Source organism: Lycium barbarum, chromosome 4, assembly GCF_019175385.1.
Source record: "Lycium barbarum isolate Lr01 chromosome 4, ASM1917538v2, whole genome shotgun sequence".
Taxonomy (NCBI): domain Eukaryota; kingdom Viridiplantae; phylum Streptophyta; class Magnoliopsida; order Solanales; family Solanaceae; genus Lycium; species Lycium barbarum.
The window spans coordinates 26,612,015-26,684,103 of record NC_083340.1 but is presented as its reverse complement, the minus strand read 5'-3'; the positions used below and the strand labels follow the sequence as shown (position 1 = coordinate 26,684,103).

The following is a 72,089-nucleotide window of genomic DNA, read 5'->3' as shown; positions in this document are numbered from 1 at the left end:
ATAAACTTAACGTATGTTCTTTCCATTGTTGATATACAAGAAGCCAAAGGAAAATCATTACAGAAAGAACAAGGAAGGACTGGATCCTGCGGATGCCGAACTTCGGTTACATTTAGGCGTTACAGCCGTATCCGACAAAAACTGGTTTTACTTGTTATCTATGGATGGGCAAATTTAGACTGATGAGGTTTGATGTCTTTCTGCTTATTATCTAATTTTTTTATGTTTTATAATAGAATTAAAGTGTGATGTATCTAGAGTATATTTTTTACTATATTTGATATATATATATATATATATATATATATATATATATATATATATATATATATCAGAATTTTGTATTTATGTTAAGACTGTATTGTATTTTAAAAATATTTTCATCATTATATTTGCACTATATTTAATATAGAGACATTAATTTATTAGTTGAGCATAGTACTGATCAAGTATACAGAATTGTATTTTTGCTATATTTAAGAGTATATTTCACTATATTTAATATATATACAACAATAGTTTTATTGAACATAGTATTGATTATAGTCACTGAATTGATGTTTTTACAGCATATTGATGTTATTTTCTACTACCTACGCAAGAAGGGGAAGTATCACAATAACAACAATTATAGATTCACCACTGCCAGCTGTATTTTTCACACTTTAGTTGCTGAAATTTACACATCTTGGGAAAACCCTGATTCATCCACATGTGTCGCCAGTAAGGAAGATGAACTGTGTGAGTACATTAACGGGCACAGGCTGTTGGCTAATGTACCATGGTATACTATTGACAACGTACTAATTCCTGTCAACGTAAAAGAGGAAAATCACTGGATTTTGGTTGTGATAGCATTCACTGACAGGTGTGCTCTCATCCTTTGAAAAAATCATTCATTTTTCTACAAAATTTATGTGTTTGTTTTTTTCGTATTTTTTCTTTTTACAAACAGGTGAATCTACGTATACAACTCATACCGAGCTGCAAGGCATGATGTTGTCGTTAGAGCCGGAACGAAAATGTTGGCTACTCTTGTGACACATAATGACTGATTTCTATGAGAGAAGGCGGATATAGATTTTGCCACACATCCTTCTTACAGAAATAGAGAACAGACCGACGACTTTGACATTGTGAATGTAGACAATCTCCCGCTAGCATGTAAGAATCTCTTCCAATAAAAAACACAATAAATACATCTATTTTTTCTTGGGTTTTGATCAGTAAATTTTTTTATCATTTTTTTCAGGGATTGTGGTGTGTATGTGGCAGCCTTTGCTGAATACTTGATCTCAAGTGAAGTCATCCCAACCGAATTCGATGCAAAGTTACTCCGTATGAGATACGGTGCCCTTTTATGCCACTATGCATGGGATAAGTCAAACAACAATGCATCAAGTGATAACGAGCAGCCTCCAAGACCAATTAGACCGGCAGTTGATTACGATGCAGTTGATAAAGAGGATCTTGATTAGGCCACCAAGTCTTTTGTGTTTTTGATTTTCATGTTGAACAATAGCATAGTTGGTTGCGACTTTTGTTGCTATTTTTTCATTTTGGACATATCGTTTCATGTGCAATAATGTTTTTTAGGATGATTAATGTTGAACACCACCTTATGGTTTTTATATTATTGTTTCTTTCAAGTATGTTATTTTTTCAATGCATAAATTCCATTTTCATTTTCTGTGAAATGTATTCATTTAACAAAGTAGTATATCTAACCATTTAAATATAGTCGAAATATATAGAAAATATAACTTAGATATACAAGTCCATTTTTAATGTACAATGTGTTACAAAAGTTAAAATTTCATCTAAATACACTTCAAATATATGTAAAATATATATGACATATAGTTAACAGTAAACCAGAATAAGTATTATCTATCAGATCAGATAAAATGCAACTAAAATATAGTCAAAATATATACCAAATACAACTATTAAAGCATAAATCTAAAACAAAAGGTCAAATCAGTTTACATAGAGTAAACTTTCCAAATCCCATTAAACCACCAATATAGCATAGCATCGAAAAACATCGGATGTTCAACCATGTGAAATACAATCATACTAGAATAATATGAATTCAAGATGAATTCATTTTTTATTTTTAACAGAAATTTAAAGTAGAATTGTCTTAACAAATAAAATCAAAATGGACTTATTTATTCTTCTTATTGAGTGGCGGATTATCACACGAACTCCTGTTATGACCAAGACGTCCACATTTACCGCAAGCATTCCTGCGTTTACCAATCATCAACTCCTGTAATGGCGTGCCCCTCTTCTTTTTTGGCCTCCCAGGGGGTCTCTTATAGATCGGTGGCATAACAACTTCATCTGATATACTTTTAGGAACATTCCACTCGGTCTCATCGGGAAGAGGATCAGCCGGCACATCATATGTGTTCACAACTGTTTCTGGCTTGAATAATTCCGAACAATATGCATCAGCAGTCAAATTTTTATTCTTTAATACTGTCCATGCATGAGAACACGGTATCTCGTCCAGTTGGAACATCCTGCAGCTGCAAGTTTTCTTCTTCAAATCGATTATGAAACGTCTCGGTCCATCATTCATTGTGTAAACATATTCAACTGATGCTTCAACCTGAGAACCATTTAACCAATAAACAAGCATTAACCTGGGCAGTTTTACCATATTGGGAATATAGATAAATATAGATTAGATATAGTAAAATATAGATTAAATTTTTGTGTTGCAAACAAAGATACCCTCATTCGTATTGATTTGTACTCGTTGATCGACAACATCTCTTGATACCGCCTCATCAGTGTTGTGAATGTGTAGGTACCATTTTTTCTATTTGTGCAATTCCATCTACCAAACATCTTCCTCACTTCATCAAGGAAATCAAAAATATGTAACTCTCTTGCAGCAACCAGTTTTCCATTAATACATTCGGCTATATTCAAAGTCATTGTCCATCCTCTGTTAACAGGTGAATAAAGCCTAGACCATTTATCCCTTCCAGCATCTTCTAGGTATCGTTTTACCCGAATATCAACATTCCCAATCTTCTCCATCAATTTATCGAACTCATCCTGGCTGTATGCCTTCGCTAGTGAATAAAATATAGGACTCAACACCTCACTGTTTGTTGTGTATTGCTTTGTCACATTTTTCCACAAATGCCATATACAAGCCAAATGAGGAACAGGAGGATACACCTTAGAAACTGTGTGTATTATGCTTTCATGTCTGTCGGACACGACACACATATTTTGCCTAACACCATAAGCTTGCTTGAACAGTTCAAAGAACCACGTCCAGGACTTATTATTCTCAGAATCTATCACACCATACGCTAGTGGTAGGATATTACCTACAAAAAATAGTATATATTTATAATATATTCAACACATATTTTAACTAAATTTGATCTCACACTATGTATTTAGCAACATCATTTATAAAACAACAGTATATATTTACAATATATTCACCACATATTTACAGTGTATTTCAGCATATATTATTCACAAATTAACACCAGCAATATATCCAGAGTATGTTTTTAGCAGCTTTATTTGCAAATCAATAGCATATTGTTGTATTTATAAAAAAAAACATTCATAGAATAGAATTACACATACCTGCTCCATCCAAAGTACTTGCAGACACAAATGTACCATTATACGTTGATTTAAGGTGTGCACCATCCACTACAATTGTTGGTCTACAACACTCGAATCCCTTTATGAATGCTTTGAGTGCTACAAACAAATACATAAACTCATTTTCTGGTGATTTATGCATTTTAACAAGCGATCCAGGATACGTTTTATTAAGGATGTATATATATGCCGGCAACTTCTTGTATGAATCAGCTAGATCACCTCTGAAATCTTTTATAACCTTCTCTCTAGCTCTCCATGCCATCATATAAGAAACATCTACGCCGAATTCATTTTTAACATCGTCTATTATATCCCCAGGTGTGACCTTCCTTTTATGGTTAGTTATTTTCGCCTTGACAACCGCTTCTCCAATAAACCAACTTGTTGCTTGTCTTTGTGAATACACCTTGTCCTTCAACGGACATGTATGTTCGTCATCGAAAGATCTAACCCTGAACATTTCAGAATCCCCAATTCTCGACGCTCTGAACTTCCATTTACATTCCGGCGACCAACATCCCAGAGTATAGCTATATAATACAATGCAAATAGTACATATTGAATCAATTAAATACAGTAGAAATATACAAAAATATATCAGAAATATATTGCATCAAACATTTTTAATTTAACAGTGTGCTAAATAAGTTAACAAATCATCTCAATATAGTACAAATATAACAAAAATACATCTGCACTTTCAGTTACCAGAATAAATTTAGAAAATCATATCTTATAGCATTCGATCTCTCTGTTTTGAAATTGAATCTTTCACGAATTGCGTATTTCGTCATCGCAATTTTCAAAGTTTCCTTATCCTGGTAAATTTGATCGACAAAAACTCCTTTCGCTTCCAGTTTCAAAATTACCAAATTGTTATCATTCCCAAACAAAACAACAGCCTTTCCTGTAGAATCACAAACTTCCATACCATCCCGATTCTTGCTATATCCAATTTGCAGCACATCATCTCTAATAATACGATTACCAGTTGCATCATTCTCAACATCGAAATCATGAATACTAACGCACATTGGATACATCCCCAAAACTCTGTTTTCTCTCTTAAGCTCAACGTAAACACGAACTCCCATATCGTTGTGTATTTCAATTGGTTGAAAATCGCCTTCAACAGTATATTTTATTGAAATAGTTTTCCTGACAGTATCCACGCCTAATTGATTTGTAATCGTAGAAACTAACTCATCGTAATTGCAATTATCAATGAATACAACAGCATCAATTTTGTAATTCACAAAACAGTTCTGATCGTTCCAAAAACCAGAATGACGGATCAACGCAGTTACGGTTGTCATTATCCTGTTGTTTTCGAATACAGCAATGTGTTATATTCAATTTAGCTGAAACAATAATATTTTGAATCTATGAATCTGAGTTTTCGTATATTCAAAATTTCAGAAAAGACGAAAAAATAAAAAGTTTGCAGTGAAAACATTGTTACCTCAATTATGAACTCAACTTGAATTCGATATTTCAACAGATGAAATCAAATATATATTCGTCGTTCTAATCGAGCTCTGTTCGCTGGTTTGATATTGTTATTTTTCAAAGATTTTTGCTGAACTAGTTTTTGAACCTTTTTATTTTTGGTTAAAAATATGAATGTACTTTTTGAATTCAATTTTTTTTTAATTCAATTTTTTTTAATTTGCTAGCTATTTGAATGTTGTATGGAATCAGATATGGAATGGGAGGATATTTGCGTGAATCAGGGAACAATAAAACTGATTATAATTTAAATTGGAACAGATTTTGTTTCCATAAATATAGCACTTTCAATTAGCCCAGCGTCTGTATTTCCGCTATATTTATACTATATTTTAGTATACCCGTCCACTAGCTAAATATAGAGTCATCTAGCTACGAATTGTAAATACAGAACATGTAGTTATAGGTTGTTAGAAGGAGCTAAAAGGTAGCTGTTTGTGAAAATTTTACATGAAGAAATTGTACAATTTTCCCTTCAAATGGGCTGGTCTTCAATTTTTACCCTTTAAATGGGCTGGTCATTAGTTTTTGTTCTTTAACAATTGAACTTATATCTAGCCGAGCATAAGTTCTTTAAAAGCACGGGACACAACTTGTGAGATATTATGATGTGAAAATATAAACTTATGTTCCGTAAAAAAATTATTTGTTATGAGGCAAAAACTAGAGACCAGCACAAAGTAGGGGGCATAAGTGCCATTGACCCCATATTCCAATTAAATAAAAATAGTGAAAGAAACTAATAATAATAATAACTACAACAACACTCTCTCTGTCCCAATTTATGTGACATCATTTTCTTTTTAATTTGTCCCAAAAAAATATCACCTTGTTATAATTAGAAACAACTTAACTTTAAAATTCACCTATCTTCTAATTAATATTTTTTAATTGGTATGTAAAACTAAAAACGATAGATAATTTGAGACGAATGTATAATAAATAATAGTAGTAATAAAAAGATTCTTTGGAATTTGGGTTTTTTGTTTTTAATAGAAGGAAGTATCTCTGTTTGTATTATGTGGGTAGCAACTAGGTATTACGACATGGTTCTTAGCTGACCTTTTTTGTCCATAAAATTTATTTCACCAATTTTATAGCATAGAGCCATATGACTTTTTTGGTAATTAGCTTTTCATTAATCACCAAAGAGAGTATTTACAAATCCAAGCTAGTTTTTGCTCTGCTAGCTATCTGTATACTGTAAAGGCAAGCCTTCTACATAACTAACTCATCAAAAAGAGCACCTATCTAGTAATATTCTAGCCGAAACTGGAGGTCTAATATTGCATATACATGCCACATTTCTTGCCACTTTGCTACCCAGATTCTCCGTCTTCTCAAACACCCTAGCATTCCTTTTTGTCCAAATTGCATGTATGAATTCAGTGTACACTAGTTTCAAGATATTAGCTTCATGCGTTTTGCCTTTGGTCTTACTTAGTAGCCACGCATGCAGTCCAGTCCATGACTGGTCCGACGGGCCTGCTATGTTCAGCCACTGCAGGAGCCTCTTCCATATACTTTTGGTCATTGCACATTCAGCAAACAAGTGATCTCTAGATTCTGGGCTCTGTTGGCACATAACACACATTGGGTCTAGCTGCATTTTCCATTTTAAAAGCCTATCCACCGTAAGTAGTCTCCCCTGCACTTGTAGCTACATTGTAAATATGGCTTTTGGCCTAGCTGCATTTCTATACATTAGTCCTTTCCATGCCACTTTAGGGAACTCCCCTAGTAATTGTAGATAGATCTGCCGTATCATACTCTTTTTCCCCATCGAAGCCTGTTGGATGTATTGCATATTATCTCTAGCATTTAGTATCTTTCGAACCATCCAGCATGATTGTTGAGGAATTCTCATGGTTTCCACATTTTGATCTTTGATATAGTAGCTATGTAGCCACCGAATCCATAATCTATCTTGTTTGTTGGCTAGGTCCCAGCAAGTTTTTGTTACTGCTGCCTTATTCCACATCTTGAGTTTTATTAGATTCAGCCCACCTGTAGCCTTTGGAGTACACATCTTGTCCCAAGAAACCAACGCTTTCTTTGTAATAGTATTTGTCCTTGTCCAGATGTAGCTTCTACAGTAACTCTCTATTGCTTTCATTATTCTGGCAGGGATGATGAATAGCTGGGCCCAGTAAGCTTGAATGCCAAAAATCACTGTCTGAACCAATTGGACCCTTCCAGCATAAGAGAGTTTTTTTTGCTATCCAAGAAGAGATTTTTGCTACTATCTTATCAACTATTGGCTGCCACTGTAGCGCATTGAGTTTTTAAGTATCCAGTGGGATGCCCAGGTATTTAAAAGGGAGAGTGCCCAAAGTGTAGCCAAGTACCTGCTGTAGTTGAGTCTTCTCAGTGTCTGTCAAGCCCCCACAGTACAATGAACGCTTGGTCATATTTGCTTGCAATCCTGATGCTGAGGTAAAGATATTGAATTTCTCATGTAATAAAGTAACTGAAGCAGTGTCCCCTTTAGCAAACATTAAAAGATCATCCGCAAAGCTGAGATGAGTGATATCTAATTTTTTGCATTTGGGGTGATATTTATATTGCTTATTCTTCTTCAGGTCCATCAGGTTCCTACTTAAATACTCCATAACAATGGCAAACAGGAAAGGGGACATGGGGTCCCCTTTCCTGAGGCCTCTCGCTGCATCAAATGGTTTTGTAAGTTCACCATTAACCAGTATTGAGTAATTCACTGATGAAACACACTCCATCACCCACCTTGTGAACCTGGCTGGGAACCCCAAACATCCCAGCATTTGCTCCAAAAAGCACCAATCTACCGTGTCATATGCTTTCTGAATGTCAACCTTTATCATGCATCTGGGAGAAATATTCTTCCTGTTGTAGGCTTGAACTAACTCATGTGCCAATATCACATTATCCGCCACCTTCCAGCCAGGAATAAAACCTGCCTGAGTATCAGATATAATTGTGGCTATCACCTTTTGTATTCGACTAGCCAGTACTTTAGCAATCAATTTGTATAATACTGTTCAGCACGCAATGGGCCTATATTATTTGATGCTTGCTAGATTTTAGACTTTAGGCAGTAGGGTAACTACTGTGCAATTGATTGTCTTCAGCATATTTCCAGGTTCAAAAAATCCCTTGACCGCATTACATACATCTTTTTTAACTATTGGCCAGGTTTTCTTGAAAAATAGAGCGTTGAACCCATCAATTCCCGGTGCCTTGTCATCTCCTATGTTGGTCAAGCCTTCATAGATCTCGGCTTCTGTTACTTCTGCTATAAGTTGCAACAGCTGACCGTGTGTTAGTGTAGGACCATTTCTCATAGTCATGTGGTTGACGGCAGTAGTGGTTGTCGCTGGTGTGCCCATCAGCGTCTTGTAGAAATTTACAATCTCAGCCTTTATATCTATTGGTTGTATGAGCTTTACTCCTGCCAAAGACATTAGTTCCACTATTTGCTTTTTATGTTTCCTCTCCTTCATTACAGTTGTGAAGTATTTAGTGTTTGAATCACCTAGCTTGATCCACGTTGCTCGTGACTTTTGCTGATAGATGCTTTCTTCGATTAGGGACCATTTTTCCAACTGTAGTAGGGTGTTTTTTTCAGCCATGGCAAGAGTATCGGAGCATTGAGTTGTCATTCTAGACTGAATGTCCTTCAGTGTAGCTCGATATTGATTAATCTTCTCTGTAACACCTCTGAAATTACTATTATTAAGTAACTTCAGTCCCGGCCTTAGAGCTTTCAGATTATGCCAAATATCTTGCATTTCCTTGCCTTTCCTACCCTCAAGCCAAGTGTTTTTTACTAAGGGCAGAAATGCTTCATGACTAGCCCAGACATTAAAAAAATTGAATGGTGTTTTAATTCTCTGATCAGATATTTTGATGTCTAGAATCATGGGGGAATGATCAGATATAAAAGGGAGTCTATAATCCACCATGAGGTGCCCAAAATGAAGCATCCAATCATCATTCCCAATTGCTCTATCTAGGCTGCTATAAACTCTATCTCCTCCTTGTTGCTTATTAAACCAAGTGTAATATTACCCCATCCATGACAGTTCATTCAGTTGAAGTAGCTGCATACACTCGGAGAAATCTTTGATTTCCACCCTTGTCACTGAAGCTCCATATAACCTATCTTGAGCTTGAAGAATAGCGTTAAAGTCTCCCCAAATGACCTAAGGCTTAGTTATTTGAGGTGCTAGCTGCCTCAGAGCCTGCCATAGTTGCTTTCTTTGCTCTATGGTGTTGTAGCCATAGATGACTGTCATGGCACAATTAAGTTGCTGATCCCTACTAAGTACATCGCAGTGCATATATTGAGCCTCCTTTGCAATGACCTGAACATCATATACCCTGTCATCCCATAACATCCAGATTCTCCCATTACTAGCTGCAGTATAATTGTGTTCCAGTTTCCAACCAGGCGCTATTCTATTAGCCATACCCGCTGCATTATTTTCTTTAACTCTAGTCTCCACTAATCCTACTAGTTTGATAGAATTTTCTTTAATATAGGTACTTATCTCCTTCTGTTTGTACCTCTTATTGGTACCCCTTATATTCCAAGCTAACCAAGCCATCAAACTTGTATGGAAGAGCCCCCTCCTTCATCAGGAGGAAATAAGTTTGCCACCACAGCATTGTCATTTGGTTTCTCCATCAACCCCCCATATTCCAAACTAGGACAGGATAGGGGATTTTCCAGGATTGCTCTGTCGGTTTCATCACTATCAGCTAACACAACCCCTTGAGTACGCATAGTAGCTGGTGTATTGGCCTCCCCTGATTGTCCTAAGTCCTTTCGCTTATGGCTATCATTTTCATTCTTGCCTTCCCCATCTTGTTGAGTTTGGGGAATGGCATGATCAGTCGAGTTCGGCCCTAGAATCACTGGATGTTGCTCTTCTCTAGCCTGCCATTGTTGTATTGGTTGCTTCCTCTTCTTAGGTTGGTGGTCCTGTTGCTTATGAACCCTTTGTTGTTGGGAAGGTGCAGTGTTCTTGTTGATACAATTATGCCCCAGTTTTAAGCACTTCTCACAGTATTCTGGTTTCCATTCAAAACCCACTTGTTGCTGGAACACCTGCCCACTTGGATCCATCACAGGTATGAAGTCGGGCACTGGTCTAGTAACATCAACCTTTATCAGCATTCTAGCATAAGAGATCCGCGTCTGATTTGTGGTACACTCATCCGCAAACAACAGGATTCCTAAGGTGCTGGCTATTTTGCTCAATGAGACACTACTCCAACAACTTACTGGCAATTTAGGCAGTTTTACCCAGAGGGGTATTGCAGTGAGGAATTCAGCATTAAAGTCGAAGTTGGGACACCATTTCTTCAAAATCATAGGCTTATTATTGATACTATATGGCCCTGCATAGAAAACTTCATGCATATCTTCCACTGATTTGAATTTCACCACATAGTACCCATCATCATGAGAATATAGTTCAGGGGAGGATACCGACGATCATGTCTAGTTAATATATCTTTTCATCGCATTGTAGCCTGGATTTTCCCCTAATATGTAGACGATTAGAGCACTCTTCCATTTTGCTTCCTCTTGTTCTATCTCAGATTTGTCTAATTTGACTAATATCTTTCCGTCTACTATCTCTGGAGCAATATAGGTTAACGTCATACCATTCGAAGAAACGTGATTGCCAGCGAACAGCTTAACCCAACTAGCTGGGGCCTTCACTGGTTCAGCAGCAAGCGGGGTTTTCTCCTTTGGGCTCTCTGCAGCACCGTTTCCAACACCTAGATTCAATGATGTGGAAGCCAGATCGGGGGTTTGCAAGGCCAAATCTGGAGTTTGCAAGTTCAGTGGAATGTTATGCACCTTCAATTTACTTGTTGTAGGTGTACTTAGGCTCCGATTCCCACTCTGTTGTTGTGAAAACACCGAACTAGCTGGACCAATTTGCTCGAGTTTGTTGTTAGTTGGGTGACGATTTGGGTTGCTCAAACCCTCTTCTTCTTGTACTCGTTGGGCTTCCAGCTGCGCCCCTTGTATTTGTGAGCTTACAGAGCTTCCGATGGTTTGAATTTGGATCTTCCTTGGTCGACCTCGACCTCGACCTCTCTTCCCTGCCATGGCACTCGTACTCGGCGTATGTTAGCTTAACCTACGCCGAGAGCATTTCAGAGGAGAGAGAGAACTTTTATTGTGTTATACATTAGTGCCATATGACTTTAATGCTACATATATTGGAAGGCTCATTTCCTATCTTGTCTTGACTTATATTTAGTCACAGGCCTAGAACAACACGTAGGAAATTTCTATCTTTTTGCAGCTAGCTGTCCTTACTATAAATGCTATAATTGTCCTCAAGAGACGATTCTATAGCTTTCCCTCCAATATCTATTCAACATTTTTCCACCACAAATAAAATTAGTATCCATTCTCGTACTTGTCTTCCCATTTTCACCAAAGAATTAAAACACAGGAGGGCTTGGCAGGGAAATAATTATGCTTCATATGCTAATGAAGCAAACATCAACGTTCAAATTATTGATATAATTAGTGATAATCTATCATAAATTTGTGTTTTCAATTTTAACAGTATTGTCTTCTGTCAATTTTTTCTTCTGCCAATTTTTTTTAAGCAGAAAAAATGATACAAAAGAAATCATTTTAATTTCTAATTCAAGTCGCCACATACGATGATACCTGTCCTTGGCTTTTGATAGCAAGCAAGTAGCACATCACATCTTTCATAAATGCTGAAGGCTCCCCTCCTAAATATTGCGACAAATTTTCATAAAAGATATTACTAAAAACTAAAGAACATATACGATCACTGCTTGATAATTTCCACCACAATTAAATTAGTATCCTTTTCTTCCTTGTCTTCCCAATTATAACAAAGAAAGAGATATAAGTGGAGAAAAAAATAGAGCTGATCAAATAAATAATATGAAGTTGAAAGTCAAAATAATTATAAAGAAAAATGACTTCAGCCGATAAGAGAGTGCAATAACAGAGCTAGAAATTTGAACAAGGGAATTTAAGAAAATGTAAATGTCTCACAAAAGATATTAACCAATGTCAAAAGAATATATTTTTACACATTTTACCCAATGTATTCCTTAATGAATGGGATTCAATTGAACCCAACCCCTTGAGAAATGACTTTCGTCTCACTAAATATATATCGGTGATAATCTATTGTGGGCTCAACTTATTCTATCTCCTCTCTCAATCTTTCTTCTTTTTCCGAAAAAAGAAAATATATAAAACAAAATCGTTCTTATTCGAGTGGTTACATATCAGTGCCTTGCCCCTGGCCTTTGATAGCAAGCAAAGAGTAGCACATTTTTTCCTAAATGATAAATGCTAGCTTCCTTCCACAATATTGCGATAAGTTTTCATAAAAGCTGCCAAAACAACATACACGATCTATAAAGATTATATATAGTGATTGATGAGGGCCTTTATTTTTTGTTTTTGGTCATATATAATGATGTTCAAAAGAATATATCAACTTCCAGCTTTGCAATAAGTACGATCCACATGAAGAAATGATGATTACGTCATTATATGTGCATGAGTATTACGGAGTATTTGTTTCTTGCATGCATATTCATTTACTTATGATATCATTATACGACTAATTTCTATTTTTCACTATAAACCCGTTCGAGGAAATATACATTTACTCTTTGCAAGGAAATTGAGTTCCTGAAATTTGAACAATGGTGACTCAAAATTCATGAACCACATCAAATTGCTTCACGATAGAAAAAAACCTATCATACTCTCTCCACCCCAGTTGATGTGACTGAGTTTGACTGATAATAGAATTTATGAAAGAAAAGAATTTTTTTGAAACTTGTGGTCTGAAATAAGTTTTAGACATTTGTTTGGCTATAAATTATCTCATTAGGGGTAAAATAATTAGATTTTAAAGTTAAATTGTGTTTAAATATATCTCATTAGGGTACAATAATGAGATTAAAGTTGAATTGTATTTAAACATAGAAAAACAACATTCTTCTTTTATGAGACTAAAAAGAAAAGTGTGTCACATAATTTGAAATAGAGTGATTATTTATTTGTGCTTACACAATATCAATTATACTTTGAACCGTTAGATATTATATGGAGTATTTAGTTACGTTCGGGATAAGATCACTATATATATATCTAATACTTATAATGAAAAGTACGTGTGAGATTTTCCCCTCATACGACTCCTCTAAACTTGAAGGATTTCGTTTCAATGGAAGCAAAATTGGAAAGTGTCTTCCAATATGTGTGACGAAGATGACATGCTTGAATTTGTTGACTGATAATTTTGATGACTTATTCAAGTTGCCTAAGAGTGTATCCCTGTCTGATGTTTTCTTATTGTCCTAATTTTCTTGAATTCATCGAGAGAGTGATTTTTGACAAGTCCAACTTGCCTATAACGTGTAATTATGTCTTTTGTAATGAGTAATTAAATCGTTTTATAGAGGAGTTTGATAACGACTGATGACATATATATGCCTTAGGCCGTCTCCAATCCTTCACTCCAAATCTTTACTCCAAAATGGAGTAAACTAACTCCAACCATTACTCCATTTTTTACTCCAAAAAAGAATATTCCTTTTTATATTCTTCTCTCCCTTCTATATTATATTATTATCTTTTATTTAAATTTTATTTTCTTATTTCCATTAAACAAATCCTATCTTTTTTTTCTTTTTTACATATTCATCCCATATAATTCATATTTCTTTCTGATATAACCATTTAAAATAAAATTATTTTATATCATAAATTTTTAAATAATATAATTTGTAAGAAAATATTATGGATTAGACATATTAACGGATAATTCAAATAAAAGTGAAATCAATGAGATACAAGATAATTCAATACAATTTCCACAGCCACAACCACAACAATCCTCTGCCCCATTCACTCAATTCTTTAATGATTTTGGTGTATCTAGAAGCAACTTACCTCCCTACTAAATTATTATGTTATTTAATGTAGTTTCAATTTTATGTATTTTCAATTTTAATGTATTTCCAATTTGAATGTATTTTTATTTAATGTATTTTCAATTTTCACTTTTCAATTTTAGCAACATCTTATATTTTATATTTGCACCTTTCATTTTTGTGATTGTTATATATTTTTTTTTTATACAATTATAACTTATAATAAAATTAACTTTCAATTTTACATAAAAATAATATATGCACGAAAATTAATTTATCAAAATTATATGCCAAAATTAAGATGTAAAATTAATATTATAAAGATATTACATAAACATAATTAGGTATATATAATATGATGAATTAAAAGGGTTAAGTAATAAAAAATAAAATAATAGGGAATAGTGATAGAGTGGATGAATAGTGTTACTCCAAATTTGGAGTGACACTGTTCACCCTCCAAAATGGAGGCAAATTTGCTGCTGGGTTGAAGCAAAATTCCTCCATTTTCGACTCCAAAATGGAATTTGGAGATAAAAATAGAGGTGGGTTGGAGATGGCCATATGGAAAAAAAAATGCGTCATTTCATAACAAATTAGTTCGATATTTATTAAAAATGCACTTCCATTTATTCTTTGTTAACTACGACGTCAATTCTTGATAAGAAAAACATAGTATAATTTGGATATTAATTAACTTGTTAGAGCGCCGGATTAACTTGAGAAGTGCACATAAATGCGTCATACAATTAACTTGTAGGGTTGATAAGGTCCCACAAATACATGTACTTTATGAGATGGACAATTTATCATCGTATATTGGCATTTTTTTTTTCTGATTAACATTAACTGGATAGATATAATAATATATATAAATAGACATAATCACAAGCTTATGAGAGGAAATTCATGTCGTATTTTGACATGTATATAGTGTTGAGCAATTTGACCTTTACTTGCCTCTAATAATTTGAATTCGAGTTTTAATGAATAACAATAGTGATAAGGAGAAAACTTTATATTAGAAGAAGCGGAAAAAAGTCAGGAACATCAAACTCATATATTTTGTGTGGAAGATATTTGCAAATATATAGCATTGAGCTCAATGTGCGTTGATTGTAATATGTGATTCAAGTTAAATGAATACAGTAGTTTTATTATTAAAAATCTCTGGCAAGTCCAGCCAAAATCAGATATGTAAATTTTTCCCCATGCGATTCGCTTGTGATAATTTTTTTTGCCACTAATATTTGCATTAAATTACTGTTTACATTACACTTTTTGGGATGTGACCTTTCTCCGAACATAACCTTGCTAATGCGAGAAGCTCTGTGCATCGCACCGTCTTTTGAACAGACAAATCACTAAGTGGAGATGCTTTCCCCGAGCATGAACCAACCCTTTCAGAACTATTTAGTAACGGGTGTCATGATAAGTGCATTGTGAATGTTTATATTAAACACGCTCAAATTAAAAATATGGGGTAGGTGTATCAAATGCCATTTTTATTGTTTATATTTTTTTTTCCTTCAAACAAGTAATCACCAGCACGGACAAGTAGGATGTACACAAGGAGCTTTGTATTTTATTTCAGTAGAGAAGAATTCTTTTTTTTTTTTTTTTTTTTGTGCAAGTTGATCATTTCCTACAAGTCATTGCAAGCTCATTACACAAAAAAGAACTTCTAGAAAAACAGTGCAGAATCCATATGACCTAGTATACAGGTGTTGACCTTAACAAATCAAATTGAGTATGCAAAGGGAATACTCTCTTTATTTTTGTCTTTTACATATTTATGCGTGCCCCAAAATGGAATTACCATGGAGTATAAAAATAGAAAAATTAATATTAAATAACAATATTTGTCACGATTATTGGTCATGCGTCAGTGTCCCCCATTTGCATTCCACCACTACTCGTCCATCAACTTTGACATTGCATTTAATGCTTTCATGTGCATCCGAAAATTACCCGAATGGTTTGTGTTTCAAACTGCTAAGTTGTAATAACAATAATAAGCATAAATTAGAATTTAAAATGTTAATATAAATTTCTTGCAAATCTTAGTTCAGGATCCGGCAATGGCAATTTTATAGGATATGACACACAACTTCTAGATATTATTGACACAAAATGAAGTAAAGTCACTTTGACCTATAATTCTCTTAATTTATGTGACCATTCAAAAAATTTACTCTAAAACAATAACATCATCATAACAAGTCATCTTCAATTTCTCTTATTCTCTTATCTTCTCAGTTCAATTTTCTTCTTAAAAATAAAAATATATACAGTCAAACCTCTCTATAACAGCATCGTTGGGTCCGAAATTTTTTATTGTTATAGAGAATAGCTGTTCATATAACAACATTGACATTTAGATAACATTTCGTTGTTATAGGCAAAAAAGATGCGTACAGTTTAATTTTTCATTTTTAATTGTCAAATTCTAAGCTTAATACTTAATACACTTTGTATAAAGAAGAAAATCTTTTAATGATGAAAATATATATATTCAAATGATATATTTTGTCATAAATGGTGTATTAAAGGATCAAATATTTGGTCAAAATCTCTATACTTATTATTAGTAACCATGGATATTCTGTTTTTATAAAGATGGGTAATTATTATATTACCAAAAAAAGAAAATAGTTGTTATATGAGGGGTAATTTTATAAAGAGCATACTGTTATAAAGTTAATTGTTGTTGTTATAGGTAAAATGTTGTTATAGAGAAGTATAATATAACATAAATAATCGGTTCCAAAAAACTTGACTGTTATAGAGAGGTGTTGTTATATACGGATGTTATTATAGAGAGTTTCGACTATACACATGACCCCGGCGTGTTTTTTTTCCTAATAAATATGAAACAATATGAAATTAGAACTCCTGAGATCTAATTTGTAACTGAAAAACGCACTGGCACTCACCATATTGCGTACAATCAAACCCTAGAGATGGAGAACCAATTAAAGTATATTAATACAGTCAAACCTCTCTATAACAGCATTGTTAGGTCCAAAAATTTTCAGTTGTTATAGAGAATGATTGTTATACACCTATAACAGCATTGACATTTAAATAATACTTCGCTGTTATAGGCAAAATAGATGCATAAAATCTAATTTTCATTTATTTAATTTCCAAATTATAATCTTAATCACACTTTGTATAACGAAGGAAAACCGTTTAATGATGAAAATATATATATTCATATGATATTTTTTGTCATAAATAGTGTATTAAATGATCAAATATTTGGCCAAAATCTCTACTTTTATTATTGGTAATCACATATATTCTATTTTTATATTTTTATAAAGATGGTTAATTATTATATTACCAAAAACAAGAAGATAGTTGTTATATGACGGGTAATTTTACAAAGAGTGTACTGTTATAAATTTGGTTGTTGTTGTTATAGGTGAAACGCTATTACAGAGAAGTAAAATATAACATAAAAAATCGATTCCGAAAAAACTTAGTTGTTATATAAAGAGATGTTGTTATATGCGGGTGCCGTTATAGAGAGATCTGACTGTATTTGGTCTGAGGTAGGTTTAGAGATTAATAGAATAAACAAAACATTCCTAATTGACATAACTAAAATAATATGTCATGGATTAACATCTGCTCACATCGATGCTCAAAGTTGTAGTGAAATCGTAAGTACTGTTTTATTCTTAATTAGAGATCTTGAGTTCGAGCTCTGATATGAAATCACCTTTAGTAGGAAACGTCTTACCTCCACAGTGGATTTTTTTGGCGCAAATCAAGATTTAATCTGGCCACAATACAGATACCGAATCGGAGAAAAGAGAGCTTGAAATTAATTGTTGCAAAAGATCAAATTGCACAGTTTGGCTTGCGTTAGTAGTTTAGGAGTCCGGAACCAAAATAACCCCAGAAAAGTATTTTTGAACCAAACTACCCCAACAAAAAAAAAGTTACAAAACTGTCTTTAGCGCAGTAAATTACTGCGCTAAAGCACTTAACTGGGATTGTACCGTTAAGTGCTTTAGCGCGGTAATTTACTATGCTAAAGGATTCCTTTTTTTTTTTTTTTGGTTAACCCCTCTTTCATTACACTTTTTAACGTACTTTGGCCATAGATTAATCATGCTTCGGGACCCCAAAACTACAATATTTTATATAGAACCCTACTTATTTTTGTGCGATTAATAAGGTAGGTTCAATACATCAAGGATAAGAAAAACTTCGGATTGCCGTTTTAGTGATTGAAAAGTGCTCGAACGCCATTTTTGTTTGAAGGCTTGGTGTCATTAGCTTTAAGTTTTTTACGAATACTTAGGTTTAGATTTAAGTTTACTATTTTTTAGTCAAAATTGCAGCATTCATACAAATCTCATAATTAAATTGCATCATTCATAACAATATGAAAATACTTAAACTTGTTCATTAATAAGAAACCCAAACTTTTTTAAAATACAATCATCAAAGAAAGAAAAAAACTTTAAAAACATTCATCAGTTAATGCCCTTGAGTTGATCTTCCGCCACCACCGCGAGATGTGCCACCACCGCGAGATGTGCCACCACTGCTAGATGTGTCACCACTGCTAGATCTACCACTACGAAAGTTTCCTCCACCACGAGAGGTACTTCCACCGCGAGATGTAGTTTGACCACCACGCCGTAAGGGATACTTGCGCTTATCATGGCCAACGTAATTGCAAAATGAGCATTTTCGAGTGTATCTCCTTGGTGGAACATCCATTTCATTATGAATACGGTAGTATGATTTCTTTTTGAATTTACGGATAAATGCTTTATTTGCAACCATTGAAAATGGATCTGGTGGCCAATAACTCTCACTACCAAGTGGGTAGAACCTTTCAGCATACGTTCTTGCATAATTTTCAACTGTATATTCCTCAGCCATGTACGGGGAGGCATTATTTCCCATTGCAATAAAACACTTGAAGGCATGAGAACATGGCATGTGATATGATTGCCACTTGCCGCATGTGCATGTTCTTGGAATTTCAAAAATTGTGTGGACGTTACCTCATTTACCTTGGTGCACACTTGTTGTGAGTTCAAATATGCGCTCTGCAGAGTTGCACTCCATCTGGTCATGTTTCTGAGCCTTTTATTTGTGGTACTCGAATAGTTGTGACGGTTTTGGCATCCATCTTACACCTTCTGCTGCATGTTCTTTGGCCTCTTTTGATTTATTGACGAACCGCTTCACAACCTGCTTAAAAGTCATTCTCACTATTGCGGTGATGGGTAGTCCCCGTGCAAATTTCAACATACCCCATCGCCTACCTTCATCCTGGTGTAATTTCCATTTGTCTTATCAATTGCATTCAACCAGTGGAAGGCTTCCTCATTCGCCCGCCTAATAATGTCCATCTGCAGGTTAAACTTCTTCTCCTGATGCTCTGTTGCAGCCGCCCACATCCAACTGCAGAGTGCTGGGATTCGATATGCCTTTTGGAAGTTTGCCTTCAAATGCCTTAAAACAATAACGATGATAGGCAAAGGGTGGCTGCCACCCCTGCAAATTGAACATATTGTCCAATATGCCAGCATTTCTGTCTGAGATCACACATATTCCCATGCGATCATTAATAACGTGTTGCCTTAAATAGTCCAAAAACATACCCCACGTACTAATGCTCTCATTAGCTGCAATTGCAAAAGCTAGAGGGAATATAGCTCCATTTGCATCCATTCCAACTGCAATTAGCAGTTTTATGTCGTATACCCCGTACACATGTGTTCCATCTATTGATATTACAGGCCGATAATGAGCAAAACTGTCAATGCATTGTTTGAATGCCCAAAACACAAATTCAAAAATATTACCAGGCACACCAGACTTCGATTTGAGCTTCCATTCAACAACAGTATCATGATTGAAGTGTTGTAGAGCCGCCATGTATCTTGGCAACTTCTTGAAAGAGCCCTCCCAATTGCCGTAGACTATCTCATGTGCACACCTACGCCCAAGATACGCCTTCCTCATACTAACAGTTTTGCTATATACTTTCAGGACGGCTGTAATACAATCTTTAATAGGGAACCTAAATAAGTTGAAATATCAGCATATAGCAACGAGGAACATTATATTAACACCAAAAATAAAATAAACTTAGGCGAAGGGGATCCCTTGGGTTTTTTCCAATGTCGCCAACTAACACACGAGCAATCATATTGGTATCTAGATTGCAATGATCATCTGGGAGGTCACCCATATCACAAGTGTGCTTTGTTTAGAACTTTGAAATAGTCCACATCTTTTCAGCAGTTTCCTTACCACGGAGTATCCATTCGCAGCCTTGACATTTTCGCTTGCACACCAATCGCCAAAGTTTTCATGTGGAATCGTCAACTTTAAACTCCCTTATCCCCTGAATGCAATAAATCTTAACTGCCCTTTGCAATAATTTTTTCGAGCTGAAAATCATGCCTTTTTCAATATGAGCCTTTTGTTTTAAGATCTATTGGCTTTTTCCACAAACTTCGTCGAATATGATCATCATCTCTAGTAAAGACAAAGGCATCTGGGCGATCTTGAAGATGATCAAGATAGGGGATCTCATCGGAATGCTACTAAATCGGGGTCAACTCTTGCTGTTGAAATTGGCTTTGCGGCTAAACCGGAGTCGACTTTTGCTGTTCAAATGGTTGTTGTGAATTCCGTTCCTCCTGGTGTGTCGGACTGTTCATCATGTCTTGCAACAGTTCTACTTGATATTGAGGATTAGTTCCAGCCTCAACCTCATCCTTACTTTGCTCATCGTCACTTTCCTTCGCATTAGGTATTTTCTCACTATTGCTCGATGATGTCACTATATAATTCGGATAATCCGGACCATCCATAGCAGGTCTTTGCCAATAATTTGGTGCAACCACCACATTCTCCCTACATAAGAAAGTAGAGTATTTTAACTACTACACATCAAAATAATACTATTGATGAAATAGATGTATCGATAGTAATCAACTGCACCGAAACTTGAGGGAGGACCATTGTTTTGAGTAGTTGGATAGGCTGAGGATGTTCCAACCTGATTCATCCATCCCGATTGAGGGGACTGTCCGATATGATCCATATCAGGTGTATAACCCCTAAATAATATAATCGACATCATTAGTAGCATTCAAGTGCCACTACACATAATAATAATAATGTAAAAAATGAATATTTACCACTGCCCATCAAATTGCTGACTTAAACTATCCAGAGGCATTTGGCTCGTCAAAATGCCTTCATAAGTACTCATGTCAGGGTAATTGTGTTCATAAGTAGGTTCCTCTTGAGTGACTTCGGCCTAAATTCTAAACGGGGCTTCCCGACGAGGTCTATTTCGGGCTTCCCGAGGAGCCCTTGATAACGTCCAAATCCACCCTATTAATTAGAATGGGCACGGTCGTATGCAAATATAATTTACCCAACTATGAGTCGGGGTCGAATCCCACAGAGAACAATATGTAGGCGATTAGGAAAAGTAGGAATTTTCACCAACTACGCTAAAGTCAAACGATGGATAATGTTTTGGTTTTGTTTGAGAGAATTATAACTAATGCAAAAATGTAAACTAACCTAGAAAGCAAGTAAAATGATCAATGGCCACAAGCATGGATACAAGGGAAACTACGCTCAAGTAACGATCCAATGTACTTCATGATTTACAAATAATGGTGAGTTTATATTACTTAGCCTCGGATAATGACTCTAAATTAGCTTCTTCCGAAGACTAACTAGACTACCTAATTGAATATCCCTAAAGCAATTAGGAGCATTAAGAACACCCGAATATGGCTACAAGTGGTGTCGCCTATTCCTAGGTCGATTTCCATTAGATGAGGGTTAACGCCCCAAATTCTTGTTAATTAATCTTTCCCAATCCCGAGTTTGCCTCTTCCAAGTTTAAACCGAAATAAATGGGCAAGTCTTAGGGTTAGCTACTCCCTTAAGAATCATTCAAAATGAGATTAATTAAAGAAACAATAACTCACTTCATTAGGAATAAAATCATTGAACACATAAGCAAAACAAGAGATTCAATCCAAACTTTAATCAAGAATATTTCCATAAACGAAATTAAAGTATTGAAATGAAATACTACACACATAAATATTCAATACATAGCAAGAGTAGAAGAAATGGGTAAAGAATTTCTCATTGGTGTCTCCAAATCTTCTCTTCCAAGGTGTTGGTGATGAACCCTAGCCTCCAAGAACTTGTGTGTTGTGCCAAAGATAAATGTTTTCTGCCCTAAGCCTCTATTTTATTCCCCATTTTTCAGATTTGCAATTCTGCCCGTTTTTGCAGATCTGGCCCGTTTTTGCAAAACTGTCCAGTTTGGACAGTTTTGCAAAACTGTCCCATTTGGCCTCTTTTTGAGTTAATTTTCACTTGGTTTCTTCCGATCACTTCTAAATCACATAAAACCTGTAAAATAGATGTAAACGATATTAAATGCACTATTTTCTCAAGCAAACATAGCAAAAATATAAGATTAAAGAAGAGATAAGTTGGTAAAATACCAACTTATCAAACCCCCAAACTTAAACTATTGCTTGTCCTCAAGCAATTCAAAACATAAAATCTCTTTCTAAGGAATTTACTCAATAGTGCACCAACATCATACCAAGTTAAGAAGTCTACTTTAAGCACAAAAACATGACTTTGATTGGTACCAACAATTAATTCAAAACATATGAATCACCAACTTCTTCTTAAAAACTTCATTTTCTTTTCAAGTGCTCAAACACCAAGTTAATCAAAGTAGCAATCAAGTCATGACAATAAAGCTTCAAAATTTGCCTCCTTATCACAAAACAACTTTCTTTTGTTCATTCCTCTCAATTGGAAAATGGAACAAGTTCACAACTTAAATTCTCATGTGCCCTCACACTCAAGAGAGAATCCCACACTTAGAAAATGTAATTCAAAACACAAATGGGATATTTAAATAGAAAGAATTAACTCTCTTCTCTCACAAAGATGTTCAATTGCACAAGTAGTACCATAAGCTTGCCCTTCATGTATTTCTCCACTAATATAGACACACTTGGTTCAAAATCAATTAGGACTTAAAGGGTTGTAATGTAGGCTTTTGGTTAAGGTAGGAACATAATTTGGAAATAGTGACTCAAAAACCTCCCTAAGCACTACAATTTTCAACAATCAAAGCATACTTCCTTTGAAAATTTTTTTCACCCCTTTCTTCATTTTTCCTTTCACCACTTAGTCTTCCCATTATTCACACACTAGTTTTTTTTTTTTTCATTGCACCGTAACACCGTCGACGGACCGTCGATCGTGTTACGGGCCGTATCTCCAACCGTAACTCAAGTTATTCATTTATAGCACAGGAACCGTAACTCATTCGACGGACCGTCACACGTGTTACGGTCCGTAACACCTCACCGTAACACCACCCAAATTTTCAGAAAGTTTTACATGGAAATCAATGGTGTTACGATGGGTGTTACGGTCCGTAACACACGTTACGGTCCGTAACACCTCACCGTAACGTCATCCAAATTTCCAGAGAGTTTACTTGGAAATTTAATGATGTTACGATGGGTGTTACGGTCCGTAACACACGTTACGGTCCGTAACACTGAACGACGGAACCATTTAACAATTCAAATTTTTTTTTATTTTATTTTTTTCGCCTTTAAAGTAACTCCCACATAACAACTTTTTCCAACCATCACCCCCAAACTTAGGCTTTTCGCCTATGTTTGCACTTTCAACGCACTTAAGGAGGTAGGGTACCAAAAGATGGATCAATGAAGAACAAAAGGTTAATTTAATTAGAATGGTAAAATACCAACTTATCAGCCCTAACCATAAATTCAAGTCAATTAATGAGGACCTTTTCTATGTACATTTCAAGGACGTTTAAAGTTATGCATTCTTTATAATCATAAGGCGCCTTCAAATAATCGGTCAAAGAACCATCGTCTTGAATGTACCATTGTCCATAACTAGTTACACCTTCCGGCGTAAATGACATTGGATATTTTTCAATTATATTTAAATCAAAATCACTCCTACTAACTTGTAGTCTATTATACAAGGCTTGGAGTAGTTTTGAGAATTTTAAGTCAAGTGGAAACTTAACATGGTATTTTGGGGGAGAATCATAGCGTAAATTATTTTTCTCGAATATAATTTGTTCGTCCTAGAATAAAGAAACTCGAATTTTTGAAACATCTTCCATTTTTTAACTAATTTAGGAGGAATACAAAATGCAAAAACTGGATGAAACTTAGAATTTTTTTCTCTCATTCGAAATCTGTATTAATAAGATTTGAAGTTTGAATATTGAACCAACGCATGCATGCAATTAGTGTGTCTTGCAGTGTTACGTCAAATCGGATTAAGTACGGAGTGTTGCATAACGCATGAATTAACCGCACTATGTCAGGACCTGTCATAGCGCAGTAAAATACTGCGTTATATCAGGAAAACGCAGTAAATTGCTACGTTATATATGTATAACGCAGTAAATTACTGCGTTATTCTGTCATAACGCAGTATTTTACTGCGGTATACCGCTGTAATATATTGGCACCTCAACTGTCATACAAAAAAACGTCATAATTTGAATCAAACTTTAAGTGTTATATAACGTAATTTGACGAATAGTTACCAACCACACAAAATTCCACACAACATTGAGTTACTATATCATTTTTTGACCAATTTAGAGATATTAGTCGTGTTATATCGTTCACTGCAGAAAACATATTCGACACAATGGGTAGGACATGGGAATTGGGTGAAGATTTTGAATACTCAAACAACCCGAACGAGAGCTACAACCAACGTTACAACAATATGATGACAGAGTAGTGGAATTGGCGTGTTACGAAGGTTGCAGTACTAGAGCAAAAGTTAGCGTCAGTAGGGCTTAAACGCCCAAAAAAACGTGCTATGTCAATGCCTCGTGGAACTCCACAAGAGTTTAGTTTTGCTCTTAACCGTTTTCGCGAAGAGAACAGTCGGATGCAAATACGTTACCTTAGGATAGAATATGATGTACATGGTAGCACAAGATTTAGATCCAAGTGGAATTCGGACTGTCAGATGTCCGATGAAGATTAATATTTTTTTATATAAAGTAAGTACGTAAGGTCATAAAGACCACTCCCCCCCCCCCCCCCCTCCAACTAGGAGTACATGGGGGTTTGCAACTATATAAGCAACACTTTCTTTTGTTATTAGACTACAACGTATTCAATGTCGAGTAGTAGAAACTCAGCTTGATCTTTACTCCTTCCAAAAGAACCAAATAGCAGTGATGATGAGAGTTCAAATCATAGCAGTTTTTCGAGCGATACCAGCGATTTCAAACTAGATGACTAAATCCCCACCTTCTTATAGAACGTAATGATGATTTCTGCAGTGTGAAATATTCAGATCCACGAGAATATTATTGCGGTTTATGCCGAGAATGGTCACATCGGCTTGCCGAATCCGAACGTCTTGTTCGTGACTTGAAAAATCTCAACGCTCCAATCCCAAAAAGGTACTCCATAACCATGCCTCGGGTAGGTCCAGAAACTTGCGAGCTTGCCGTGCAAAGGATTAGAAAAGAAAACAACAGAATGCTGGCAAGACGATGTAGATTTTACATGCTAAAGTTGGCTGAAGAACAAGCATCATCAACCGGTAGAGAACTAACATCTACTGAAAAAAGATGTGTCTTAAGAAACCGCCAATATTTTTCTGAGGACGATATTGAGGATTTCTATTCTGATGATGATTAAGAATGTTATGATTTTAGTTTTAAGTTTAATTTATGATAATGTTGTTATTTTGAAGAATATTAGTATGTTTCGTTTTTCATCAACTCAAGGGCATGAATTGATGAATGTATTTTAAGTTTTTTTTTTTTTTGATGATTGTAATTTTACTATTTTTGGCTTATTATTAATGAACTAGTTTAAGCATTCATAAAAAACTTAAAGCTAATGACACCAAGCCTTCAAACAACAATGGCGTTCGAACATTTTTCAACCACTAAATCGGCAATCCGAAGATTTTCTTATCCTTGATGTATTGAGTCTATCTTATTAATCGCACAAAAATTAGGGTTTTATATAAAATATTGAAGTTTCGGGGTCCCGAAACATGATTATCTATGGTCAAATTACGTTAAAAAGTGTAATGAAAGAGGGGTTAACCAAAAAGGTAAAAAAAAAAAATTAAAAAAAAAAAAAAAAAAAAAAAGGAACCCTTTAGCGGCACTTAACGGTGCCGTCCCAATTAAGTGCTTTAGCACATTAATTTACTGCGCTAAAGACAGTTTTATAACCTTTTTTTTTGGGTAGTTTGATTCGAAAATACTTTTCTGAGGTTATTTTGGTTCCGGACTCGTAGTTTAGCTATTAGTCACATCATTTAAATCAATCATGAGAAAGAAATTCTAAAAGTTTGGGGTGTGAATCATCAGTTCACACTTGAAGAAGATCTTCTTGTGGTTACCAAATCGTTCAAGTTAATTTTAGAAGTTATCACATATGGAAAACGTGGCTTATCAGAGACAATCAAAGATTATAAGTTATCAATACAAATAATTATACTATCTGTCCCCAGTGGGCTGTGGGCTGTGGGCTGTGGACTGTGGTTATGGTTAATCTGACTCGTCCTTGGAAATACAGCTGGTTTCGCACTTATCAATAACCCTACATAAATTAAAATCAAACACATTTATTTATAAATAAGGAAAACGACATTAATTTCTTTTTCCATTTAGTTTATCCGATTTTTTATCATGAGGAGCAGATGTTTTATTATATGGGCATAGAACTAGTAGTTATAATATACGTTTGGATGAAGAATCTTGGGTTACTTGATAGTACGGTAGTTAATCATATGGAGAAACAAAAAGATTTAGATTGATGTAAAAGAATAATAGCGAGTCATTTAATGTATTAGAATTAGTCTATTTCGACAATAAAAATATCTCAATTATTTTAAAGATTACAGGAGCTCCCTACCACAATTGTACTAGTCATTTCTATAGCACAAGAGGTACTTGACTTTTAAAGATCTATATTGGTATATTCTTTTGCATAATAAACTTAGGCATAGATCACCGAGTAGTATCGTGAGATGAATAAAATCTATTTATCTTTAATAAAAAATTTAAATTAATCGGAAGAGTGAATTTCGAATAACAGATCGATAAATCACATAATTAAAAAAAGGAAACTCCAGTAATCAAACTTTCCGCTTTGATGATCTCCTAGACAATAATGAATCTTTCTAGCTATAATAGGATTTTCTAAAATAAAAAATAAAAAATAAAAAAGATAATTGTTTTCGGTTAGCCGAAGTGGACGGCGGGAACCAACATGTAAATTCATATACGTTACAATCCATAAAATGAGCTACTATATTTTAGATAAAATCTTGAAGGGAAGAAAAGAAAAGAAGAAACAGAAGAAAGAACTATTAATAAAATATACAAATACCGTTAGAAGCAGGGTGGTCCTATGTGGTTTTAAGTGGGTTCATATGAACCCATTTCGTTGTAAAATAACACTGAATATACATGTATATTTAATCTGTTTTTAAAAAATATATATGTATATACAATGTTATTTATATATTTCTTATATATTGAACCCGCTTAGTAAAAATCCTAGGTCCGCCACTGATTAGAAGATTATTAGCATCATTGAATATTACCAATAGAAATTTGGTTGAAAATTATAGCACAGATCTCAGCTTTTGTTTGTTGTCAAAATAATTGGAGACTTTAATTTATAGTGGTAGTAAATGATTGATCTGCACTGAAACAGAAAAGATAAAAAGGAAAATAAGGATAACGAAATTAAGAAGATGTAGGAAATTGAAAAAGACAAGACCTTGGTCCCCCTCAAGATGCAGATTAAATATTTTTGTGCATATCCTTTCTTGTGGGAAAGAATCTTTGAAGAAATTATTACACATATTGCTTATTCGGTGGACATAACAATGCTTGAGGACTTTTCTTGGAATATACATATATATATATTCCTTAGAATTAGAATCATGCAATCCAATATCTTAATATTATAATTTCACACGTATCCCTCAAAGTTTATGACAAAATGTGAGAATTCCTAAGGTTCCGAAAATTACAGTTTCTCTTTCCGGTGTATATATGTTTGCAATAATTTTTTTATACGTGGAAAATAAACTGCAACCATAAGCAAAATATGAAAAAACGAGAATATTTTATTAATAAACAGTGCAGGTACAATTCTGTTTATTCCTTGGATATGCTTTGATCTCTTTGTGAATATCTCTGGGATTTATGAGATTTTCGAGATGTGTTTTCAAGGGAATATGTGTTTCTTTATATAGGCATGAACTAGAATTTAAGGTAGAGTAACATCTAAGAAACCCTAACGAACCTTAGAGTTTGAAGATGGATTGAACTCGTAAATCCATCAAAATTTTGATGTATACATATAATAATGCTATAAAGAGAGGACACCCGCATGATATTTAATTCAAATTACAAGAGCCACAAAATCTATTCTTTGGCTCAAGTATTAGAAGAAAACTAGAGTAATAAACCATAAAATTGACTTTGTTCCTTCCTTTGAGATTTAAAATTGTTTAGCCGACATGAACTTGTTTGGAATTGAAAAATAATTGTTGTATTAAGATTTTAAAATTAAATTTCTAAGAAAAAAATAGATAACCATCAATGGAAATAGTGGAGGTGTAAGAACATGTGCTAAACTTGGAATAACCAAGGATGTCTTCTACTAATTGTCAATATTTAACTTTGTGAAAGGAACCAAATAAACAAATTTCAAGATCCGATTCACATCTGAATCAACTTATATTTATTATACATTTGTTGACCAAACTGTCAACCACTTTTTATGGCTTTCTGCTCTTTTTCCTTTTCACTTATTTCTTAATTAATTTATTCATTAAATTAAATCAAACGTATCCAGCAGTGTTAGGTAAGACTTGGCTGGTCCTACTTTTGGTTTTGGCTTTTATAGGCTAAGAACTGAAAAAAAAGGAATTTTCTATTATATATAAGTGTGCTGGGAGGACTAACACAGCTTTGATAGCTTGTACTAAAATTTTTATAAATTATACACGCAATGAATGCTCATACTAAAAGTTGTATAACTTGTACACTTTAACCAACTACTTTTTTATCTCACATGAACATATGTCATAGTATTTAATATTTATTCTCTTCTCATGTAAACACGTTTGCACTTATTTATTTCCTCCGTGCACTTGTACTTGTTCACTTTTGACTTTTCACGTTCTTTAGGAATTAATAAATCTCACGTAGACATATGTTATAGTATTGAATATTTATTCTCTTCTCATGTATAGACGTATGCACTTCAATTTTAATTCTTCGACACATATTTATTTTCTCCGTGCACTTTTACTTGTTCACTTTTGACTTTTCACATTCTTGCTGATTATTTATTTTCTTCTCATGTAAACATGTATGCACTTCAATTTTAATTCTTCGACACATATTTATTTTCTCTATGCACTTTTACTTGTTCACTTTAGACTTTTCACGGTCTTTAAGAATTAATAAATGAAGTACTCCCTCCGTCCCATATTACTTGGCCACATTACTTGACTTTTCACGTTCTTTAAGAATTAATAAATGAAGTGCTCTCTTCGTCTCATATTATTTGGCCACATTACTATACTTGACTTTTCACATTCTTTAAAAATTAATTAATAAATGAAGTACTTCCTTCGTCTCATATTACTTGGCCACATTATTATACTCGACTTTTCACATTCCTTAAGAATTAATAAATGAAGTACTCCCTTCGTCCCATATTACTTGCCTACATTACTAAAAATATATGTCTATTTTTCTATTATATATTTTTCTTTATTATATATAAACGCCTCAAGGTGGACAAACACAATAACAATAAGTTGTACAAAAAGCAACTGAAATTGTACTCTAAACATGAACTAACATGTGTACATTTCAGAAGTTTAACATTAATTCTACCTCTTGCGTGTTTACTTTTTAAGTCCCTGCGGGTCCGCAGTGTCTTAATTGTCCTTTCATTTCCTTCATTTGGTATATACTCCCTCTGTATCAATTTAAGTGTCTACGTTTGACTAGACACGGCGTTTAAGAAATAAAGATAAACTTTCAAATTTTATAGTTCTAAATTAAAAATGTGTATAATAAAATATCCTTTGAATCTTGTGATTATAAACTTGACATGTCGAATATTTGAATTGTCAACTTATTAAATATAAAAAGAGGCAGACATAACCAAAATAAGACAATTTTTTTATTTAACAATAAACGCCCAAGGTGGACGAACACAGCAACGTTAAGTTGTACAAAAAGCAATTGAAATTGTACTCTAAGTCGGGACTAACATGTGTACATTTCAGAAAGTTTAACATTAAAACTACCTTTTGTGTGTTTACTTTTTAAGTCCCCATGTTTATTTTTTAAGTCCGCACGTGTCCGTAGTGTCTCAATTGCCCTTTCATTTCCTTCATTTGACATATACTTCCTCTGTCTCAATTTAAGTGTCTACGTTTGACTAGACACGGAGTTTAATAAATAGAGATAGACTTTTGAAACTCGTGGTTCTAAATTAAAAATGTGTATAATATAATAAAATATCCTTTGAATCTTGTTATTATAAACCTGACATGTAAGACATTTGAATTGTCAACTTATTAAATATAAAAAGAGGCGAACATAACCAAAATAAGATAAATTTTAACAACAATTGAGAAATTAAGGGGAAAAATAAGAGGAAAGGCAAAAAAAAATATCGACTCACTAAGGAGAATCGCAGTATTATTTGTAAAATAAACAAACCATAGAGACTAACTAAAGTAAGTAACCAAATTAATTACGTTGGGTCTCGTGCATTGCACGGGCATAGTTTGCTAGTATGATACTAACAAAATAAAATAAGGTCTTTGATTGTTTACCCTTTACTCTTTCTTTCCACGTTCGGTGAGAATATTGGCCCTTTTAGATTAGTTTCTTTTAGGCCAAACCCATCGGTAGACATCTGTGGTCGTCCAGTTCTTTCACTTGAGCACCTAAAGTGGACCTTATTTCATTTAGACACCTAATGTGGGCAATACCTGTTCCAGTTAGACAATTTTTGCACCAGATTTTTTAAATCCCAAGCGCGTGTATATCAGTCGTCTCCTACGTGGATTAAGTGACCAATTACATTGTACCAGCTCATTTAAATTTTGCCAACTCAATTAATGATGTGCCAACTCATTTGCCAACTCAATTAATGATGTGCCAACTCATTTTAATTGGCCACATCATTGCACACGCGGGCAAATCAACTAAAGACCAAATTAGGGCTCAAAATTACCCATTTTCATATACACTCTTCAGGTGCAAACGATCAGGCGATTTGCCACGAAAACCGAGGTAAAATTTTCGTCGATTTCGTTCAATATCTTGTCTATTTTCACTTAATTCTTAGTTAATGATCACTCATAAGGTATTATTTTCATTTATTTGCAGGTTTTAGTCTGGAAATCGACCCTTTGGACTTTGTTCGTTTCAACTTCATTTGCGACATTGGAGAAATTTAAGGTTCTACTGAACTTTTCTCGTGTTCGTATGTTATATTGTGTTTAAATTAGGGTGTTTTTGTACGAAACTGGTTATTATCACTTTATTTGTACACTAGGGTTTATTTGGGAATTTCATTGTTAAAGTTCGGGTTTTTTTGGGTATTTCCTTGTTGCTTGTGTGTTGTGGGGTGTTGGGGAATATAATGAACGACTATATTCTTACTTGTTTTCACCATGGGGGTACAGTTGTGGAAGACCCTGTAGTGGGTTCCACGTACAAAGGGGAATTAGAGGTCTTTGGTGCTACTATCGATAAAGACTATTTTAGTCTTGTTGAGTTGGAAGCATACACTAAAGATCTTGGGTACACAAATGTCCTTGGATTCTACTGCAAAAAGGTTGATGATAGTGCCCTTTGTTCAGCTTACTTCTGATAGACAATTACTAAGGCTTGTGAATGACTTAAAACATGGTGATGAGTTTGATGTGTTTGTGGTCCATGGCATTGATGAAGTGGAGGAGTTGCCACAACCAATTGGTTTGTTGGTAGGGCCAGAGGGTGATGACTGTATTAATGACCCATGTGGCACTGATGAAGCTAGGGCAACACATGTGGGTGGGAGGGTATAAATACTGATGTAAATGTTCCAGATGGGGCTGAAACATTTCCAAAGGAGTCTGAAACACCTCTAAAGGAGGTTGAAACACTTCTAAAGGAGGCTGAAGCATTTCCAATTCCAAATGTGGGTGAAACAGATCCAAAGAGGGGTGAAACAGATCCAAATAGGGGTGAAACAAATTTGAATAGGGGTGAAACAGATCTGAATGGTGCTGAAACAAATCTGAATTATGGTGAAACAATTCTGAATGGGGCTGCAACAAATGGGGATCAATCATTTGTTGCTAGTAGTTCTGAATCAGATTTTCCAGATCTTGATGATTCAGATGTTGATGAAGAATTGAGAAACCTTAGAGCTGAAAAGAGGAGTAAAAAGAACCCCAATCCTAGAAGAAAAAAAACTAACACAGAGGAAATACCATTAGGTGAAGCTGGTGTTGATCGAGGCTTTGAAGATATTGGTAGAAATAAGTCTGCTAGGTATGTGGGAAGATTAGGTGGAGATGAGGATTAGATTGACAGTTCAGATTGTGATAGTGATGACAGTGGTTATGAGTTAGATGCTGATGCTGTAAGGGGTGTTGATCTACCAGCAAGAAGGAAGAGCACAAAGGTCAGGTATGATCCAGCTTGTGTAGTTACTATTTTTGAACTTGGTATGGTTTTTGAAAATGAAAAAGTATTTAGGAAAGCATTGGTTGATTATGCAATAGAATACAAAGTTAGTCTTAAGTTAAGGCCTAATCAACCTTGTAAAGTAAGGGCTCAGTGTAAGGGTAACAAACAGTGCAAGTGGTTGTGTTATGCTGCAACAGATAGAGATTCTGGTGACTTTATGATTAAGAGCTACCATCATGTACACAAGTGTACAACTTCTAACAAGAACAAAATGTGCAACACTAAATGGCTTGCTGCTAGATTTAAGGATGAAATAATTAAGCAGCCATCTTTGAGAATATGGGAAATACAAGACATGTGCAGGGATAAGTTAGGACTTTATGTGGGTAGGACAATTTGCTACAGAGCTAAAATGCAGATACTAAGAGAGTCTATGGGTGATTGGAATTTAGAGTTTGCAAGATTGTGTGACTATGCTGATATGATAAAACAGACAAATCCTGGTAGTTCTGTTTGGGTAAGGATAGACAGAGAAAGTTGTCCAGGGAAGAATTTGTTTGTGTACTTCTATGTCTGCTTGGATGCATTGAAGAAGGGGTGGATGGAAGGTTGTGGGAGAATAATAGGTTTTGATGGGTGTTTTCTAAAGGGTGCTTGTAAAGGTGAACTGCTAGTCTGCTAGTAGCAGTTGGCAAGAATGGAAACAATCAGATGTTTCTTATAGCCTGGGCAGTTGTTGACTCAGAGACTAAGCATAGTTGGAGTTTTTTCATTAGTTACTTGAAAGAGGATCTGCAGTTGGGTACTGGAGATGGTCTTACTGTGATGGCAGACATGCAAAAGGTAATGTACATAGTAACTTGTTTAATTTCTTACTGTTTCTTGCTGTTGAGTGTTTTTTTAATAATTTTTTTTCTTTGAAAGGTTTTCATGCTGTTGTAGAAGAATTGTTACCAGATGCTGAGCATAGGAAATGTGCAAGACACATCTGGTCCAATTGGCATCAAGAATGGAAGGGTGAAGAGAGAAGAAAACAATTTTGGAGATGTTCTAAGGCCAGTTTTGAAGTGAAATTCAGGTCAAAGCTTGATAAAATGAGCAAACTTGGTAATGATATTTGTGCTGATTTATTGCATTATCCAGAAAAATCATGGGTGAGGGCATACTTTAAAGAGCATTCTAAGTGTGATGTTGTTGAGAATAACATGTGTGAGACCTTCAATTCATGGATCTTGTCTTGTAGACACAAATCAATTATAACCATGTTGGAGGAAATTAGGAGAAAGATAATGACTAGACAATGTGATATGATTAAGTTTGCCAACACTTGGATATCTGAGATTTCACCTATGGCTAGACTTACCTTAGAGGATAATAAGGAAATGGCTAGGGGCTGCAAGGTTCTTTGGAATGCTGATGTTGGATTTGAGATTGGAGAGGGTGAGTATAGGCATACAGTTAACATGAGTACTAAGAGTTATAGTTGTAGAACTTGGCAACTGAGAGGAATTCCATGCCAGCATGCTGTTTGTGCATACTACCACATAGAACTAGAGCCTGAACACTTTGTGGAGCATTGGTATAGGAAGGATACATTCTTAAAGGCATGTAGTCATTTCATCCAACCAATTCCAAATATGAAGATGTGGCCTGAAACAAACAATCCAAAGATTGAGCCTCCTGCACCTAAACCAATGCCTGGCAGGCCGAAGAAGAAAAGAACAAAAGGCAAAGATGAACCAAAAAAGATGAGGTATGGAAAGGTGTCCAGAAAAGGGGGGAAAATAACTTGTTTAAAGTGTCATCAACAAGGACATAACAAAAAATATTGCAAGGTAAAATAGTTTTCTTTGAGTTGGTTAACTTGTTTATCATGTATTTTGGGTTTTTAAGTTGATTACTGCCTTTAAATATGCAGGTTGTGCCAGGTGCAGAAGCACCTAGCCAAAGTTTACAACACCCTGCAGAAGCACCTACAAGCTTAAGCTAGCCTACACCTTCAGCAGCAGTTTGTGATGATACAACTAGAGTTAGGAGGGTGAATCAATCAATAAAAGTTAGAAGCTCAAGCTAGCCAGCCCCACCTACAGATACAAGTATTCCTATTACAAGAGGAATAACAAGTCAACTATCTCTTAGAAGAAAACAAGTTGCTGGACAGAAGAGAGCCAAGGTTGCAATTGGAGAGGAACCTGCAACTAGGGGACACAAGAGGGCAGCTGATGTTGGATTTGGCATATACACAAGTACAAGTGGAACTCAAATACTAAATGTAATTCAATTCTAACTTTGGTCTCTAAAACACAACTACATGTAACAAAACTGATTATGCTTCATTTTTCTGCTAAAATGCAGCCAGGAACATCAAGCCAAAGAATTCTAGAAACTGGTTCAGCTTACAAGGATGCAAGTCCAACAGGCATAGACCTTGGTTATAAAGCTAGAGGATTGAGATGGAAAAACAAGGAAACTGTCACTGGCCCCCAATTGAGGCAGATGGCAAACAAGAACAAGAAGAATTGGCAGTATTAGGATAGGATGTAGTACTTAATTGACAATGTAATATGGCACCAAACAATTTCTCTTTTTGGATGGTTATTTTGGCAATCTGCTACTTGTATGTAGCAGTAAACAATTTGCAGTATTTTAATGTTTGCTTTTGGCTACTTGTATGCTAACTTTGAGCTCATTCTTGAGCATGTTAATATATTAGCTACTATTTGGGGTTACTTTGTGCCCATTATATACCTGTTATTGGTGTTTAAACAGTTTTGCTAATGTAATTATAGCTGCTGTTGGTGTTGAATAACATTGACCTACCTGTTGTTGGCAATAATATGTAGCTTAAACAGAGCATTGTTGGCAAATACAAAACAGAACAGGCCAGGTTTTTATGCAACTGCGTGAGGTCAAAAAAGAGCATTGTTGGCAAATACAGTATAGACAAAACAACATTTCATTCAAAATGCTGGTTTACATGAGTGACTGTTGGCCAAAGTTCAGCCATGCCAAAATACAAAATTGTCACAACAATGCAGTAACCAAATTACATTCCGACAATCCTAACAATATTACAATTACACAACTTAGCAAAAGGCAAGTACTTAAGGAGAACATATTGTACTGCTCCATCTAACAATTTGGCTTGATTTTTCATATCCCGAGCATCACAAAACCAGCAACAATGGCAGCAACAACCTATCTTCAATCCAAAAGAAATAATCACAACCACCCATTTTCTACAAAACCAATTTTCAACCCAACAATTAATCATCTAATAAATAATTAAATAAGGAATGAATGAAGATATAAGTTTACTTTTGGTATTTTACAACATAAAAATCTGCAACCTGGGTTTAATTGAGTCCAAGAAGTCTTCAATAATGCTTCATTACCACATCTACAATATCGGGCATGTTCATCAAAAAACTCCATGAAAGAGTCGGATAAGCTCGACATAATAGTAACAGCAATGGAACGAACGAGATGAAGCAGAAAATATTAGCTTGAATTTGAGGGAAAAAATTGATTGTGAAAAGGGGCTAAAATTAGGGCTAAGTTGGATTTTATTTTGAAGTGGAAAAGATGATATGTATAAATGGGGAAGTAATAATACCGTTGGCTGCCACATAGGATTAAAAAAAAAAGGTTACACGCGCGTTTTTTTGACTGATAACACGCGACATGCCAACGGTGCAAAAATTGTCTAACTGGAACAGGTATTGCCCACATTAGGTGTCTAAATGAAATAAGGTCCACTTTAGATACTCAAGTGAAAGAACTGGACGACCAGATGTCTACCGATGGGTTTGGCCTTTCTAAGGTCTTTGTTCTTGTTTACTTTTTCAAGTTTGATAATCCAATGCATGCAAAAAAAAAAAAAAAATAGCTTTGAAAAAGAATAAGAAAGCAAAAAGCTAAAATTAACTTCTCGACCAAAATCACGTTCACCGTTGTCGTACAATCACCACTGCCTGCTACCTCCATCTATAGCCAATACCTTATAATTATCATCGTCAGTTTCCACTATCGATAGAGCATATTTCATCAAACAAATAGTTTACACAATTAATACACTTATAAATGATTTTTTATACAATTTTATTGATATAAATTTAATTATTAAATGGACAACCCGGTATATAAAGCATCTTTCATGGGTCTGGAGAAGGGCCACAACCTGGGGATGTAGACTGTTTACCCTAATGCAAATATTAACGACTGTTCTCATGGCTCGAATCAGTGACTTAGGTCACACCGACAACTTTACCGTTGCTCCAAGATTCCCCTTCCATATAAATAATAATTTTTTATTATTTATTAATTTTAAATAAAGATGAATTTTACACATTCATATAGTGAGAAAACAAAAATGTCCATAATTTATTATTCGGATTTATAATAATATATCAATAACCAAGTATATAGTTTTTTTTATTCAAATATTTAAAATTTTAATTAAAAAGGAATGGGCCTTAATGTCCCTTTCGCCCTTCTTACCCTAATATAATACTCTCTCCAATTCACAATAAATGATTTTTGCATAGAAATAAAGAATAATTAAATTAAATAATTATTGCAATCAATATCATGAAATTATTTTTTAATGACTGTGTTAAACTTAAAATTATTTATGGTAAACTAAAGCAAATAGAAACAAAAATACTTATTATAAATAGATAAAGTGGCTCATGAAAGTTACTCCACTTTAATAGAAAAGGAAAAATTGGAGAGAAAAAGTTGGGAAGCAAAATGAACGTGCACTGAAGACCCGTTGCCTTCGGGTGTCGGGACCCACGTAGTTATTAGTCACTCAAACTGCGTCGTTTGATGTAGTGTATCCATCTCTGTCTTATATATATATATGTTCACTCATTCATTCATCCTTCTACTACTGTACCACTACTCTTTCTCTCTGTTTCCATTAATAAAAGGAAACTTCCTTTTCCTACCAAACAAAGAGATTGGGTCTTTCTACTTTCCTTGTTTCTTGTGTTTATATACTGTGTTTGAAAAACTCAGTTTGTGAGAATTCTTTTTTGTTGTTATGGCGGGTGTTGGAGCAAGATTGAAGGTTTTTAGGCCATTGTTGTCAATTTCTTGGAGTTTTCTTTTGGCTGCTATATTTGTTTCAGCTGAAAGAAGTTTAAAGAGAGAAAGTGTTGCTCATAATGCAACTACTCACCAATCTGATGCTGATTTACTTTCTTCTGTTGTCAATTTCTTGTGGAAGCCTAATGAATCTGGTTACCAACATGTTTGGCCGGTAAATAATTCTTGATCTATGTTTCATTACTGTTCCTTCCGTTTCAATTTGTTTGTCTGTTTTTACTTGACACCAAGTTTAAGAAAATAAAAATACCTTTGAATCATGTTTTCTTAAACCAAGGACACGTGGAATGTACCACGATCTTAAACATGACATGTGTAAAATTGAAATTAAAGAGTTGTGAAAAAGAAAAAGAAGCATCATTTTTTAAACGGATTAAAAAGAAAAGTAAGACAAACAAATTGAAACGGAGGGAGGGAGTATCTTTCCTTTTTTTTTTTTTTTAAGTTCTGTTGTATTTTTATAGGTTTGAATTTTTCGAACTAGTTGTGATTTGTTTATTGTTATGTGACCTGCTGGATTGAATTGATAGTGGTAGTTGGTAAAGTTAGTAAACACAATTTAGTTGATTAGGTGGGACCATTAATGGACTAAAAAATTGAATCTGGAGTAGTTAGCTCTATGTATGCATGAAATGCACCAATAAGTTATCTTTGTGCATATTTGTGCACTTGTTGCTTTTTTTTTTTTCTGGAGTTGTAGAATATGGATGTCAACATGTATATTTACTTGCTGTTTGAGATCAAGAATAAAGAAGGAATGAAAACGTAATGAATATGTTCGAATAAAGCTGATCGAAAAAGACTAAGATGAAATCCATATATCTAAGATATATGAGTGAGTTGGCCAATGTGAAGTTTGTATTCCAGAGTAGTTATGTTAATTTTCCATTTGAAGTGATGCTAGCGTAATGCTTCTCACAAAGGTAGGGAGGTAGGGGTAAGGTCTGCGTACATCCTACCCTCTTCAGACCCACTTGTGGGATTACACTGGGTATGTTGTTGTTACTGAATAATGCTTCTGACATCTGAGATGGTAGCATATTGGAAATCTGAGCTATGATTGGGCTTCCAAATCCATGCGCCATATTGATTTATAAAATCCTACTTTAATAACTCCGCCGATATTTTCATTAGGCTCCTGACCTTCTGTTTGCTTTAATCCTGTCGACGTGTTTGACAACGGAAGTTTTGAATGTGTGTTACTGGATGTCATTGCAGGAAATGAAATTCGGATGGAAAATTGTTGTTGGTTCCATAATTGGATTTTTGGGAGCAGCATTTGGGAGTGTAGGTGGTGTTGGCGGTGGTGGCATATTCGTACCTATGCTTTCTCTCATCGTTGGATTTGATCCAAAATCATCTACTGCAATTTCAAAGTGTAAGATCGGGAGCACTAGAGTAAGAAATTTGATTGTTAATTTCATGGTTTCAATGGCTTAACAAACTGTAGTGAATGTATTGTTTATTCTGATCCTTCTGGACTTGCCGATGATTATTGAAGGGAAGGAACTTAATGATAAAAAGAAAGAAAAAAGAAGGGATCTTAATGAGCAATGACTCAATAGACCCTGAACTTTTCACCTGGAATTACTCCTGACTCAAGTTTTCATTGGAAAACGTTCTCCATGCTCCTTCTTATCACTAAACCTCCTTGCCCTCCACAGTCCTTGAGCTAAATTCAGTTATCGTATGTTGGGAGATTGTTGAATATTATTTTCCCTTTTTGTGAGAAGTATAGCTTTTAGCTTAAGTCACAATTTGGATTTCTAAACAGAAATTAGCAACTAGATAAGACAACTGTGCATATCAGATAATTTACTCCCTGATAAAATGCTTTTTCCCCATAGGCAGAATAGGAGTAAAAAACCCTTGGATTCACACTTTTTATCAGCAAAGCACTGTAGTAGCAGGTCTTAGTTTCTGAATTTTCCTCATCTGTTAGCTGCTCTCTCCTGGTTAAGGGACTCACAGATTCTATTCTTGATTGTCAGGCATGATCATGGGAGCTTCGGTCTCTACTGTTTACTACAATCTAAAGCTCAGGCATCCAACGATTGATATGCCTATTATTGATTATGATTTGGCCGTGCTCATCCAGCCAATGCTGATGCTTGGCATTAGTATTGGAGTTACTTTCAATGTGATATTTGCTGATTGGATGGTAACAGTTCTGCTTATAATACTCTTCGTTGGTAAGACTGCACTTGAAATATGGCACACTTTGTGTTTCCTTTACCCACTGCTCCAACAAAACTTCTGAACTTACGTGATTGTTGCAGCTACATCAACCAAGGCCTTTTTACGAGGGGTAGAGACGTGGAAAAAAGAGACTATCATGAAAAAGGTTAATGAATTTTTTTCCCTATTTGAATACAGTCTGTACATTGTGAAACATGTTTAAATTGTCCGTACTTTTGCTCTTTATTTTCACCCATTTTAGTGGCATCCATTCTGTACAGTTCATAGCATGCCTTGTCCCATTGAATTCTAGCAAGGCTAAGTAAATAAGGTCATATATGTTAAGTGTTGGTTTTGATAATCATATGTTTTTCTTACTTCAGGAGACTGAGGCTGCGAAAAAGTCAGGCGCAAATGGTAGGTTATACAAATGACTTATTTATTATATATGAGTTTATTGGGATTTCAGTCTTGGTGTTCTTTTCTTTTCTGCTGATATGTTTTTTTGTCCTAGGCGCTGGTGAAGACGCAGAATACAAGCTCCTTCCTGGTGGTCCCAGCGCTGACACTCAAAAGAAAGAAACAGAACCTGAACCTGAGGTAACTTATCTTAGATCTTGAAATGAATCAATGGTAATATTCTGCTTCTTCTGATAGTTTAGATCTAATCAGCTATGTCATTTTAGGTGCCTATCTTGGAGAATGTTTGCTGGAAGGAAACTGGACTCCTCTGTATAGTTTGGGTTGCATTTCTAGGCCTGCAAATTGGCAAGGTTTTCATTTCTCCTTATCTGTATTTTTTGTTTATGATCCCACATATACTCGGTGTTTTTTAAAGGTATTTTTAATTTTGTAAACTAACCCGCCTTGTGTGTTGTGGAAATAGAATTATACAGACAATTGCACACCAACATACTGGGTGGTGAATCTGTTGCAGGTTCGTGTTTATCTATGTTAAAGGTTGATGCAAACTCTAAAATCCCGAAAGTTATTCTAGCAATGAACACAAAGTCTTTCAATGTCCTGCAGATCCCAGTTGCCCTCGGTGTATCATCTTATGAAGCTGTTAGCCTGTACAAGGGTTGGAGAAAGATTGAATCTAAGGGAGAAGATGGAACTAACTTCCAGGTGCTGCAACTAATGACTTATTGCTTTTTGGGAATAGTAGCTGGTATGGTAGGAGGACTTCTTGGTTTGGGTGGAGGATTTATTATGGGTCCTATGTTTTTGGAGCTGGGTGTTCCTCCTCAGGTGCGTTTTTATTGTTATCCTTAAGTGGTATGGAGCAAAATGAAAACATTTTTTCTTCATACAATCGGGTGCAGAAATGCTACCAATCTATGGTTGGTTCATTTTGCTGGTTATGCTTGCTGAGAAAATAATTTGTTTGTACTCAGAATGGCAATTAACGATTGAAATTTTAATCATGAGTACAAGCATGTAATTTTTTGGATGCAAATGTGAAGTCGAAGGGATCTTAGATATGTTAGAAAAAACGGATTATTGACTTCCTGGATTGAAAGAGAAACTCAAACAATGAGAATCAAAGATAAGGTGCCCCAAATATATTGATTAAAAAAAGATGCCTAAATATTTTTGATAGAGACAATTTCAGTTGTCATTTGTTTAGTAATGTTTATATGTGCCCTTGATCTTTAACAAATTCCGTGGTCAGTAGAAGCATTGACTTTTACCCACAAAAGGTTGTGCTGAATAATGTTACTTAAGTTAATAGGGCTTTGTCTTTTGAATGTAGAATTTAGCAAAATTCTTTGATACATCATTTCTCGGCAAATTGGATTAATATTTGTGTATCATGACATTCACAAAGCATCTTCCTATAGCTTCACACATGATATCATTTCTCAATTTTCCTTCCATGTTTCATTTTACCTATGCCTCTGTATATTCATGTTAATCTTACAGGTAAAAGAGCTTATCTTGTCGCATTTGAAGTTTCCCATATTTTTTGTTTTTTCCCCATATGTGGTGGTTTTTTTTCTTTGATTATCAGTAAATGGAGTTGTTTGATGCTTGTACTTCGATTATCAAATTGTTTTAATTTCTATAGTAGTTCACCATGCCTTTTATACTGCTTTAAATTGCTTGTTCTTTTCGCTAGTACTATTTGATTGCTTCTTTTACTATGTTATTTATCATATTATCTTGTTGCTATTACTGCTCATTATTACTGTTTATTATTCATGATGCTTTTTCGTCTCTCTTTGAGCCGGGGGTCTATCGGAAACAGCCTCTCTACCCGTCAAAAGGTTGAGGTAAGGTCTGCGTACACTCTACCTCCCCAGACCCCACCTGGTGGGATTATACTGGGCATCATGTTGTTGTTGTTGAGTTGTTTGATGCTTAATATTTAGCAGCTGTATATATGGCAAGCAGAGTTAGGAAAATGTTACTGCTTTGTGTCTAGGACAATCTTTCACCAGTTATTTCATGGAAGTTGTCCATGACTAAATTTGGATAAAATTTAGGATCTTTTATTAAGTGAAAAATACAATTATCCAATTATAAACCAGTGCATGTATAAATTTCAAAATTCAGTTGGTAGTTGAATATTACGGTTAAAGTTATCATTTTTCCTTCACTGAGATGCCCGTCTATCTTCATATCTGTTCCAAGTTCTCATCATACTTTATAGCCATTGTCTCATGTTACTGTGTTTGTGCTACTAGGTTTCAAGTGCCACTGCCACCTTTGCAATGATGTTCTCCTCATCAATGTCTGTTGTAGAGTATTACCTTATAAAGCGTTTCCCAGTTCCCTATGGTATGTGCTGATCCCTTGAATTAACGATTATAAGGTAGATTTTTCACCTTTATATCGAAACTGAAAGTTGTATTCTTGCCGCAGCTGCGTACTTCGTTGCCGTGGCAACTGTTGCTGCTCTCGTTGGGCAACATGTTGTGAGGAGGATGATTGTGATACTAGGAAGAGCATCGCTTATCATCTTCATCCTTGCCTTCACAATATTTGTCAGTGCAATTTCACTAGGTATGTGTGTATTTCCGGCGGTGCCTCATCAGCATCAACATTTAAACATCTTCCCAGATGAATCATGACTTCATTCTCTATTTCAGATTGAATTGGTATTACAAATTTATTATCTGGTTTGACAGGTGGGGTTGGTGTCTCAAACATGATAGGGAAGATCCACCGCCATGAATACATGGGCTTCGAGAACCTTTGCAAATTTGATCCTTAATTAATTTTTGATTCTAGGTGAAGCAAACTGGTCGTATATTAGTGCTTCGCTAATTCGAAGTATTGGCTTAAGTTGGAGAACAATTCTTGGCTTGGTGGAGGAAGACAGCCACCATCTCAATTTAGCTAGTTCAGTTCTACATTAGATATACACCGGCAATGAATCTGCTGTGGAAGATTTCTGCTCTGGAGAAACTACTGTGGTATATTTCTGCTGTGGGTGTTTTCATCATTTTCCCCTGATAATGTGGGACTTTGCCCCTGTTGTTGTCATGTCTGCTTAAATGAGATTCAGTTTTGTAACTATTGAACACCAGAAATAATGGAGAAAAGAGATAGAAATTCTTAAAGTCATTTAATTTGTAACACTGTGTTATCTTGGTGTAAAACACTACTGTGGAAGATAGTCTGAATTATTATTGATTCGATATTGTGACTGTCCCTTTTGCTAGCCAGTAGTACTTGAGCAGTTGAGCTTATTTATTGATGTCTCGTTCAAGGGAAATAATTATTATTGATATCTTGTATGATTGAGAACATGATCTATACCAAATGAGTGCCTAGGTTGATGCTTCATGCAGTGGTTTGAGTATTTTACTTGGCCATTTGAAGTGTGAATAATGCCTTACCTCCCATAACATATAAAATTCTGTTATTTGCCACTTCTTATTTTGTCCATCTCTACCTAATCCAATTGCACGCATAAAAGTTTGGTCAAAAACTAAAGATTTGGTATAAAATACTTTTGGGAGTATCAACCTCTCATTGTATCTCACGGCTGACAGTAATCACATGAGGCCATGAGGGTCAGATAGATTAAATAGCCAAACATGTGAATGAAAAGAGCTACACGTGAAGTAGGAGTCTCTTGGACCAGAAAACAGTTTGTTTTTGTTTTTGTTTTTTATTAGTGTTTGAACTTGGTTTTGGGATTATCTGAGAGAGCCTATTTGTTCTTTTCGTTTTCAAAAACAAACGAAACAAAATGTGTTTGGACAAAATACAAAAAACAATTTAGTTGAAAATTGAAATATTCCTTTACAGAGTAAAAAATGTTAGCTGACGAGCTGAACCTTGTATAATTAGAATGCGAATTAGTAACTCCATTAGCGAGCTATCTCTCAATTTTCAAATTTGATCACTTTGTTTACATATGATGTAATTGCTTTTTTGTTTCCAAATGATGTAGTTATTTCAAAAGTAATACTATACGGAGTAACTGAATTGTAGTGGTTCTTAACTAACTAATTTCATTAAGATCGTATAATCCTAGTCTCAAGTTAATTCCACTTTACATTAGCTCCATACACTGGAAGAATATAATAGTAAGAAGAAAGACAAGTCGAAGTAGACTCAATAGGATTTTTCATTTTATTAAAAATATTATTTACCATATGATTTGCACTCTTTATTTTTTCATGTTGTATACATTATATTTAGTTGTCTCCATAGGGTGAACGTTGAAAGGGATTAACTGGCACTTTTATGTCAAGAACAACTTTGTTTGGTAGGTGTTTGTTTGCTCACTCAGACAATGTTCTGAATACGCAAGTGTGCAGTTCCACCATCTTCTTAAACGGTTCCCCCCAGATTATGATCATCAAAATCTTATTTCTCGAAGGCATCTAATAACTTCACTCACTAAATTTTAATCAAAGGAAATATTTGAGGGTTTTACTTCGCCTTTTGAAGATTGAATAATGCTTATAATTTTGTGATCATATAAAATTCTATATTTGTCACCTTCTTATTCTATGAATCTTTACCTAACCCAATTGCACGCATGAAAGTTTGGTATAATCTGCCAAAAGAATAATGGCATACTTTTGGGGAGCCAGGAAATCTACTGGACAGGGGACTTCAATGCCAAGTGGGCATGCATGCTTGCCCAAGCCAGCTAGCTAGATACTTCTAACAACTTTGGACTTTTCTTTATGAAGATCTGCTTGTGAGTTGGCACTTGCGTGGCAATCAATTTGAACCAATAATTTGTCTAATATCATTTAAAAATTGTTACCCCTCGATGTATCTCACGGTTGACAACAATCACTTGAGGCCAGACTTTTTTGGCCATTCGGTGTTTGATACTCATTTTGAAGTTCGATAAATTCAAATTCACGTCGGATAGTTTCATTTTGAGGTAAGCGCTTCTTATCAAAGATAACTCATTCAAAAATTCAAATTCAAAACCTCTAATTAAAGGTGGACAAGTACTTACCAGTTACCACCCACCACTGTACTTATCAAAGAAAACTTGTCTTTAAAAAAATCATTGAGATGGTAGGAAGTGATTGGGTTTGTGCACATGTTCACTATGGAACAAAAGTCTTTCTGCTTGTTCAATCTTGGCCATTAATCTTTCTTGAGATGGATTGAGTGTACATAACAAGAAATTTCTAGCTAATGGAGTAATGTGCAATTGATTTTAGAATATAAAAAAGACAATCTTAATTTAGATTATTGAAAGTCAACTGTGGATCCAACACCCAAGGTACTGCCTACCACACTTCTCCACGCCATCTAAAAACATGTGAGCGAGAATGATTGGTGGCTTTAACAAATGAATCACAGTTTCATGGGAAGATATTTAATTAGTTTAAGATTTCCTTTCAAATTTAAAATATAAAATAAAGTTAAATAAATGACATATAATTGGCGGTTGTTTGGTTCACTTATTAATTATGTGGGATTTATACAGTAGGGATTATTTATGCGATGATACGCTATAACGTAAGAGTAAACTTGGACCACTTTGGTTTAACTAGGATGCGGCATATAATTTTGGTTTATTCGCACAAATGTCCTATTTCGGGGTAGTCTTTAGTTTTCGTCTCTCAAATTGTTGGTCTTTAATTTTTGCCCCTTAAATTATTGGTCTTTAATTTTTGTCATTCGGCACTTTAAGTGGCTAAAAATACCCTTGATATTCTGAGTTCGAACCCAAGCAGAGTATAAAAAAAAAAGAATCACAAGGCATGATTTCATAGCAAATTATGCCCATTCGGACAAAAGTTATGCCATAAGGCATAATTTCTACGTAAAGCATGCCTTGTCGGCATAGTTTTGTAGAAATTAAGTTATACTACAAAACTATGCCGGAAAAGGAACTACATAGAATATAGAACTATGTCTTTTCAATACATAGGCAAAAGTTATGCCTTAAGGCAAGATTTCATAGTTATGCCTTTTCAATACTACAGAATTATGCTTTAAGGCATAACTTTTGCCCGAATAAGCATAATTTGCTATGCAATTCTACCTTGCGAATTTATTTATTTTTTGCCCGTGTTGGGGTTAGAACCCGAATCTTTGGTTTCATAGACTAGCGAATAAGGATACTTTGGCCCACAAATTTTCATTAAATGAGAAGTAAGGGCAGAAATTAAAAACCACCGATTTGAGGGGCAAAAATTAAAGACTAGTCCGTATGAAGGTAAATCCGCGTAAATGTTGAGTAAAATAAAATATGTAAAATGAGGTTTCATTAGTCCAGAAAGGCAATTTTGAGCCATTCTGGTGACGACGAGGATAGATTGGAAACCATTTTTTAGAGCATAGTTTAGAGACAACTTTGACTCTTTGCTGTTTTCACAAAGGAACAAAGTCATTTGTAACAGCTTTTGATACGAATAAGAATTAAAGCGGAGACGTACTCCTATTTACTGTCAAGCTTATCAAAGAGGATAACATACTATAGCATCCTCTTTGGATTATTAGTTATGATTGCTGATATTTGATGAAGTGAACAAGATCACTATCATACACTTTCGGTGAGAGGCAAATCAATGTGCAATTTTTTGGCGCATGAAGGCTATAGACATGAATGAAGAAGATTTGTTAATATGGGAAGACACGCTCAAGCATACAGAATTTATTCTCCTAAGTAGACTATGACCTTGTTTATTTTTATTAGGATTAAGACGTCTGACTGTTGTTACACCTCAGAAAAATTTTCGTGTCGTCATATGATAGATAGACTAATGCAGGGTGAGACGAGTATGATATTTCTATAAGTAAGGAAGGTTATTTAACGATCCTAGTTGAGATTTCAAAGATGTGGGAAGTAAGAGGAGAAAGTTCCTTAAGGAGGGCAAAGTATATGTTATGTTTTGGAAAATTCCGTAAGGTACCGAGCTAATGTTGACTTAATGATGTCTTAAAAAAGAGTTATAACTCTCCTTAGATTGGTAATGAAGTGTTACACAAGTGTCAAGAAGGTTCCATAAGGATTGGAGATCGAACGAAACGACGGAAACCATTTCAATGAAGTGGAGTTATACGACCACTTATACGGTCCGTATAACTTTATACTGTCCGTATAACCCCTAGCAGGAAAATGATTTCCGTGATGGTGAACCACGGCCACTTATACGGATCGTACAATGTTATACGGACCGTATAAGTGTCCGTATAACACCCGACGGGCTGAGTTATTCTCAAGTGTATAAATATGATCCAACTTCATTATTTTCATTTTAACACTTCTCCACTTCTCTCCGAGTCTCTAGAACATTCCCTACATTTCATATACAAGAATCCAAAGGAGATCCAAGGCTCATATCATTAATCTAAGGGAATCAAGTACAAGGAAGCTCTTAGGGGTTGCTTGAGTCAAGAAAACTCTATGGATTGAAGTTAGGGTTTTTCTTCAAGTGAAGTATTTCCATCCAAGGGTTATTCCTACTCAATCAAAGGTAAGTTTTATGATCATTTCATGTTATTTGAACTATGGAGACGTTGAAAGACTATGGTAGAAGAAGAAAGTAGAAAATGGAGTTTAATAGCTTTTATGATGTTTATGAGTAGTAATCTATATGTAGTCATGATTCTTAGTATGATATGAATATAACCATGATGTGGAAGGTAATAATGGTGATGAATAAGCATTATATGAAAATGTGCTAAAATGGTTATGAAGTTGCTAGTATGAGTTGAACATGGGGGTAAATATTGAAGGCTTAGTGTAATGTGATTACTTGAATTGGATATTATGAGCGTATTATGGATGTTATTGTGGTTGTTGGGAGTTGTTTTGTGATATGGTGGAAATTGACGAAATAGGGAAAATGCTGCCCAATTTTCATTAGACTATAAATTATTCTAGTTTGAATTTAATAGTATCATTAAGGTTTAACTATGGTATGAATCCTTCTAAATGTAGGTAATTCAAGCTTCCACGGTGAATGTTAGATAGTTGAGAAGACAAAGAGGTATGTAAGGCTAACCCTTTTTTCGATAAGGAATGGTTCCTTGGCATGTATATCCTTTTTATGAGTTCTATAATGTCCTCCAAATGATTTTATCTCCAAAGCTACTAAAGCTCATGATCCTCGATACTTTCATGATTCCATTACATCCTTTATACGATAGTTGATCCTCCAAGGATAGACGTAACAAAAACGATAATGGTAATGATGTTGATGATGCTTATGGACCCTTACGTATACGTGTCTAAGTATGTATGACTATTACGTGTGTCACGACCCAACTTAGGGCCGTGACGAGTGACCGAGCTTATCCTGCCCGATAACCCAACTTATGTTACATGTTCTCAAATATGGCATTCAATAGGGTTTTTTTTTTCTAAGTCTGAAAGCGGTAAACAGAATATCGAAGTCAACCTGTAACTCAAAACATCCGAAAGCATATTTATATATCCATACATGACATAAGACAAGGCGAGCCAACGAGGCTACCGCCACTTTTGTACAACAAAATAATGGCCGACAAGGCCAAACAGTAACCATGACACCCACGCCGTTCGCAGACTTCTAAAGAGTATGACCCGCAATATATACACAAAATTATACCAAAACAGGAACAGTCTCCGAAGCAAGTGGAGTTGTCTGACTCCCAGTGCCGACCCCTCCTAGGTGGCTGGATTGCCGATCCGCGTCCCTGAACCTGCGAGCATGAAGCGCAGCCCCCGAAGAAAGGGGGTCAGTACGGAATATGTACTGAATATGTAAAGCATTACTGAATCATAAACAAGGAGAAGCATAACAGTAAACAAGTTTAGAAGCAACCCGGGAGTAACCTGGAACAACGTTTTAATCCGTGCCATATAGTACCTTACACAAATTCTAGCATACCTAATATAGATACAACATACACAAATTCTAGAATACACCATATAAATATAGCATCACAATAGTCCCTTCGGACGGCCGCTTCCGGCATATATGGCCCCTTCGGGCAGCCGCTTCCGGCTTAATAATAATGATGGCCCCTTCGGGCATGTCGCTTCCGGCATAATAATAATGGTGATAGCCCCTTCGGGCATGCCGCTTCGGGCATAATAACAATGATGATATCCCCTTCGGGCGTGCCGCTTCCGGCATAATAATAATGATGATAGCCCCTTCGAGCATGTATGTAAATATGCAAAGGCATGAAACTCTTTGAAAACCGTCAAAAGACTCCCTTCGGAGCAACTTTAGTTTCAAAACGGGAACTTCTCCCTTTTTATTTTCTTCCAAAACTATCATGTATCACTTTGAAAGATCCATAACATAACTGAGGCCATGTGTTACATAGCACACTCAGACATAAGCTGGGGCCATAGCACACTCAGGCATAAGCTGAGGCCATAGCACTCTCAGGCATAAGCTGAGGCCATATGTATATAGCACACTTAGTCACGTCATGAAAACATCTAATAGTTTAGGCTCGAAAATCTCACACCCCCTTCGGAGTGGTTTTGAAAGTCTAAATAGTAAAATCTCGCACCCCCTTCGGAGTGGTTTTTGAAAATCAAACTTTATGCTTCCTTTAGTACAAAACTAGTTTTCTCGAAATCATTAGCAAACCATAAATACGTTTCAAGTAAATCCGAGTCAGCATAAGAAAGTTAACGACCATATGCACGAGCAGAGTGGTGAGAAACTAAATGCACATAAGTCAACTTTTAAGACTCGATGGATAAGTATACTTACCGATACCTGAAGACTCAGAAACAAGTTTCTGGTCAACCCGAATTAGTATAAGAAAGTTACAAGCGTTTGAAGTACAGAACCTTCTACAAGCGTTTCAGAAGCTATTTTTGGAAAATCAAGCAACAATCATATCTAGGGCTGGGCATAAAATACCGAAAACCGAATTACCGAACCGAACCGGCTATTTCGGTATTTCGGTATTCGGGAATTCGGTTTTCAGTTCGGTATTCGGTACTGAACTATAAAATTTAGTATTTCGGGATCGGTATTCGGTATTTACAATTATACCGTTCAGTAATTCGGTAAATACCGAATACCGAAATTAAGTCCAGTAGTGAGTAGTCCAGCCCAAATCCGAAATAAAGGCCCATTGTAAAAACATTTGAAGTGCAGTAGTCCAGCCCAAATCTCTCTTACAATGATCCACATGACCTTTTGTTCATCTTTAGGTTTCCTTCTTGTTCGTGTCTTCAAAGTTGTTGAGCCTGTTTCTTTATCTCGTAATGTCTACCTCACTTGTATACTCCCTATTGGTGCTCTTTATTCTGTTTCCCTTTGGCTTTCAAACTTTGCTTATATCTATCTTTCTGTTTCTTTTATTCAAATGTTGAAAGCCCTTATGCCTGTTGTTGTTTATACTATTGGGATCTTGTTTAAAAAGGATAGTTTCAAGAACTCAACTATGGGGAATATGCTTGCTATTTCAGTTGGTGTTGCTATTGCTGCGTATGGTGAAGCAAAGTATGATTCTTGGGGTGTTTTACTTCAGATACTTGTTTGTTTTGTTTGAGGCTACTAGGCTTGTTATGATCCAGATCTTGTTGACTTCAAAGGGTATTAGCTTAAATCCAATTACTTCTTTGTATTATGTTGCTCCTAGTTACTTGGTTTTCTTGTCAATTCCTTGGATTTTTGTGGAGCTTCCAGTATTGAGAGAGAACTCGAGTTTTCAGTTTGATTTCGTTTCTGGGAAATTAAATGGGTTGAAGTTCTGGTCACTTCCTTTGTTTGATGGTCCAGCTTCATTGCTGGTTCAATTTAGGTAAATTTATTGAACTCACTCATGGTGGAAAACAATTGGTGTCCTTTGATTTCCTGCAATTTTATGGTCTGTAAATTACTAGCATTTCAAGCAGTATTGCTCTGTTGTAATCTATCTAAAGTAAGGAAAGAAGTAAACTGTACAGGATCTTTCTGACTTCAGAGAGCTTGTATCTTTGTTCTTATTTCTGAAAATGGGTTTAATCTGCATTTTCATAATGTCGGAAAAACTAAGAGTCGCTGTTCTGGTTTCACAAGCTGCACTTAGCTTTATTCAAGGTACGTAATTGTGCATTTTAGTGAAACCAACTTCCTTTCATCCTATAATCGATATGCATACTTATAAAAGAGAGGAAAATCTTGAGTATTGATGAGCAAAAAAATAGTATTACCGAATACCGTACCGAACCGAAATTTAATTTACCGATTCCCGAATTACCGAACCGAAGTTTGAAAGTTTGGTATTTGGTATATACTTTCAATTACCGAATACCGAATTACCGAACCCGAACTTTAAAAATATCGAACCGAATACCGAACGCCCAGCCCTAATCATATCAAGTGCCTTTCGGATATCGTTATGGATCAAATCAAATAGAGCTTTTGGAACCATATGTACGTATCAAAGTATATCAAAGTCTCAACGGAATAATCGAACGAGCTAGCATTTGAAAATCAAAACTTTAGTCATATCAATTATCTTTCAAATGCCATTCGGGAACATATCAACCGAACTTCGGACATCATAGATACACATCAAAACCATATGAAACAGCTTATGGAAATCAAGAACGTTAGCCATCCTAGTGGCTCTAAGAATAGGAATTTCTTTGCAATCATTCATATACGACATCTGCTCGTTTCATAAGGATCATGCCAAAGAAAGAAAGGGTAAGCCTTACATACCTCGTCCGCTTCCTAAACCAATCCTAACTCCAGTCTCGGGCTCCCCAAGATCTACAATAACGTCATTAAATACCAAACGTTAGCTACAAGTACTTAGGAATTCAATCCTAACTAGCACTTGTCTACAGAAATTTCGGCAGCACCTCCCCTGTAAATACAACCAACCCGAGAATTCAACTCGGCCAAATTTATCAATAACCATACCAACAATTATTTCAACAATACCAACAATCAATTTGAAACATATTCTAACATTAGTAACCCGCTTTAACATAATTCAACGACATTCCGTTTACATTCATTTTAACTACAACAATCAAACCAACGCCAATGCTCGCATATTCCAACACTAATCCAAAGTCATTTAAACAAGATTCAAGAACATTTCAAACAATCCGACCAAAACTCCATTCCACCCGAAACCTTCCAAATGCAACAAAAGCAACAACAATACATTTTCTTCTTTCAAATTCATGGACTATACCAACAATTCACATGCTAGCAACATTATTTTCCATAAATACAAGAAGCGATATTGTAGTCACTTTAGCTTCTAAAACAACTCTCCAACACTTACAACTTCAACTACAATCATCAAGCTTTCATTATCAACATAGAATCCACAACAATAACAACCAAAACACTAGATAACATAATTAAGTCATTATTCCTACACACACATACACACGACCACCATATATACATCCATATTCTCATGAATTTTACCCATTTCCACATACTACAACATACACAACCATCCATAACATATAAAAGAAGATTAATTCTTACCTTTTTCCCTTGATTTCCCTCTTGTCTAGAATTATGGACTTGCAACCAAGAGGGGTTTTCTTGCTCCAACAATTATACCACGTTAAAGAGGACCTTTGAATTAGTAGGAATACTAGAAGAAAATATTTTTTTGGATCAAGATCGAAGGCTCCAATTTTTTTTTCTCTTGGCCGAATAGCCTTAGGTTTTTGGTCTTCTTCAAGCTTCTTGAAAATTCTAAGGATAGAAATGAAATATGAGCTCTCTTTTTCATCTTTTATGTATTAGTATTGGGCTACCTTGTGGGCCTTGGCCCACTTCATGTTGGCCGGCCACTTGGCCATTTTTTTCTCAAGCCCAAATCTTTTTTTTTCAAGCCCATTTTATTTCATGACCAATTTTTGTAATTCATAAAAAAAACTATTTTCTTAATTTCCAAATTTGCCCTTAGCACATCAATATTTTCATAATCAACTTATATACCAAACAAGATCAAAATATAGCCTTGTCTTTAAATTGTCGCAATTATCTCAAAATATCCGAATGTGCAAAATACGGGATATAACAACGTGACACCGAGCTTATATAGCCGGGTATGATACCTATCGAGCGCACACCAATGCAGTTGGGTACGGATACCACTAAGCCTTGGTAGGGTCAGGTATGTATGATCACCGAGCCTTGTCATGGCCGAGTATGCGAAACACCGAACCTTCATGGTCGGGTATGGTATGGATACAAATATGAATATGAACACGAATGTATATGTATGTATGTACACGAGCACGCTTTAGAAATGGAAGGTCCCTGTGAAAAACAAGTAAGTAAGTAATGATGATGATGACTTTACTATCTCCCGATTCTCCCATCTTATGTTGTTTCTTATGTTGTCTCTTATGCTCCCATTATGATATTGATTATGCTTTACATACTCAGTACAATATTCATACTGGCGTCCTTTTATTTGTGTGCGCTGCGTCATGGCCGCAGGTGGCCAGAGAGATAGGCTTGATCCATAGCTTTCTTATTCAGGGACTACTTAGAGGAGCTCCCTTTCATCTGGAGCTACAACTTTTGGGTATTATTCTTTTGTGTACATACATGGGCACGACGGGGTCCTGTCCCGCCTAGATGATGTTACCTACCTTTCTTAGAGGCTCGTAGACAGTTGTATATAGTTAGATGTCTTGAAGCCTTGTCGGCTTATATTTTGTATATCATTTTGATAACCTCGTCGGCTTAGGTACATTGATGTGGGCATAGTTGTTAATGATGGTATAAATGTGTTGTTGCCCAATAAGTTTAGCATTATTGATGTATAACATTCATGAGTAAGCTATGTGGTCCACCTAGATGTGAATACGAATATACGATAAGAGGTACCCGGGTGGGTTAGCACCGGGTGCCCGTCATGGTCCTCGAGTCGGGTCGTGACAACTGCGAATACATATCTGAATGTTAAGATGTGCATTAAGATTTAAATGTTTGAATTTGAATACATTCTGAATATCAAGATGTTGTGATTGGATCTTATGTACTAAATAATTTAAGATTGTTTGTTTTTCAACATCTGAACATATAGAACTTGTCTTTATTTAAAATTAATAAATAAAAATTCAAACAAAGTACTAAATTAGTCTATTACTATATCAATAGAAAAAAAATTAAAAGATTATACAACAGTTGGTGGTGGTGGTGGTAGTGGGTGCTGATCAGGATGGTATTGACTAGTAGTATTGGTTATGGGTAGTGGTGGTGGTAATAGTGATTGACAATAATGGTTAACAGTGTATTGGTTCTTGATGGTGGGGACTAATAATTGTGGGGAATGATAGTGATAATTAATAGTGGGGTGAATGATGATGGTGGTTGGCGATATATGGTATTGATTAATGGTGCTAATTGTAAATTTTGTGACCAATAGTGGTGACGACTAACTGTGGTGATTGGTGGCGGTGGTGAGTGGTGATTGACGGCGGTGAGTGGTGATTGACGGCGGTTGTGGAAGTGAGCGGTGGTTATTGATGAAAGTGGATAGAGTAGTTGTAAACTGTCAACTTTGCAGAAATACTTGAGTTATATCTTAATGATATTAATATTTTGTTATACATTTTAATCATGCAGATCTATTAAAACCTATTAAGTGTTTGTAAAATAATAAAAAAACAAACACTCGTAATGATTGAGATCTGAATGATTGAGATTCAGACTTAATGACTGAAATCAGAATAACTAAGATGAAAACCCTCATTAAGTGCGAATAAACAGTACCTTAATGTAACAGCCTACCACATCATCATGCCACTCAAGCATAACTTGGAGCCTTTTTTATCATGTAGGAAGCTTATGTAAGCAACAGGGATAGCAGCTCTAGGGAAATATGGAGATTTTCAAGACCGTAGATCCCTATGAAAGTCCTTAGAACCTTCTAGCCGTATTGAGAATTATAAAGAAAATGCTTATTTTATATTTATGAAGGACTTGTACACAAATATTATTTACATACTAGCTCCTAGGAGATTAGTATACAAAGGCGGTGGCTATGCATTTGTAAATCAATCAAGCAAATGATTCACCTCTTGGGTAATGGAAAAGTTTCGCTTGGTAAATGTCTCTTGTTTTTATTATTTAGCATTTCCTTAATGATCTTGAGTGTAGTAAGGTTGACGTAAGAAGCACGAGTAAGTCATGCAAGATCATGAACAAGTTGTCAAGGGTAGCACGGTGTGCTTAGTCGAAGTATAACGCTGTAACATCAAATTATGCAGCTTATGAAAGATATTAAGAGATTTATTTAATTATTTTACTGTATAAAAAATAGATTTTTGTTTCAAAATTATTTTAAATAAAAAGTTTGTTTATCATACTTGCTTATTATTTCAATTTCAAAATTTGAAATATGAAATTTCAATTTTGACGCACAAAAACTTTAATTATTTTTTCACGCCCAAATACAACTTCAACATTTTTTTGGCAAAATATATTTACCCCCTTATCCTTGTTAATAAATTTCATTTAAACAATCATACTACAAAATGTTCATACTAGACACTTTAAGCTCAACTTTTGAAAAGTTTTTGTGCATGTTCTCAAGTGCCTATTACGTAGATGAGGTGACCACTTAAAATGTATCACTTCCCTTAATTATACGCATTAGCTTTTAAAAGTCGTACAATCCCCGCCTTGTTCCAATTGAGAGTGGCATATATATATAACGAGCGTTTGAGAATACACAAAAAAAAAAAAAATGAGCGAAAATTAATAAATATTCATATGTTCCGGTATTTAATTGATACAAATCATAGTACGAGTATCTAAATGATACAAATCATACAACAAGTGCATTCCGATATGGAGATTTGCAAGATCCTAGATTCCTGTGAATTTGCTAGGAGATTCCTTGAAACCTTCTAGCCTTGTAGAGAATTATAAAGAAAACACGTATCTTATACGTACGACGGACTTGGACGAAAATATTTTTTACATACTAGCTCTTTGGAGATTCGTATACAAAGAGGGTGCCTATTTATTGTAAATCAATCAAGCAAATCATTCACGTCTCTGAGTAATATGAAAGTTTCATTTGGCAAATGTCTCAGTTTTTCTTATTAAGTATTTCCTTAATGATCTTGAGTGTGGTAAGACTGGTGTAAGAAGCGTGAACAAATCGTGCAAGATCGTGAATAGTTGTCAAGTGTCATACGGTGTGCTTAGTTGAAGTATAAGGTGGTGACATCACACTATATTTATTTAGTTATTTAATGTACAAAAATATTATTTTTCTTCAAAATTGTTTTAGCTAAGTGTTTGTTAATCATACAAGATTATTTAGTTATTTTAATGTACAAAAATAGATTTTTGTTTCAAAGTTATTTTAAATAAGTGTTTGTTTATCAAACTAGCTTATTATTTCAACTTTAAATTTGAAATATGAAATTTGATTTTTAATTTTTCAATTTTTGACGCACAAAAACTTTAATTATTTTTCATGTCCAAACACAACTCTAATGTTCAACCTTTTTTGAGGCAAAATATATCTACAACCCCTTAACTTGCCAATAAATTTCATTTAGAAGTTTATACTTATTAAACACATGATAAAATGTTCATATCAGACACTTCCGACTCAATTTTTGAAAAAAATTTAGTGCGTGTTCACAAGATTAAAATATATCCTTTCCCTTAATTATACGCATTGGCCTCAAACAGCCGTACAATCTCAGACTTGTTCCAATTGAGACCGACATATATAATTAAAGAAGGTATTAGTTTTTTTGTAGTTAACTTATATACTTAACGATCGTTTGAGAATACGCGCATTTTTTTTTCAAAATTTGAGCAAAAAAATATATAATATAAATACTGTTATCATATGTTCCGGTATTTAATTGATACAAATCATAGTACGAGTATCTCAATGAAACTTATAACAAGTTTAAGGGGCTTCGTTTTTTTTGTTTTTGTTTTCTTGTTTTTGTTTTTATAAACTTCACCTACCCTATTTTTTTTTTTGTTTTTTTCAAATTCCAATGAATGTCCAAAATTTTGAAAATGTAAAGAAACCCCAAGGGGGGGAATAGTAAGCTTTGTTTGTACGCGACAACTGCGGCTTCAATAGCTATATCCATCTGACTAACCCACTCAGAAAAACTCGTCGAATCACAAAAAAATTAGGGCTTCGAAAACCCTAAAAAAAGAGAGAGCTCTGTTTTTTTTTATTTTTTTCGTTGAAGAAAAATGGTGTTCTACTTCAAGGCTCGACCAGAAGCAGGTGATTACACCATCTTTATGGGTCTTGATAAGTATGAGAATGAAGAACTCATCAAATATGGCTTCCCTGAGGACGTTTGGTAATAATCATTTTTTCTGATTTGCTTTTTTGGTTTTGTTTTGGGTGTAATTGAGTCCATTTTTTGGTGCAAGATTAGATCTTTTTTGTACCCGTAGAAAAAAAAATGAGCCATTTTTTGTGCTTTGAGGAATTTGGGGTTGAGTAGTATGTTTTGACTTTGTGTGTTCTGCTGTAAAGTTCAGTTTTTAAGAATGCCCATTACGTTGGTTTCTGGTAACAACCCTTTTGCTGATTTTTTTTTTTTTTCTTGTTTTGGGTACATTTGTTGGTGCAAGATTAGACTTTTTGTACTTGTAGAAAAAAAAAGGGCCATTTTTTGCACTTACAAACTTTTTTGTGCTTTGAGGAATTTTGGGTTGAGTAGTACTCCCTCCGTCCCAATTTAAGTGTCTTAGTTTAATTGAGCACTGAGGTTGAGAAATAAAGGGAGATTAGACCTTTTGGGTATAATTGTGTATATTTGTTGGTGCAAGATTAGACCTTTTGGGTATAATTGTGTATATTTGTTGGTGCAAGATTAGACCTTTTGTACCCATTGAGCATTTTTTGTACTTACAAGCGTTTTTGTGCTTTGATGAATGTTGGGTTTGAGTAGTATGTTTTGACTGTGTGGTTTGCTGTAAAGTTTGTTCTTTGAGAATGCTTATTACATTGGTTTGTTGTTCTTGATTTCTCTGATTTATTTTGTTTAGTTTTGGGTATAATTGAGCACATGTGTTGGTGCAAGATTAGACCTTTTTTGTACTCATTAAAAAAAAAATGAGCCCTTTTTATACTTGCAAGCGTTTTTGTGCTTTGAGGAATTTTGGGTTGAGTAGTATGTTTTGACTTTGTGTACTTTGCTGTAAAATTCATTTTTTTAAGAATTCCCATTACATTGGTTTGTCATTCTTGATTTCCCATTTTCGTTGTTATTGTTGATTTTTCAGCTAATCAAGTACGGTGTAATTGCTTTACCTCAAACTCCGGTGATTATTTAGTGTTTACAAATACCTTAAAATATGAAATTAGACATAGTTAAGAGGCATATTCTTCCTAATTAGTATTGGTAGTTTCTTGTATTATGAAAATCGGGCATATGTACAGATTCTCAACACAATATCTGCAGATTACAGAAACTTACCAGATTCTGTTTCAAATCTTTACATATTCATAACATTCCCCTATAGCTGGAGAATTCATATTGGATGCTTCTTAGCTTGTCACAAATATGACTACTCTTGGAGCCCCAAAGAGATTTTGCAAGGACATTAGCTAGTTGGTTGTTTGAATTGACAAAACTAGTATTATTATTCCTAATTCAAATCTATGGTTTGATAAAGCGAGAATCTGTTTTCTTATGTGCATTATGCCATGATTTGAAGCAATATGCAGTGTGACTTGACTGTCAAAAGTCAATTCTGTTTGTGCAGTTGCTCAGATATTTCAACTTTTTAAGAATCCGCTTTTAACACATAATTTACGTGTGTCAAAAGCTTTGCTCGATGTTCTTCTTCTGCACTTGATTTGGCCACCACATTGTATTTTACTTGCAGTGATATTGACCGCCAATTAGAGCATAAAAATCCATTAGTGCATTCCTTTTTAGAAGGCGATCTTTCTTTGTATATAGAGTAACTAATTTTCTTTTCCATCTTATCTTAGAATTATTATTATTATTATTATTACTGTTATTGTTGTTGTTATTGTATTAAAACTTCTCCATGTTTTTACTAGCACATAAATATATGGTCAGGTCAAAATACTTCTAGAAAAGCAATGAGTTCAAAATCAACGTACTAATAATACTAAAACCTATTCCCAACTAGTAGATATTGCGTATATGGATCTATTTCTTCTATTATGTCTTATATTTAGCTATCTACATTGATTTCAAGAATTGTAAATATTTCGAGACAACTTCCTTCAATGTGATTTCAAGTCTATCTCATCCCCTTTAACACCTTCACTTGCCATTGTTTCATACCTACGGGCCAGTGCATGTCGACGCAAGTATGACCAAATCATTCCAAGCGAATGTGGTCATTGTTTATCTTATCAGCTCTTATATGTCTCAACACCACCGTTATTTAAAAAATGTAGAGAATATGCTACCTAAATAAACAAATTTTGGTGTATTGCATAAACAATAGAGGATCATCTTAGGACCAGCGCAACAGAATCATCCCTTTTCATCTCTTAAGAGGTACCATGTTGATGTTTTATATTGTTTAGTATCACATCTTTCACGAGAGATTACCTTAAGTGCAGCTAAGTAGATGCAGACAAGTTTGGCGGAACCATATTATAAACTAGGGATTGTTTTTCTTGAAGCAAAGATAAACAGAGAAATCTCAATGTTAAAAGGAGTAAATACTCGAGCTCAGATTTGATGAAGAGACAAAAGAGACGGAATGGGGTAGCATATTTAGTTTTTGAGTATTCCATCAGACTTATGGCTTTAGTAATATTTACAAATATCTTAAAATGGAAAAAGAAGCATTATGCAACACGTAAAATCCTCCTAATTGAACTTATCAAAGAAAATAAATAGATAAATTCCATCTATTGATGTTAAATTTCTTTATCTAATGAATTTGAGGAATCTTTACATATTCTCAGTAGAATGTGTATTCTAAATCCTAAACGCTATTCTTAATAGTATATTTACAAATTGCAATTCTGTAACAGAATCTTTGAATAATCACAAAATCAGCCTTTTCTGTGTTTTAGGAAACTTGAGTTAAATAGTTAGTTACATGACTTTGTGCTATTTTTGTTAAATTTATGTTTTCCGTGCTTATTGGGGTGGTTTTGTTTTCTTAGTTTCCCTTGTCCTTTTTATGTTATTTTTCACTACGAGTTTCCGTATTGAGAAAGTGAAGTCTCTTGGTCCAACTTCATAAACAACTGTCTAGTAGCCTTTTTTTTGTGAAGATAACATATACCTAATTAAGCAATGAATCTTGACATGTGGTTGGGTTGATTACCAATATTCCAATGAAGACCATAAGTGAATTTGTTTTAGTATGAAAGTAAAATCCCTTTTTTTTAATAATGATGGTGTTATGTAAGCTCGACTAATCTGTCTACTATCCATCAATACATGTAGCAGGTAATTCTATCCGTCCAAATTAGGCGGGTAAAGAATTCACCTTGTGTGTTCTGTGCTAGAATTCAAACCTTGATACTCAAGATTGTTACCACCTCTTCCACCACTAAGTTACTCCCTTAGGGGTCTAATGAAAGCAGATCCGTAGCTATAACATTTTCCTTTGACTTCGTGATATTTTGGAGGTTATGTGAATGTGCATGGCTATTGGTTATTATAGTTGCTTGCTTAGTCCTTGAAAGGATTAGATTGTTATTGAGCATGTGGTACTATATGCGGACAATCTATATGATTAACTTGTGTATCTTTGTTAATTCTTTGATACATCTGTAGATTTGATTTGAAGACGGTTGCTATGCTGTAGGTTCCATGTGGATAAGATGTCATCAGCCCATGTTTATTTGAGACTGAACAGGGGTCAAACATTTGATGATATACCGGAAGGTGTATTGGAGGATTGTGCTCAACTTGTCAAGGCGAATTCTATCCAAGGTAAATATTTCTGTCCTGAAAATGTAGCACCTTATTCATCGGTAGATGACTTTTCAACACCCTTCCCACCAAACTAAATCAAAAAAGAAGAAAAGGAAAAGAAAGCGTCATTGTACCTGCATTAAGATCTTTGACAGGAACATGGTTTTTGCCAAACTAGAATCCTCATTTGGAGGAGACCAGAGACATTCTTCATGTAAAGTTAAAAAGACTAATGAAGTTAAACAGATTAATGAAATTATATGTTAGTATATGCTAAGTTACACGGACGTGCCATTTTGGGTGCCGTCCCCGTCCCAGATTCGGATGGGTGCGGGTGCCGGAACAGCAAATGTTCCGGATACGGTCAATCACATACAGATAATTTGACCGGAGTCCGTCGACAAATTCGGGGGAAAAATCTGAGATTTTGATTTCTCAAAATTAAAAATAATACAGATTTAAGATAATGAAAATGACATACCTTCAATATTATAGTACTTTTATTTCATATATGTTGCTTCATGTTTCAGATAAACTAAGAAGTACTTTTATTTCATATACATGTAGGTTTTTCATAAGAATCTCTCTCAAAATTTGTAATATCTTTATAGCTCTATTTTTTTTATATAATTTTGAATTTTCTTAGCTGAATCCCCGCACCCGTATCCATAACCAGATACGCATCGCCGAATCTTAAATTTAGATTTAGCCGAACCATCCATGGCCAACCTCTCACACCTCCGCACTGGGGCATTTGTGTCTCTCCTCTTCACATGCCCAAACCATCTCAATCTCGCTTCTCGCATCTTGTCTTCCACCGAGGCCACCCCCACCTTATCCCGAATATGCTCATTCCTAATCCTGTCACTCCTGGTGTGGTCACACATCCATCTCAACATTCTCATCTCAGCAACTTTCATCTTTTGAACGTGAGAGATCTTAACTGGTCAACACTCCGTCCCATACAACATAGTCGATCTAACCACCACTTTGTAGAACTTGCCCTTAAGTTTTGGTGGCACCTTCTTGTCACATAGCACTCCGAAAGCAAGCCTCCATTTCATCCACCCTGCCCCAATCCGATGTGTGACATCATCGTCAATCTGCCCGCTGTCTTGCACAATAGACCCAAGGTACTTGAAACTACTTTTCTTCTGGATGGCCTGGGTACCAAGCCTCACTTCCAAGCCAGCCTCTTACGGTGCTTCACTGAACTTACACTCCAAGTACTCTGTCTTGGTCCTACTCAACTTAAACCCTTTAGACTCCAGAGTATGTCTCCAACCCTCCAGCTTAGCGTTAACTCCGCTACGAGTCTCGTCGATCAGGACTGTGTCGTCCGCAAAAAGCATACACCATGGCACCTCACCTTGAATTTGCCGTGTCAATCCATCCATCACCAAGGCAAATAGAAACGGACTAAGAGTTGATCCTTGATGCAACCCCATCACAACTGGGAAGTGCTCTGAGTCTCCTCCTACTGTCCTTACCCTGGGTTTGGCTCCCTCATACATATCCTTGATCACCCTAATGTACGCCACAGGTACACTTTTAGCCTCCAAGCATTTCCATAGGATCTGTCTTGGGACTTTGTCATAAGCCTTTTCTAGGTCGATGAATACGATGTGTAAGTCCCTCTTTCTCTCCCTATACTGCTCCACCAATCTTCTCACAAGATGGATGGCTTCTGTAGTTGAGCGTCCCGACATGAATCCGAACTGGTTCTCTGAAATAGACACACCTCTCCTCACCCTCATCTCCACCACCCTCCACAAACCACAACCAAAAGGCAAAACGATATCTCTAGTTTTCCAACCCCCTTTTATAGTCCCGTATTTATCTAAGTTAATCGGACTCTTCACTTTCGGTGCCACACCCGTGTCGACACGACATGACATGGGTGTCGGTGTGGGTGTGGGATCCGTACCCGACCTGGTCAACCGTTTTTGGGTACTTTGACCACAATCGACGGAGAAGTTCCGGATAGATCCAATGTTTTCTATAATCAAAACCAAAGCTAAGGTGGACTTGAAGAAAATGGAATACCTTGTATATTGAAATTTCTATGTCACTCCTTTTCCTTTTATCCCCTTCCGGATTCTCCTCTTGATCAATATTTTCTCCTCAAGTTCTCCACATAATATCTCATAATTTAGGTTTTATAATTCTATTTTTAGATATTTTAATTATTTTAGCCGAATCCCCGCTCCCGTGTCCATACCCGAATCTTAAAATTTAGACCATGAAGGATCCGACCTGTAGATCTGCACCCGTGTCGGACACCTGCACCCCAGTCCGAGCAACTTAGTTATTTATCAACTCTCACCCCCTGCACAAAGCTTGTACCTCCACCCCAAACGTTCACAACCATTTGCCTAATAAAGCTTTATTAAAAACTTTCAAATCTTTAACTCCAAGACCTCCCCTAAAACACTACACCAAGTGAAACTTTTTTTGTCCCATCCGCCGCATCCCAAAGGAAATTTCTCTCTTGTGCTTAATAGATTAAGTCAATAAGGAGTTTTCTTTTTTCACATGATATCAGAACCCCTATGATTATCTGTGAAGACTTAAGTAGCTTTTGCCTAAGCCTGTGTACCCGTGTTAAAACTTCTTGTTCTTCCTTAGATTTGCTAGTATTGTCATTTTTGGTAACTGCTCCAGCAGCAGCATTTAGCCTGTTGTCTTTTTCTTCTAATCATTTCGGATTTACCTCTCTTTCTCGTCTCTTCCAAGTTAGTATTCAATCTTTCGTCGTGATTTTTCATGTCATAGTCTAGTCAACTCATGCCACATTTAATATTAGCATCCAGTCAGCTGACATGTCGTCCTCAAGTCAAGCAATGTGTCGTTGTCCAGTCAGTTGAAATGTCAAAATCACCATCCAGCTTATGTCGACTGTCTAGTGACACATATCCAATTAGTCTTATCAGCACCACATCTCTCTAGTCAGCATCTTGGTAAAGTCACATCGCTGTGATTGTTCAGTCAGCACCTTGTCAGATTCATGTCTTTTCACAACACTTTACTTTTCCTATCGACGCTCCTCCAGCATGACATTGTTTCCTAGTGGGAAATCACTTTCCAATTTAGATATATAACTCTAGTTGTTTTACCCACCTTGAGTTTGAGGTAGTATGTTGATGGTCAAGAGGATTAATCAAGTTGCTTTTAGAATATATCTAGATTCACAAAATATCTAAGTTCCTTGAACTTAAGTAGGAAAATTTGCAGAATATTACATTATATGGATTTGAAGGGTAGCGCATAGCGGGAGCTTAGTGCACCAGGCTGCCTTTTTTTTTAATTACATTATATGGATATCGTAGAATATTAGGTATTTGACAGTAAAATATTTACTTACCTTGATAAGAAAATATTTACTACCTTGATATAGAAAAAAAAAGTGGAAAATAACAACTTATCATATTGCAAGTGACCTAGGAGTACTATATAGATGAGTTTCTCCCCATACACTGTTTCTAAATTAAATCAATAGGTTCTTTGTCTGAGTTCTTTTCAAAGAGGTGCACAATGGGAGGTCTACCTTAGAGTCACATATGATGGCTATTCATGTGCGGTGAAGCATATTTTAAAGTTTGGCATGTTTGGCTTTGTTGATTGATCCTTTTTCTAGTGGATGGGGTTTGAAGACTTTGGTTAAGCTTTTCTATGAAGGTGAACAGCTACCAAATGTTTAGCTTAATTTTTAATCTGTTGCAATGATACTGTCAGCGTACAGGCTAGTGATTGTACATGAAATGCTGAATTTCACTTAAATCAATAATCTAGGTTTAAAGAATCTGGCGAGGCTGCTGGTTGGGGGGAACTTGTCTTTTTCCTCATTTGTCTATTTATCTAAATGACACCATCTTGGCCTATTTGACCTCATTTTGGCAGGAAACAAGGTAAACAATGTCGATGTTGTTTATACTCCATGGCAAAACCTTAAGAAGACTGCTTCCATGGATGTTGGGCAAGTTAGTTTCCACAACCCAAAAATGGTGAGCATTTTCATGCATTTAACGTGTTTGTGCTTTAACTTGTCTGCTGATTTTGACATTTGGATATTTCTCTGTGGTTGTGGATTTTTTTTGGTGGGGATTTGTTTTGACTATGGATTTGTAAGTTAATATATGTCATAATTCTTTTTTAGGTTCGTACCGTGAGGGTTGAGAAGCGAATAAATGAGATAGTCAATCGATTAAACCGTACAAAGGTGGAAAGGACGCCCGACTTAAAAGGTAATTTGCACTCTAAATATTAGCTTTATATTGAGTAGTCTACAAAGGCATACTAAATTGTTTGCTGGGAAAAAAAATTGTCTACTTCTATGCATGACAGTTTCCATTTCTTAGGACCTCCCAATTTCTGATGCACTTTGACAAATAATAGTATTCCATGCAATTTTCACAAATATTAAGATTTGAGACTTATTACGCATTAGTAGTTAAACTTTTGATGTCCTCGTCAAGTATACTATCAATCTATCAAAGTTAAAACTTTTAAGGTTTCTCCTAGTTGAACTGCGTTCAGTAAAGTGGAATACAGGGAGGAAACACGGTTATCAAAAAAAAAAAAGTGGAATACAGGGAGGAAACTCATAATCTTTTTTTTTGGTTGGTATAAACACATTACCTTCTTGTTATAGGAAATATGGTTTCTCTGCAGTAGTTTCCCTACCCCTTCCTCTGAATTAGAGTGTAGATATTTATCTTGTGGAACAGTTCAGGAGTTTAACCCTCTTGTCTGTGTTTTTAGCTGAGCGGGAGGCCATCAATGCAGCTGAAAGGGCGGAGAGGAAGCAGCAGCTTAGGGAGAAAGTAAGTATCCTCTCTTGGAAAAAAGGGTAAAAAGGGTCAACTATGCTTGTCGAAATTGAAACATGGGAACTTTATATCACAAGGCATGTTCATGTATTATTATCTAGTAGGAATCACTAAGATATAGTGGGGAAACATTCACAGAAATAGAAACCCTTACGCAGTCTGGCTGACCTGCAAACCTGGAATCTGGCACCTAGTGTAACCCTGGTCTCTTAAATGTGTGGACCTGACTTGGTAAAAAACTGACGTTGTCTAGTTTTATGTAGATTTTGTAATTGGCATCCGTTTTAAGGACTGGACTAGATTGCTGATTATTATATTTTTTCTTCAATGATCATTGATCAATATGATTATAGCCTATCTTTTCACATCTTTATAGTCTTTAAGTACTTTCCCGTGGATTTTCTTAGAGTGATAGGGTACTTTGTGTTCGCCATTAAGTATAGAATGAGAAAAGTCAAAGAAAGAAAAGATATAAGAGGGTGTTTGGATTGGCTTATTATAAGTGTTTATTGGCTTTTTGTGGTGTTTGGGAAAGATAACAAGTGCTTTTAAGCACACACTTTTAGGCCAAAAAAGTACAAAAATAAGCCAAAAGCCAAAAGTTGGGTATTTCCAACTTATTTTTTGAAATTGGTAACTGTATTTATATTTCATCCTGATCAAAACAGTAGGTGCCAGATTCCAGGTTAAACTTTCTGAGATCCTACTCCTACATTGAATCTAATACATCAATGATGGAGACTGTATCATTGGAATAGACCTGATTGCACCAGAAACATAATAACATAATATAATTAAGCTTGTTTTTCTGCATACTATTTTCTACATTTTCAAAACACCTAGAGTTTCTCTCCTTCCAGATTGTCCACCAAATGCTTGCAGGGACAATTCTCCATCTACCTCTGTTCTTTGCTTGCAACCCTGCTTCCTCCCAGCTGTGAAGTGCCTCTGTAATCTTTCCAGGCATAGTCCAAGATATACCTTTAAGATTTAAGAATAATCTCCATAGTTTGTGCTGTTACCTTGCAATGTAGGAATAGATGGTTAACTGTCTCTGCATTATCACCACAAAAAAAGCACCCGGAACATAGTGGCAACCCTCTTTTCATCAAATTTTCTTGTGTCAACACTGCCTCCTTAGCTAGTAACCATATAAAGCATGCTACTACTTTATGTGGAATTTTTGTTTTCCAAATTTGTTTCCATGGTATTCCCAACTTATGGCTTTTAGCTTATACGCGCCAATCCAAACACCCTCTTAATAATTTTAGAGCCTTTTGATTTTTAGGATCCTGTGCTTTAGGTAGGTTCTTTCGTCTTTACTTCATGCCATGTTTTCTTTACGTTGTGGCTTTTCCTGCTGCTGTAGTTTCTCACTTTTTGCAGTCAAAACTTCTTCATCCTGCTTTGAATATTTTAATGCATTCACTGAAGCACATGTTTAGCTCATATTTTTCGGTTTTGAATGACCAGAAACGACGAGAGGAGATGGATAGGCTTGAGAAGGAAAGACAGTCGGAGATGAGGAGCTACAAAAATTTGATGGTTGCTGATAAGATGACATCTAACAAAGACGTTGCATCAGCTAACAAGTCCCTGCAAGAGCTGGAGGATGACTTCATGTGAATGCAAAATCAACTGGATTTAATTGTTTCAATTGCTGCCTTGTTTAGGAAATGCTAAATGAGAAAGCTGCTTAAGAAGAATGCAGAGAAGAAAAGGGAGAATGGGGGTGGGGCATGGGGTTGAGGTAATCTTTTTTGTTGTTGTGTGTTCTTTTGAAACAATTATGGTCCTTATTAAAACATGATCATATTGATCTTTGTAGGCCTGAACCTGTTTGTTAATAAGGGGTATAGGAGAGTATGGGTTTGGAGTTCAAGGAGAAGCTTACTTTGTAAAACCAGTGTTAAATTTAATGATGCTGATGAAGATGACTTGTTATGATGAGGAGCATTTCATTGATTTTCTTTTTTCTTTTTTCTTTTTTGAATTACATATTAAGAGCAGCTTCTTATTAGTCAGCTTGCGTTGATCTTTCACCTGGTACATCTTGGAAAAGGAATATTATAGAACCAAAGATTCAATTGTTACAATGGTTAATGATAGAGTCATCAGAAAAGATTTGGTCCTTCAGTTTTTACTAACAGGGTTCAACATTCATTCTCTATGCTGCCTTGCATATCTTCCAGCTTTGAAAGAAAAGAGTATCCAATTACTCTATGAAAAAATGACCTCATGACCATCTGGTTGACTGAGAAAATATCTCTTGCACTCTGCAGCTCCCCATAAGTCTGCTTCTTCCACCTTCTCTCGCTCCCAAGTCTTCATGCCTTCCTTTCCCAAAAACCCGAGTATTCTTCTTTTCTTGAATCCAGTCTTTGATTATATAATTCACACAGCAACATCAAAGTTTCATCAAATACTTATGTATTTTCATGAACTTCCTTTCTGGTTGTCCTTCGCTAACCTTGACGTGACTATGATGAAGGTCTTAACTTGCATTGGTGTCTCAGGGCCGTAACTTTGTGAAAAAGTTTATTATAGTTGATATCAATCAACCTGGTCTACCGCACATCTCCACCACATTCCTTCCCTGCCCGGTTCACCACTCACTCTTAGAACAACCCTAAGTCCGACCGCCTTTCTCAAAACAGCAATACTCGGGCATCTGTAGTGATGGAAACATCTTCGTCTTCTTCGTTGAACTCGAATGGTTGGTGAGTGTAGGGATCTAGTAGCTCAGTTGGTTGATTTAAATTGTTAGAATTGGATACTTTTCATTATGCACAAGCTGTCCAATACATAGGATTACAAAGATATGGGGTGATATTTACAATTCCAAAGAATATGCTACTACAATCCCACAGAATATTCTAATTGATTTATACTTTAAAAACAGATGTACACCTAAAGGAAAGCCAATTAATTTCCCTAAATAATGCTAACACTCCCCCTCAAGATGGAGCATAAATGTCATGTATGCTCATCTTGACAAGTGAGTTATTAAAGGCTTGTCTGGATACAACTTTAATTAGAACATCAGCCAGCTGCTCTAAGGTCTTCACATATGGAACTTCAATTGTTTTATCCTCAAACTTCTCATATATGAAATTACGGTCAATCTCTCCATGTTTAGTGCGATCATGTTGAATTGGGTTTTCTGCAATTTTAATAGCTGACTGGTTGTTGCAAAACAGTTTCATAGGTTCATCGAGCGAAAATCAAACTCCCCCATAAGCCGTTTCAACCACAATAATTCTTGGATACCTTTGACCATGGCTCTGTATTCAGCTTCCGCACTAGACAATGAGACAACCTTATGTTTTTTACTCTTCCAAGTAACTAGGTTACCTGCAACGAAAGTGAATTACCAGTTATTGAGCGTCATCTTTCTCCTTTTGCACCCCAATCCGAATCACAATAACCCATAATTTTTGTATGGTGATTCTTAGAAAACATGAGGCCTCTTCCTGGTGCTGACTCAAGTACCGCATGATTCTAATAACTGCATTCATATGAACTTCACTTGGATTATGCATAAATCGACTTACCACACTAACCGCATAAGCAATATCTGGTCGTGTGCGTGATAAGTACATCAAGCGTCCCACTAATCTTTGATATCTCGCTTTGTTAGTAGGAACTTGATCATGAAGTTCCTCTAAGTTATGATTTTGTTCAATCGGTGTATCAATAGGTTGACAACCTAACATACCAGCTTCCTTTAACAAATCAAGAACATATTTGCGCTGAGATAAAAATATTCCTTGTTTGGACCTGATAACTTCAATACTCAAGAAATACTTTAATCCGCCAGATTTTTCATATCAAACTCATTGGACAAGCAAGTCTTCAATTTTGTCATCTCACCAACATCATCACCAGTAACAATCATGTCATCAACATAGATGATAAGAACAGTTATCTTACTATTTTGTCTCTTCAAAAATAAGGAATGATCCGCGTTGTTCTGAGTATAACCGTATTTCTTCATAGCTAGTCGGAACCTTCCAAACCATGCTCTAGGCAGTTGCTTCAAACCATACAATGCCTTTTTTAGCTTGCACACCAAATTTGTATGGCCCAAAGTGTTGTAACCAGGAGGTATGCTCATATAAACTTCTTCGGATAAATCTCCATGTAGAAATGCATTCTTCACACTATATTGCTGTAAAGACCAATCAAGATTAGCAGCTATAGATAAAGAACACAAACAATACTTATCTTTACCACAGGCGCAAAAGTCTCCTGATAATCAACACCATAAGTTTGGGTAAAGGCACGAGCAACCAGTCTTGATTTGAATCTATCAATTGAACCATCCGGCTTGTGTTTCACTGGAAAAACCCATTTGCACCCGACTGGGTTATTCCCTTCTAGTAACATCACAATATCCCATGTCTGATTTTTCTTTAGTGCTCGTATCTCCTCAGTCGATTCTACCCATTTGGGATCTTTCAATGCTTCTTCAAATCTTGTAGGGATTTTAACCGATGACATCTGATTCACAAAGCCTTGGATAACACTTGGTAAGTGTCTACTAGAAACATAATGAGCAATAGGATATTTGACTTCCTTTGGATTATCAGAGGAGTATCTCTCTGGTGTTTTCCCTCGATTGGTCCTAGGAGTTAACTGATACCTATTCCTGTTATCATCACTAGAAACCACTGGTGTAGTGTCATTAATTAAATTGTTAGTATTAATTTCCTCAGAATTAACACATACCTCAAGAACATTATCAGCAGGAGCATCATTGAGAGAGGGGGGGGGGGGGGTACTTGTTACACCTCGGAAAAATTTTCCGTTGGTACGTAAGTGAACGAACTAGTGATAAGTATGAGTGCATGATGTCCATGAGCAAGAAACGACGTTTGATGACCTTAGGTGAGCCGTAAAGTGGAATACGTGGTCGTAAACTCAGTTTACGACCATTGTTCACCTCAGCACAGATTTTGCAAGTCATTAAATAAAGGGACCAACACTTGTTTTATTTCATTACAACATTACACCACTTCTCTCTAAAACCTCTCTCTACATTTATTATACAAGTTTTCAAGGATATTTGAGGATCAACAACCTAAAACAAGGTGAATCAAGAGTAAGAACATCATCAAAGATCATCTAGGTCAAGAAATCCAAATGGAGAAAAACTAGGGTTTTGCTCAAAGTGGAGTATTATCAACCAAAGCTTGTTCCTACAACTTCTAAGGTAAGATTCATGATTTTTACATGATGTTTAAGGTATTGAAGAGTTGAAATACATGGATTGTAGAAAATATGGTCAAGTAGGTCATGAATGATGAATAGTGACATTTTGAGGAATAGTTTGAATTGAATCATGAATGTTGTTGTGTTGTGATATGAATGTATTATAAATGGTACTAAGATCATGAACTAGACACTTTAGACGAATGGATGAAGTTGGATGTTATGACCATGAATATGGGTGAATTAGAGGCAAATTAAGGAATCTAGATAATGTGGATAATGTGAATGACTTATGGTCATTGTTATGATATTAATGAAGGTATAGACGCTAGCATTGGAAGGAAACGTGCAAGTGTAGAATAGTCTGACGAAAAGGTATGTAAGGCTAACCCTTCTTTCATAAGGCATGGTTTCTTGGCCAAACTCTTAAATCCTCTATATGAGTATGTTGTATTCAAATGATTGACACTCCGAGCTCATAAGCTCACGATCCTCGATATGTACTACGATTGTACTACGCACCCCATATGACGAGTAAGCATAAGATATAGAT

General features: G+C 35.4%; 3 protein-coding genes and 1 pseudogene across 3 annotated transcripts; 3 read left to right on the top strand and 1 right to left on the bottom strand.

The window, feature by feature from the left end:
• Nucleotides 1-9,745: 9,745 nt before the first annotated feature.
• Nucleotides 9,746-10,564, bottom strand: LOC132637331 (uncharacterized). The gene has a single exon (XM_060354438.1). It carries the CDS (start codon nt 10,562-10,564, stop codon nt 9,746-9,748), a length of 819 nt encoding a protein of 272 aa, XP_060210421.1.
• Nucleotides 10,565-37,801: 27,237 nt separating this feature from the next.
• On the top strand, nt 37,802-43,854 carry LOC132635658 (sulfite exporter TauE/SafE family protein 3-like). The gene is made up of 12 exons (XM_060352135.1): nt 37,802-38,183; nt 39,248-39,407; nt 40,021-40,221; nt 40,309-40,373; nt 40,591-40,624; nt 40,722-40,807; nt 40,894-40,980; nt 41,094-41,144; nt 41,237-41,458; nt 42,898-42,991; nt 43,076-43,216; nt 43,342-43,854. Exons 1-12 carry the CDS (start codon nt 37,965-37,967, stop codon nt 43,425-43,427), a joined length of 1,446 nt encoding a protein of 481 aa, XP_060208118.1. The 5' UTR covers nt 37,802-37,964; the 3' UTR covers nt 43,428-43,854.
• Nucleotides 43,586-51,407, top strand: LOC132637330 (probable sugar phosphate/phosphate translocator At4g32390; annotated as a pseudogene).
• A 6,218-nt stretch (nt 51,408-57,625) lies between these two features.
• On the top strand, nt 57,626-68,287 carry LOC132635657 (uncharacterized). The gene is made up of 6 exons (XM_060352134.1): nt 57,626-57,926; nt 61,384-61,511; nt 65,394-65,497; nt 65,650-65,737; nt 66,255-66,316; nt 67,796-68,287. The coding sequence occupies exons 1-6, from the start codon at nt 57,814-57,816 to the stop codon at nt 67,946-67,948; spliced, it is 648 nt and encodes a 215-aa protein (XP_060208117.1). The 5' UTR covers nt 57,626-57,813; the 3' UTR covers nt 67,949-68,287.
• The last annotated feature ends 3,802 nt before the right edge of the window (nt 68,288-72,089 follow it).

Coding starts and splice junctions, on each gene's coding strand:
- LOC132637331 (XM_060354438.1), bottom strand. CDS start 10,564: ATGCATGAAGTTTTCTATGCAGGGCCATATAGTATCAATAATAAGCCT.
- LOC132635658 (XM_060352135.1), top strand. CDS start 37,965: ATGGCGGGTGTTGGAGCAAGATTGAAGGTTTTTAGGCCATTGTTGTCA. Junction 40,625..40,721: donor GAAAAAGTCAGGCGCAAATG/GTAGGTTATACA, acceptor TTTTTGTCCTAG/GCGCTGGTGAAGACGCAGAA. Junction 41,145..41,236: donor GGGTGGTGAATCTGTTGCAG/GTTCGTGTTTAT, acceptor AATGTCCTGCAG/ATCCCAGTTGCCCTCGGTGT.
- LOC132635657 (XM_060352134.1), top strand. CDS start 57,814: ATGGTGTTCTACTTCAAGGCTCGACCAGAAGCAGGTGATTACACCATC. Junction 65,498..65,649: donor GTTTCCACAACCCAAAAATG/GTGAGCATTTTC, acceptor ATTCTTTTTTAG/GTTCGTACCGTGAGGGTTGA. Junction 66,317..67,795: donor AGCAGCAGCTTAGGGAGAAA/GTAAGTATCCTC, acceptor TTGAATGACCAG/AAACGACGAGAGGAGATGGA.